Source organism: Equus caballus, chromosome 5 (assembly GCF_041296265.1).
Source record: "Equus caballus isolate H_3958 breed thoroughbred chromosome 5, TB-T2T, whole genome shotgun sequence".
Taxonomy (NCBI): domain Eukaryota; kingdom Metazoa; phylum Chordata; class Mammalia; order Perissodactyla; family Equidae; genus Equus; species Equus caballus.
In genome coordinates, this window is record NC_091688.1 from 55,247,783 (window position 1) to 55,319,270 (window position 71,488).

General features: G+C 45.5%; 2 protein-coding genes and 1 long non-coding RNA gene across 5 annotated transcripts in view; 1 reads left to right on the top strand and 2 right to left on the bottom strand.

Annotated features, from left to right (window-relative positions):
* Positions 1-204, top strand: part of HMGCS2 (3-hydroxy-3-methylglutaryl-CoA synthase 2) — a 19,995-nt gene extending 19,791 nt beyond the window's left edge. For both annotated transcript variants that reach the window (XM_001501040.5, XM_005610273.4), the window contains one exon: positions 1-204. This exon is cut by the window's left edge and continues 143 nt beyond it. The gene's annotated coding sequence lies outside the window, so the exon portion shown is untranslated.
* The window catches only part of LOC138924097 (uncharacterized), a 3,755-nt gene extending 1,258 nt beyond the window's left edge, over positions 1-2,497 (bottom strand). Inside the window, exons 1-2 of the long non-coding RNA XR_011438723.1 lie at positions 1,934-2,497; positions 1-815 (exon numbers count right to left, since the gene is read on the bottom strand). The exon at positions 1-815 is cut by the window's left edge and continues 1,258 nt beyond it. This is a non-coding gene — a long non-coding RNA (uncharacterized lncRNA). The remainder of the gene's footprint in view (positions 816-1,933) is intronic.
* A 1,885-nt stretch (positions 2,498-4,382) lies between these two features.
* PHGDH (phosphoglycerate dehydrogenase) lies at positions 4,383-39,297 on the bottom strand. Of its 2 annotated transcripts, none has more exons than XM_023641323.2 (12): positions 38,948-39,297; positions 27,374-27,525; positions 25,638-25,703; positions 22,160-22,214; positions 21,963-22,061; positions 13,658-13,790; positions 12,983-13,131; positions 11,283-11,435; positions 8,132-8,264; positions 6,770-6,900; positions 5,586-5,823; positions 4,383-4,704 (listed from the first exon to the last, which is right to left on the bottom strand). In XM_023641323.2, the coding sequence occupies exons 1-12, from the start codon at positions 39,083-39,085 to the stop codon at positions 4,550-4,552; spliced, it is 1,602 nt and encodes a 533-aa protein (XP_023497091.1). In that variant the 5' UTR covers positions 39,086-39,297; the 3' UTR covers positions 4,383-4,549. The 2 variants fall into 2 exon arrangements, with proteins under 2 accessions (XP_023497091.1, XP_070123224.1); XM_070267123.1 differs by lacking the exon at positions 38,948-39,297 and adding an exon at positions 29,142-29,428.
* Between the last annotated feature and the right edge of the window lie 32,191 nt (positions 39,298-71,488).

Genomic DNA, 71,488 nt, shown 5'->3' on the forward strand with positions numbered 1-71,488 from the left:
TGCTGGAGTCACAGTCACTGGCTTGGAGTGCAGGAGGCGCCCTTCATGAAAGGGGATGGAGGAATGGGGAGAAGGCTCAGCCGTGGATCACTAACCTCCAGAAATGTCACGGATCAGTTGTCTCCTTCAAGATCCAGATGATTTGCCTATCGTTTGTTATAGCTTTGTTATGATTATTGTTATTATTAAATTTCTGTGCTGTTATATCTTTGTTTCTCAAGGTTTTCTGTGAATTTCTAAATTTTATATCTGGTACTGAGCAAATATAACACAATTTAAAAAATAGAGACGGAGGAAATGACTCCTGTATTTCCTGGAAACCAGAACACAAGAAATACACCAGCGGACATGCAGAGAAGCCTTCCAGACCTCCTGGCTCTGAAGGCCCCGCTCTCCAGACCCCACACTTAGCGCCACAGTGGTCAAATTGCTGAGCACTCGCCTCACGCTCCAGGTTCCATGCTCTGAGAAGCACAGGAGAAACACAGCTGGTGAAACAGGGCTTCCCCCCAAGCTTCCTTCCCTGTTCTGAAGCCACGGTGCAGACAGGCAGCAGACAGGGGCCAGAAACGACTGCGGGAGCTCCAGGTCAAAGTTCCCGGGTCACGCCTTGCCAATATTATCTGGACAAGTAAATACAGGGCAGAGGTTAACAGGTGGAGTTTTGGGCTTCTGCAGCCAAAAAAACAAAAAAGCTTGGATACTTAGCAGGAATTTTTTCCATTAGAGGATTGTTTGTTCCCCTTGGTTTTGGGCACTGTTTTTTCCAGGATCCTCTTAGAAAATAGCAATGGTTCCAGGAGGTGGGCATTGAGCTGAGGAGGGAGAGAGGGCGAGTGAAAGACACTAAGTTATGGTCATTCATTTCCTTTTAGACAGTTTCCTCAGCCACCCCAAGAGAACGGGACACTTCGGAGGAGAGACGATGGTTTCTGCTGGTGTGGAACAGGGCTGGCTGGAGGGCCCTAGGGCTAATGGGGCACTGGGCACATGGGAATGAGATGCTGGGCCCACCCACTTCACTGTTTGCCCAGGCTGTTCATGTGACAACAGGCACCAGAAAATCCAAATAAACCCGTTTGAGCACTAATCCAGCATCAGCAGACTCCCTTCCCGGCCCTCTGGGGGTGCTTGATGAGCTCCTATTACACCAGCTGTAGCTGCCCCCCAGCAGTCCCTCTTTGCTGCCCCTGTTATCTGCTCCTCCTCAGCAAGCTGTTTGGGGCCCTCAGTCTAGTTGGCACCTTGGCAGGACAACATGTGCCTCTCCTAAGATCTCTGGGGTAGTGTCTATAGTCATGGGAGAAACGCCCAAATTCACCTGAGTTCTTGAGATAAGAGACTTGGGGCCTCGTCTTCTATCCATGTAGTTCCCTGTAGGGTCTTGGTGCTGAAACTGCCTCCGTCGGCCTTAGCAACTAGGACCTTCCATATCACCCAATGCTGGGGCCAGGCCCGCCTCCACTCAGGAGTCATTTGGACACAACACAGGGGTGACAGTAAAAATTTTTAACGAGGATATCAGGGTGCTGACCAGTTGGATGGACACCATCCACACCCCTGTATTCCCGCTGAATATCCACCCTGGTTCAACTGCAGGGCACCCAGGATGGCTTTGGTCATTGTCACCATGGCACAGAGATTCCTGGCCCCTTCAACTCCCCTCTTCTCCAACTTTGACACTGAGCCCTAAGCCTTCCTCTGGGAGCTCTGGGGTCCACTGCATTAAAACTAACTCCTGCCAGCTCTCAACAAAGCCCTCTCCCCCTGTGCAAGGTCAGCATATGAGGGAAAGATTTTCCAATTGTCCTGTCACCACTACTCTCATGCAGATAAAGAACTTCCCTGTGTGCACAAAAAATCGCTTAGAGGGACCAAGAGCAGGCCAGAGGATGGAGTGATCACTAGATAAGGGCAGAGCTGTTACACTCACCTCAAACAAGAATGTACAAGTTCTATCAAAACAGACGTGAAGAATGGTCCAGCCCACTGACCATGAGGCAACTTCAGGTCTCCAGGGGACAAACACGTGTGTGTGCTTCTAAACCTCCGGGTTCCAAGAGTCAGCATCCTGAGGCCAGTTCCCTCCTGTCCCAGCATCCACCCTGCCTCCATCGCTGGGCTTAGAGAGAACCTCCCGCTTCCCAGCCACAATACATGAGAATGAAATTCCACTCTAAAAAGACCAGGTGGTGCAGAGATGCAACAAACCACAGAGTAACACAAAGGAGTAAACAGCACCCTGTGTGTAGCACCAGCTGGATTTTAAAATTAATCTTGCCTTTTTAAATTTGGGAGCATTTATGTAGCCAGCCACGGGATAGGTTGGTGCAATGAAATTGTCTCATGCCTTCTCCTGCCACCCATGTCCAGGAAGATATTTTGGGATGCTCAAGTAGTTTGGGTTTCTAGAATTCTTCTGATCCCCTTACAGCACAGAATATGGTTTGTCTAGGGACTTTGGAGGAAAGAGGCTGAGAGGCTGAAAGCTGAGCTCAATTTTTAACTTCATCAATCTCAGCCTGTTTTTCTAGTTATCAGTCGGCTCAAGTGACTCGCTCACCAGATGCCACGTGATGCACAGATCTCTTTCCAGTAGGAGGGAACAGGTTGTCTGATGTCAGGGCACACTGTGTCCAGATCTGGCTGAACATTATGACAACAAGGTCAAGGGGAGGGCTCTTTGGTGCATGGGGTTCTATGCAAGACACTGAGTGAGAGCTGCAAAGAAAACCCTGGGGATGAAGAAACCAGTGCTTTGGGCACTTCCCATGAATACTTTTTAATCCATTTAACCCTCACTGTGGTTCTATGAGAGGCATCATCATCCCTCTTACTGATGAGGGAACAAAGGCTTAGGGGAATTAAACACTGCTCAAGGTCAGAGCTGTTCACACCCAGCCTTGCTGTTCACATCCAGGCGTATCCCCTCCCAGGTCTACCAGAGCAAGGCCACACCATACCTGTTCTGGGTGCCCTGCAGAGGCTAGCATGGCGATGGGTTACTAGTGGAGTTCCTATGGCTCTTTAGCTTAATCATAGCACTAAGGAGGCCAAAGTGGTGGGTTCGCTGTCAGCGCCCATCAGATGCCCTGTCCTGGCCTTCTTAGTCTGGGTAGGAGTCTTAAAAATAGTTGCTATTGGGCACAAGATAGGGATGGGTCATCCCCTACTGATGGGAGAAAAAAACCTCAAAAGGTGAAACTGTGAGCATAACTAAGGCCATCTTGTTACGGAAATGACCCAGCCCCTCCTCTGTGTGACTACTCGCTGCTCTGCACGTACTCTAAAAAGTTCACATGCACTCCTGATTTATGGCCCCTGCTTACATATGTACTCCCCAATAGCTTGATAAATTAAAACTTTGTTCTGAGTTTCTCTCCAGGAACAGGCTGACCAGAGGCAGGAAACACACACACCTACAAGGTATCCATCACAGCTGACAGAAGAATGGAACAATGAAAGACCCTGGAGTCCCTCATGCCTGAGGGAACCCCCTCCTTGCTGCCCATTTTCCCTATATAACTACCTCAAGATCCTGTAATTTTGGAAGATGGTGTTTTGAGACATTAGTCTGCCATCTTCCCGATTATGCCAGGTAATCCAATTAAAACTTCCTTTCTGGATCCCTAATTCATTGTGATTAATTGGCTCAGATCGCAGGGAGCAGAGCAAGCCCATTGCTCAGTATCACAACCATAGGGTGAGGGAGTGCCATTCTGTTATGTTTCATGATAATCATCTTAAAAAAATTTCAAGAGATAGACTGTCCAACCCATACTAGACTGTTTTATGAACCCACCAAATATCCTCACGCCCCATGTCTTTGCTCACGCTTCCTTCCCCTTGTGAAATCTCTCCAAACATCTCCTCGGAGACACCATCCTCAGCTCAAAGCACTTCTGCCTCTGGACCCAACAGAATTCACAGACACCTGTAGCACCTGCTTCTGGTGACCTCTGCATGCTCTGTCCCGCCTACCAGATGAAGACTTCTATGGGAGCTGTCTGGTTTTAATCCTCCTCTTAGGCAAACCACTGAGTCCAGTGCCTGGCATATAATGCTGTGCATGTTTGCTGAATTACATTTATTCATATGCATGGATATTTCCAGATGAAAGGGATCTGAAATACCACAGGAATCTGAAATACCTTGAGCTCTGCTTCTGTAAAAATGTCTCTGAATAACCTGAGATAGACAGGGGACGAATCCTCTTCAGAGCTCCCACAGCCAGGCACGCGGTTCGCCGGTCCGGATCTCCCCTCCACACACCCTACCCTCCTGCAGCCAAAACTGCAAGCCAAAATGGCTTGCCCCTTGGCTGCCTGCGGATGCCCTCTGGTGGCTCTTCAGGGTAATGATAACGCCAAGACGCTCAGAGATGTGGGGTAGGCTCTTTATTAGGTGGTCACTGCAGTACTACAGGGGTTAGGAGAGGTCTGCAGCATAAGCAGTGTCAGCCTCAGGAATGTGGATCTCCTCTCCTCTTTGATCACAGTGGGCGAGTTTCTTCAGAAAAGCCCCCGTGAGGGACTGGTGAGCCCCAAGGTTAGAAGTGGAACTGGAAAGCCTCAGTCACGTGCTGCTTCCACGCCTCCAGGCTGGGCAACAGGGAGGAGATGCCCATGACATGCCAGGGCTCCCCATCGGACACCACTGAGGTCTGGTAGGACAGCAGCTGTACTCCTGCCTCTGCCAGGAGGCCTAGCAAGTAGAAGAAACCCCTGGTTGGCACAGGGCATGGGGGAAGGAGAAGCGGGAGGCTGGCAGCGGGGTCAGAAGTCTTGGACTCCTGGGATCAAAGTGCAATGAGAGATGATGGTCTCAGAATCGAAGAGCTGAGAGAGGGAAGAACAGGGCGCCTGCCCATCTTCCCACGCTATTCCGGAGACTCTTCAGAACACCCTGACCATCAGGCAAGTCAGGGAGGGAAGATCCAGTCACAAAGAGCTAGAACAATCTCCTGACTTGTTGGCTGCCAGTTTTATCCAGACCAACAGCAAGAGAAGAAAGCAAGGGAGAAGTTCCTGGCAAGGATGGTGAAATTGGGCCCTCTGAGGTCTGTGGACACTCTCTCTGCCAAATGTGGAAGTGCTCTAAAATCCCCAGCGGCCTGGGCGCCAGGGGACTGAGGCAGGTCTAAGACGCCCACGGCTGCTGGAGGGGATGCCCTGACAGGCTTCTGTGCGATCACGCGGGCCACCAGGGCCTGCGGTCAGGAGAAGGAAGCCTGCACTCTGGCTCTGAGCTCCTTGCTATGATACGGCTCCACAGGCAGATCTAAACTGTGTGCATAACAGGGTGAGCAGCCCAGCTAATAATGGAGCCTCTGGGGTCCTACCCCTGCCACACTGTTCTACAGCCTTAGATAAGGCACCTTCCCTCTGAACTCCACATCTGCTCCCCAAATGCTCTGGAAACTGGCAAGACAGACCCTCTGTATGCTGCAGATCCAGAGATGCCCTAAGCCATGGAAAGGGACTGAAAGAGGTAAAGGTCCACACAGCCCAGTCCTAGGACAGGACCACCCCACATGCCCGCCCCTGCCTCAAGGGCACAGGCCAGCCCTACAGGCCCCTCCTTACCAATCATGGTAGGCAGCATCGCAGGGTTGGAGCCCTGAGCCCGGAACATGAGTAGAGGCAGGCCCCTGCGGAGAGGCGCTCCTGGTCTGAAGACAGCTCCGTTGAGGGCCTGCAGCACAGGTGTGGTGCCCTGGACCAAGCCCACAGCCTGGTAGGGGGCACCTGCCAGGGCCACGGTCAGGAGGCACTCCCCGCAGGCCTGCTCCCCTGGTGCAGCAGAGTTGTGGGAGGTGGTTATCTGCAGAGAGAAGGCAAGGAGGGGCAGTTATGCCCACCTCCTCCCTCAGCCTAACGGCTGATTTGTAGGGTTTCAGCCTGGCCAAGATGCTCAGCAATTCAGGGCCGGAGAAGAGGGCAAATGGACTAAGCCTGTGCCCTGAGCATGAGCTTCCTGCGACAGCCACTGCCTCCCTAACGGGAGGACAAGGAGAGATCTCCCAGGTACAGGTAAAGGCTGGGAGCAGTGGGAAGTGGGGAGGAGCATGGCGGGAGGGAGGCAGGGCTGAGAGGACCAGGATTAGCAGGCCTGCCATGGAGGTTGACCCAGCCTGGCCTTTCCTGCTCCGACTCGCTGGTTCCTGCACAGAATCAGTGGCCTGAGTGGGACATGGGAGTGGAGGGGAGAGAAGGATGGGGATGTGGGAGCTCTGCTGCCCACTGCTTCTGCCAGCTCCCACTGGCTGAGACACAGACTTTGATCTAAACAGGGAACCAGAGGAGAAGATGCCAAAGGGGAGCTGTGAGGGACAGCAGAGGCTAAGAGGAAGTGTTGCAAGCTCACAGAGTCTGCAAGCTAATCAAGAAACCGGGGGCTACAGTAAAAGAAGCACTGGATGGAGAGTCAGAGGCTGAGAGCACTGGGCTATCTCCCAGCTTCCTGCCAGCCGCAGTTTCCTCAGCTGTGAAATGGGGGTGCTGCTACCGCCTCCTGTTCACAGAGCACTTATACAGATAGCACTTTCTGAGTATGAGTTCACTCCTAGCCACGCTCAGAGGCAGGCAGTACCTCCATTTGCAGATGAAGAAATATGGCTACCTCTCACAGGGAGAGAGCACCCACAGCAGGACGCACACCCACGGCTCCCATGCCATGAGCAGGGCAGTGAGCTGCTCTGAAAACGCAGGGGGAGAAGGACGGTGCTGATGGGGGTGGGGAGGGGAGGGGAGGCGGGCGGGACGCGCACATTGAGGCCAGCCTCTTTCACCAGCAGCTTGGCGTTCACCAAGTTGACATCCGTCTGATCAGAAGTTTTTTTCAGGAGGCCGACAATGACTGCGGCGCTTAGGCAGCTCCCAGCGTCCTTCAGGGACGTCCCTGGGGACAGAGAGAAGTGACCATAAGAGGGCTGTGGAGCAGCACAGGAGCCAGCAGGAGACCACTGGCACCCAGTTCTGGGCTACAGGCTCCTTACTGCCCTGGGGCCCAACCCCAGCCTGCCTGGGCAGTCCTGCTTTGTCCAGAGTGTGGAGAGCCAGCAGGGGAGACACAATGAGAGTCCTGGCCTGGATGCCCAGGACACGCCACACCAGGCTAAGAAACTCCTCTCCAAAGCTCAGCTCCACTCCACTGCCCCCGCAAACCTGCCCCTGGCCTGGCCACCCTGGCTGCTTGCTATTCCCTGAGGGGACACTTGAAAAATGCCCTACTCCCACCCTACCTGGCACTCATGCCCTTGCCAGCCTCAGGAAATCGAAGCAGAAAGGGACAAGGGAAGCAACTGCTGCCCACTTCCTGCCTCGTTTCCTCCGGGGCCTGGGCACCCAGGCCGGCAGGGATCCCTGGCTGTGCCCTCACTGGTACTGGCGATGCTCAGGGTCCACCTGCTCCCACCCCCAATCTCTCCACAAGTGAGTAGATTCCCAACAGTCAACGGACAGACAAGCTTCTGCAGGGTAGAGGGGACTGGAGCCTCCCTGGTCTCTCAAGCACATCTACACAGGGCTGGAATGCAGCAAAGGTGAGCCCGCTCAGTCGCCAAGGGGCAGACAGAGGGCACTGCCCTCATTCCCACTCCCCGGCTGAGCAAACTCCCCCAAGGACCATCAGCTTGTCTGAGGGCCCACCTTAGTATGTCACAGAGCAGAAAACGTCCCTGCTGCCTCATCTGGCACTCCCGCCCCAACTCTCACTTAACACATGAAGATCCCACAGCTCAGAGAAGGGAAAGTCACACAGCAGGTAAGCGACAGGGTCAAAACCAGAATCAGAGGTCCTGTCACTTAATCCAGGACTCCTTCCACCAATCCCCTGCCTCTCAAGTGAAGCTCCGTCTCCTGTGGGGGTCTGTCTTGTACCCAAAACACATACATCTTAAAAATACTGCATAAACATGATTTGTGAAAATTAAGTATATTCCCCAACTTTCTGTAGCCCTCCCACTCTGTCCCTATTCAGCAGCAAGTGAGACATTCTCAGACAGAATATGGAAGCACAAAACCAGGGTCACCTCTGAGTCCCTCACTGTCTGTGACCTGCAGCAGACACACCTAGGAGGGTGCAGAGTCCATGCCCCTCTTCCCCCATCTCTGCAGTATCCCCAGCTCACCCTGTGTTACCACCTGGATGGTCCCTTTGGGGGACCCAGCCCAGGCTCGCATCAGTGCCCCCAGAGCTTCTGCCAGACCAATCCAAGCCTTGGTGTGCGGAGAGAAGACACTAGTAAGGGCCTGGGCGTTTACCTGCGGAGACAGGTGGAGCAGGGCTGAAGTCAGGAGGAGGTGGGGCAGGGCACACCTGTCCTACTTGGCTCCCCAACAAGGTCTTATTGCTGAGACTCAGCTCCACGTGCAGAGCAGAAGGCACAGGGCAACCCTTGCTTTGGGTGTCTAGGGGGGTGACAACCTCCATCAGCCACCAAGACAACAGCTCGTTCCTATAGCTGAGGAGAGCTGTAGAGCCAGAAAAGGGCAGAAAAGGTTAAGACCATTGCAATTTGCCATAAGGGAGGAAAAAAGGCATTTTCCCCCTCCCTGGACTATGCCAGCCCCAGCCCTCCACAAGAGACTTCTTTTTCCTGGGCTGGGGAAGGATCTGGACAGCATAGGGAGGTGGGTCTTTGACATAAGATGTATGGGGAGTCATGGATCACTTGGACATAAAGTGGCAGGTCTCTACGGGATGGCATTCCTAATTTCTCTTCATTTTTATTGTCTATCTTGATAAAAAAAAATCTGAGTGTTTCACTGTCACTAAACACTTTGACCAAATATCACAATTTATAAAGCTGGATTTATATACTTTTGGTGATCCTATCATACTTCAAACGTTGGCCCCTGTGAAGTCCACCACAGGAATGCTGGGCAGTTGAAGGAGACAGAAGCTACAAATCCTTCTAAAGTTCTAAGTCTAGGTCTGGCCGGCTAGACTCCCACTTCTTTTGTAGGCAACCTGCAAAGGGAACCATCTAAGAAGGATTTCATTAGAAATCTGGGGTTTGATGCAAATCAAACAGACGGCTACAAGATGCAAAAAAAAGAAAGCATGGTTCTTCCATTCCTGTTTTCATAAAGACATAACTGGCAGAGAATTAAAGAGAGTGTCATGATGTTGGGGACAACCAAGAAGGCAGGGCTTCCCCCCAGAGCCTCTGTGTGGGCAGCGGCCTGGTGAGAGGGCCCCTCCCTCTCCAAGGGGCTCAGAAAGGAAGAGGTGGTCGGGAGCGGACAAGAGAAGGCCAGCTGCTGGGAGCAGAGCTGAAGTGCCACACAACAACTGGCTGGGCGAGAGCCTGAGGAAGAAAAGTGCAAGAAAAGTAAGCAACCAAGAAGCCCCAGAGGGCAGACATCAGGCTGTGTTTCGGTCCTCTGTGCGGGCACAGCCCAACCCCAGGGAGGGGCTGGTCGCAGGTCTGCAGAACAAAAGGAGGGTACTCAATCTTCTCTAGAAGACGAGAGGGAGGGCTCCAGGAAGAGCTGGGTGCCTCTGGGCACCAACCTGACCCTAAGGTTACTTGTGTGTCAAAGGTTAGAACAGAATCAAACTGGAGAGGATGCAGAAAAGAATTAGGGAGAGAGATATTTCCCACGTGATAAAAATGTCTTTATTTCCGAATGCTTACGCTAAGACCATCAGTGGCTTTGTGTGGAGAGTTAAATTTGCCTAAGTTTATTTTGACGAAGAGATTTTACCTCTTAAGTAAGACGGGGAGATTTTATGGTTCCATTTGATGGAGGTGGTGTTAAGGAGTCCGCTTCATGAAAGGGCCTGGAATGCCACTGCTACCTAATGACAATGTGAGTAACTTGCAAAGGATGCAACAGTGAGGGCAGAAACCCGCCTTGTGAAAAGGGAGAAGGGAAAAGCCAAGCCTGGATTGCAGCTCAAACCTCAGCCTGGGTCCCAATCAGCATCACTTCCTGGGAGGAAGGAACCCGCTAAGAGGCCTACGACGCGCACAAGGAATGAGAAAGCGTGCCCTGTCCTGAAGAGCCAACAGACACAGTAAAGAGAGAGAGGTGCAGACACAAACAGACCAAGTGTTTCTGTGACCCCTACGTGTGGCCGTCACCAGCCTCTGCAGTCCTGCTTATTACACCTGTGAGGGGTCCCCCTACAGGGCAGTAGCTGGCTCCTTTACTTTCTCAGGATGTAGACGGCAAGGGGGCCTAGAGAGCTGGGCTCTCACACCAGGCTGGCAGGGCTGGACAGAGCATCCTGTGATTTTCCTGCCATAGTCTGTCCTTAGCAGTGAACACTCCTGTGCTGAGGGTCGGGAACCACCGCCTAGCCCCCGCCAACCCTCATTCAGTCAACACCGAGGTATTGATTACATGCTCTGGGCAGAGCCGCATGAGCCACAGAAAAGCTTCCATACTGGTTTTTTGCCTTCAGAGAAACTAGAACTTAGTTAAGGAGAAAAGATAGAAACTCAAGAAACCTTAATAGCAAGAGAATGTGGTTCATTGTGAAAAGATTGAGATGGAGGTGGAAAGGCCAAGCAAGTCTTTGTGAAGGGGTGGCGAGCCCTTGGAGAAGAGTTGTGCCTTCCTTACTCATATCTGTGTGCCCAAAGGGCCATGAGTGTCTGGTACCCAACAGAGTTTAAGTAACATCCAAAGACTAGATGAGTGAGACAGGACTTGAAGTCTAACAGGTTAGGCTTGGAGGAGAAATACATGCCACGAAGTGCCCAGTGTGAGCAAAGATAAGACGTGGGGACATTAAGCCCTAATTTGGGAAAAGTAAGGGGGCCAGCTGGCATGGAGTGTTCATAATGGGTGGTAGGGGCGCAGGTTGTCAGGACAGGGCAAGTCCCTGCCCAGGGTTCTAAGATGGACACGATGAAGGGAGTGCTAGGAGGAGCTTATGAGGTGAGTATGCCCTAATGGGGCTCCCACCCCCAGCGTCCAGCAGTCACCCCAGCCACACTCCTTCATTCCCAGGGAATGTGGAGAACAAAGGAGCCTTTCTCCAGAGGCTGGGCCCCGCGAAGAGCCAGTCTCTGCAGCAAGGATACAATATAACAGGCTAAGCTGGCTCCCTGTGCCAGGCCTTGGCTACCAAGGCTAGAGATAGGGACGCTCCTGCCTCCCACCCAGAGGCCTGGCTCCAGTGGAGTCCCTTATCTTCTGCTCCCATGACTGAATCTGGTCATCACACCACCATTCACCCCGGTGTCACCGTTTCCATCAACAGGACGCCCTCCTCCCGCTCCTCACTCTGCCTTCCAGGCCCCAGCCCCACATGGTGATACTTACAACCCCCGCTAGAGACTTCCCCTTCACCATGTCCACGAACTGGATGGCGATTTCCTCCCCGCAGCGGCTCTGGGCCTCCTTGGTGCTGGCGCCCAGGTGGGGGCAGCTGATGACGTTCTCGTGGTCCACCAAGGCTCGGTCCCGCGGTGGTTCCTACCCAGAAAGAGACACCTCTTGGTTGGCTGCTATGGACTGCCTCAGGGTGTGAGGAGGGGGTGGGGGGGAAGGCAGGAGTGACACTGCCTTCTGCTTCTGTTTTGTCAAGGTGGGCACTGGACTCCATAATGGCTTCCTCATGAATGTTTCACCACAGCAGAGTGGGCAGAGCTGTAGGCCAGATTCAAATCTCAGCTCTACCACTCACACGCCTTTGGGGCAAATGTCCATCTCTCTGAGCCTCAGTTTCACTATCTATAAAATGGGTTCATACTACCCTCCTCATGCCGTTTTGTGGAGACAATACTCCAGTAACACAGGAGTTTCTCCACCAGTGGTAGGAATTGTTGCTGTTAGTGGTTTTTCCCTGAAACTATCAGCTCTGCATCCATGCAGCACGTCCCCTCAGGTCTTAGCACAGTGTCATGCTCCTCACGGGCACTCCACACGGTGGCTCTCACCAAGGCTGGCAGGCCACCTGGTCACCTCTACCGCCCCCCAGTATCCCTCCCACCCCTTCTGCTCGCTAAGCACACTGTGCTGCCCTTGGGAATGTTACTTAGGCCTCTTCTCTTCTGGTTATTGTCCCCAGGGCTCTGTCGGCTCTTACTGGATTTGGGCTACGTAGACCTACGGCTGCCGGTCAGAAGGCCGAGCAGAGCAAGGGAGGTGCTGTCTTAGGGAGATGGCAATACAGGAAGGGCCAGGCACACCCTGCCTTCCAGGAGCTTACAATTAGTTGAGAAAGATGACCAGGAATACAAACCCTGGGCAGGGAAAGATAGTGAGTACTATGGGGCTCAGAGAAGGCCAAGGACTTGCCAAGGCCGCTCAGCTCATAACCAGCAAACCCCCACTGCCTGATCCAGAGCCCATGCTCTTTCCCGTGGATTTCTGATGCTGGGGTCAGGATTTTTAAGAGAGGCTGACAGGATTCAAGTGGAAACACACTCTTCATCTTTCCATCTGGTCTAAGTGTGGGGTGGGGGGAGTGGGGGAGCAGAGCTTGAGTCTCTCACTCCTGCAGAGAGACCTAAGGAGAGTGGCCCTCCCTGGGGACCCAGGGAATGCTACTAACAATTATCCTTGGGCTTTCTTCCCTCCCAGGGAAGAGACGAAAGGAAAGCCTGTGGACACTGGGTGAACTTTCTTCTTGGCAATGGGAATCATTTCATCAGAGACCTGCATCTGTACATTAAACCCTTCTCTCCCTGCCCCAAATCCTCCACCTCAGAACTAATTTGCTGCTCTGTCTTCCCTGAAGTGATCAACACAGCAGCAGTCGAGGGGCCTGAGACCAGGAATTGGGTCCTAGTTAAAATCTTGGTTTTGCAGAAGACAACATGGCTGCCTCTGTACCAACCTCTGCAAGGGCTCCTCGAACCACAAAGGGTTATTTTTGGCAACACAATTTCTCCCACTTACCATGGACACTAGAGACAGTAAACCGAAGGCCTTTGTCCATGCTGGGCATTCCCCACCCTGAGCCCCTCTGTCTCTCACCTCTCCCCTTCTCCACTGTCGGCCGGTTGCCAGGCACTTACTTCCGTGAACACGTCCAGCGCGGCTCCAGCACACTGACCCGACTGCAGGGCCCGGAGCAGGGCGCCTTCGTCCACAATCCCGCCCCGAGCACAGTTCACCACGCGCACCCCCTTCTTGCACTGGGCAAAAGTGCTGTCATTCAGCAAACCTGGAAGAGAGGGAAGAGCTCTCCTGAGGCGACAGTGCCCGGGATGCCAGGGGCCCGGCACAGGCTCTGGGGGCCCTCCCCTGACCCCACACCAGCTCTTTCCCCATAGGCCTCCTTCCTGAGGGACAACAGCCTTGCTGGTCTCACCTCTCCCTTCCCAGATGTTCTGTTCTGGATTTGGACCAGACTCAGCTTAGAAACATACTAGAAGTCCCTGCGATATCAGTGCTTCATGTGGGTCCCAGAATCAGATAGGCCTGTGGTGGCCCTAGAAAGTATCCCCAGGGTCACTGGTTGGACACGTTGACCCTGCTCACCCAGACACCCCGTGCACTTTCAGCCAGCTCCCCCCTCCTCTGTCTGATCCAAGGCCATCGAACAAAGCCTCACTATGCTCATGCTCGAGGGCCCTGGGCAGGGCCCTCCCCATAGCTAGTCACCGGCATCTACAGAAGGCCCAGACTGAGGACACACCCAATCTGATCTGTGGCTTCTGTGGCCAACCACAAGGTAGGGACACACCCACCTGTGGTGGAGGGCAGGAGAGGTGTGTGCACAGTGATGAAATCACAGAGAGGCCAGATCTCCTCCAGGGGCAGCTGCTGAACGCCGAAGGAGGCCGAAACCTCTGGCGAAATGATAGGGTCGTACCCCACAGTCTGGTCAGAAGCGAGAGAGAGGGAGTAAATGTCATTATTACTTATTAGTATTATTAATAATGGCAACCACGTATTGAGTATTTACCATATACCAAGCATTATTGCTATACCTTTCCGAACACCAGTTTACTTCTCACAATATAAGGGGGTTGTCCAAGCCTGGTCACTGGGGAAGGGGTGAAACCCCAGTGCTGACACACCAGTGACAGAGTGTGGTCCTCTTTCATGAAATTGCTTTCGATAAGGCTTAAAATGCATCCAGTCCTGGAAGGCATAACTTGGTGACTCATCACACAGAGGTGTAAATGATAACAGCAGATCCTTTCCACAAGGCAGGTTTGACTAGAGTGGGGACCAAGGACACTGAGAGGAGGAAAATGAAATATGAAGGCACTGTAGATGAGAAGGACCCAGAAAGAACCTTGGTCTGGGCCGGCTGGCGGAGGGGTGCCCAGAAGGACCTCCATGAGGTTGCTGAGAAGGAAGAAAGGTTGACCTAGGAGACAGGGGCAGGCAGGAAGCCCAAGGATATAAACTTCATCAACCTCATGAAACTGGCCAAAGGTCACTGGATATTGGTGATGGGAAGAGGAAAGCTGGAGAAGACAAAGCTCAGAAGAAGGAAGAAAGGATGTGTAGTCATAGTTAATCATGGCGAACATTTATTTAGCATTTACTGGATGTCAGATGCTTTCATCTACCTCATACCTGATGGGTTAGGAACTATTATTTCCCCATTTTACAGATGAGGAAACTAAGGCACGGAGATTAAATGACTTAGCCAAGGTCACACAGCTGGCAAGTGGTAGGGCTGGGACACAAACCATTGTTGATTCCAGAGCCTGCAGTCCTAGTGTCCAGCCTCTAATGAGGAGGGAAGTGGGGAGGCCCACAGACCCACTTGAGGAAACGGGGTTGGAGTGAGATGAAAACTTCTCCTCTCCTACATCAGAAACAGTCTTAGGTGCCAGTCACGCATCTCTCAAGGGCAATGCTTTAAAGGTTACTGAGCCAGCGCAAGCAGCTGGGAAGAGTCTTCAACCAGGCACGAAGCGTCTCTCTTGCAACAGCAAAGACTTATCCACTTCCTGCCCAGTCCACCCAGGAGGCCTTCCCAGGGCTCTCTCCATGAGCTCGACCCATGTTGGCAGCACTGACTTGGGGAAAAGAGGGGTGGGAGCCACGAGAATCTCAAAGGCATCAATGTCCTCAAGAAGGCATGGCAGCCAACTGAGCTGGATGGGCCTGCAGGACCCAAGATATGACACTGAACCAGGAGGCTGGACCTGAGTCCTGCCTTTGTCACTGTCAAGGTCAACTGTGTGTCAAGGTACGAGTCAGTGCCCTGTGCACTTCAACCCTAAGTAAAGGAGCTAGTTGAATGATCTCAAAGTCATCTCCAGCTAGAACATTCAACAATTCAATATTCCTTGAAAAGAAAGTTCCCTCAACCCTGAGAGGAGAATGTTCAGACTTGGCCCAGGATTCAACAAAAACAAACAGAAAGGGGCCAGCCCCAGAGGCCTAGTGGTTAAGTTCGACACACTCTGCCTCGGCAGCCCAGGTTCAGTTCCCAGGCATAGACCTACACCACCCATGGCCACGCTGTAGCAGCAACCCACATACAAAATAGAGGAATACTGGCAACAGATGTTAGCTCAGGGGGAACCTTTCGCAGCAAAAAATAAATAAATAAAAAAACACAAAGAACATAAAGCATAATATTTCAACAGTGGTTATCTCTGAGCGGTGGAATTTGTTTTACTCCTTTACACTTTCCTATGCTTTTCAACTTTTCACCACTGATCATGAATTTCTTTTGAAATTAGGGAAATACAAAAGTTGTTTTAGAAAATAATGGCAAAGAAGACTTCTGTATCAAATTCAGCACTTCCAGAGAAGAAACTGAAAATGGTTATGAATGAGGTATAGCTTTTGGATCACATTTTTCAGCATCAGCTTTATGGAGCACGGAAAGGCAAGTGGGCCCCACCCCAAACATCAGTGGAGGTTTTGGGGAAAGAGGCTGCCTCCCCCATGCCCTAGGGGATCACAAGCTCATGACCACTGCAGGCCCACATGGCTGCTCCCCTCAGATACAACCTACTCACCTCTCAGCGGGGAGAATGAAATGTCCAGGGGAGGAGACAGGATCCCTGCCCTTGTTCTCACACGTCTTCTTTGTCTGCTGGCTCTGAGGCTAGCTAGAATAATGGCCCTGTTCATCTCTAATCCAGATGTACTTTTTATCGTGTGGAGTGGGGAGAGGACGAGAACACCTATGGAGGTCACAAAGCTGAGTTTCATGGAGCGAGTTCATACAACTGTATCGCCTCTGGGCTCTCAGGAGCCAAGAAACAGTGTGGGGCTGCCGGGAGGGAGGGTCCATGGGCTGAGCCTGGCCCAGTGCCCCTAGTGCAGGTGCCTAGGCTAAAGGGAGCAGATAGGGAGAGTGGGAGATAAGCATCTTCCACAGTGGTCAACAGGCCCTGACTCAGCTTCTTTCAGAGAGACAGTATCTCACGCAACTGCAGATAACTCAGGGAAAAAAAATCAGGCTGAGAAAAGCCCTGTTCTCATTTTTCACTCTAGATACCCAGGGCAGACAGGAGCTGACCTCAGCTCAGGGTTGGGGTTCTTACATCAGGAGACCATGTTGGGGGGAGTAGAAATGGTGACACTGGGCCCAGGAGACACATGCCTGAGTAGGGTCCTGATGTGTCCTGCAAAGGGTCAGATGTCCTAACATGCAAAAGTTGGAGCAATTCCGCGTCCACATCACTGGAACACTATTCCTGGAGAGGAGCCCTAGGGAGACGCATAAAGGGATTCCCCACCTCAAACCCAGCCCCAGACAGACTCCTGATGCTGGGGCAGCAGAGGAAGCCCAGCTTTTCAAGCGGTGTTCCAGGGCGACCACCTAGCTGGTGTCATAGAAGGCAGCCTCAAGAGGGTGACCGTCCTGCTCCAGGGCCCTCTTGGCTTAGCAGTGGATGGAGGAGCACAAGGTCAAGGTTAAGGGGCTCTAACAAAGGAACCGAAGGGTCACACTCTTTCTCTACCCCAAAGCCAAATTCTTGAGGTTAGCACTGGAATTCTCTCCCCCTCACACAAGGAAGTCTCACAAGAAAACCCAAAATAAAAACTGGTCACAGCTGCAGGGGTGAAGGCCCAGAGCCCCACCTGCTGTCTCCCTGGGCCCCCTCCCCATGTACCTATGGAACCTTTCTAGAACCTAAGGTTCTGGAAAGAACTTGAAAAGCACTGCTCTAGTAGGATTTCCAGTTACCAGACTGAGATAGGAGCTGCCTATGCTGAAGAGCTTTTGTTCCAAGAAAGGCCAGTACAGTGATACAGCACAGGAACTGTTTAACAAACACGGATCAGGAATGAAGACAGCGGCAGTGGTGCAGGGCAAAGGGCACCAGATTGGAAGTCAGGAGACCTGGAGTCTGAGCTGGACTCAACCACTTATTAGTCCTATTATCTTGAGCTTTATCTGTAAAACTGGGATAATAATATTGACCCTACAGGGTCATTGTGAGCACACTATCTGGCACAGCGGACCTCAGTAAACATTAGTTGGACCCAAAACAATCTGTGACAACTGGTGTCTCAGGTTCAATGTCCATCCCTCTGGGCTAACATCAGATTCATCACAACACTGGCCACAAAGAAACTGTTAAGAGATGCTGATCTGCTCCTCACAGAAAACCTTGATGAGAAAGCACAAGGCTCAGCTCCTGGCTGGCTTGGGCCTCTTAACACATTCTAGGGGACCTGCCACCATGAATGAGTTGTATCTCTGAAGTTACAACCTGCTATTTGGCAACACCATTGAGAAAAATCTTCTAGCAGAAAGATTAGAGAGCATAAGACCTGGAAGACTCAGACCACCAGCAGGCTGCAGGCTGCCAGAATTATCCTGAAACCACGTCTGCACCATACGGCTCAGAGCAAGGCAGCAGCTGCTCTAAGGTGGCAAACCAAGGCTCCTCCGGGCCTGTGCTGGTTGAGGGTGGCAGCATAGGTGGGCTCTCCCCCAACCACACACACCAGGTGGTATTGGGAAGCCACCTGGCTAAGCTCCTTGGCAGAGCTAAGGTCTAGGATATCCCCCTTCCCTGAGTGACCAGACAGTGACAAAGAAAGAAAAGGAAAGGGGTCGTCCATCCCCAACATCTGAGCACAAGATGGTCTCTCCCTACAACTCCTGTGATATGAAGGGGAAGCTCTGAAATCATGATACTCTGGAAGGAGTCAGATGTTGTCATCCACTAACAGCCTAATCAATGATTAATGGCCTGGGTGACAGATCAGGGCAGAGGTTAAGACCCCAGGTGCCAGGGAGAGAAGGGGATGATGAAGATAACCTTCACATGCATTGCAGTGCTGCCCCAGCCAACCCGACCACAACTACTCAAAGTGTCCCCCTGCCTCCTGGCCTACTCTACGTCTTTAATTACAGTATTCTCCTAAGCTCCTGTAACAAGCCACAGTCCTTAACAATTTTACACCATTTCCTACAACTGCACAGTGAACTCACTGCTAACAACCATTTCAGAGATAAAGAAACTGGCAGCCCATGAGGTGATGGGTGCTCAAAATTGTCAGGGCTTTAAAGGGCGTCTGCTTCTACCTCCATCATGCTCACATGTTGGCCGAGTGTTATCCAGTCTTGCATGTGTATCTGCAGTGATGGGAGACTCGCTCTCTCCTGAGACCACCCATTCCATCTGGGGCCAGATCTATCTGTAGATCTGTCCCCTCTGACTTGCACCTGCTGGTCCTCCCTGGATCCACTCCTTAAAGAGCATGACTCTTCTAGAGGACTGCCCTTTAGCTATGTGAAGGCCCCTACTATGACTCCCAAGTCTTGACTGGGCTCAGTGACCCCAGTGCCTTCAACCTTAGGAAGCACAGATGAGCCCCTCACCATCACCTTCTACCTCCAGAGCTTCTAGTCTTGTAAAGCATGGAGCCCTCGACTGCTCACAATACTCACAGGGGGTCTGACCAATACAGAGCATGAGGAATGTCACCTCTCTTGCTCTGGAAGCCAAACTTCTTTTATTGCTACCAAAAGTTACATTACCTTTTCTATCAGCCATGCCACTGTTAACCACACTGTGCTATTGTCAACCAAAGGTCTCCTCCCCTAGAAAGCTTTTTATAAATACCTCTACATCCAATGCCTGTTTAGTTGTCTTGGGGGCTCATATGCAGGGTGCTGACATGTATTCTAGCTAAATTTCCTGTCAGGGTGCCCAAGATTCTAGCTTTCCTATATCTCTTAGGACTTGATTCTGCACACTTAAGTATTAGCCACCTCTCCCTGCTTCCTGGTATCCACAAATGACACATCATGCAGGCTGCTGATGAGAATGGTGGACAAGGCAGAGCCCTACACTCTCCTGGACAATCTCCCTCCAGTTTGAGACGGATCCATCCTTCAACCATTTACTAAACCCTGAGCGCCAAGCACACAATCTCCATCTTAATCCCAAGGGTATCATGAAAGACCTCACCAATGTCTTGCTAAAGTCCACATTTGCAAAAAATCGAAATGTCCATAAGTGAGAGAATGGCCAAATGAAAAGCAATTTATCCATAAAACAGAATTCCACGCAACAGTTTAAAAATATGATAAATTTATTTATTCCAAGTCATACATTCTTATCGTAACAACACAGCCAATATTCTGTTCTCTATAGAGTCCCCTATAGGCAAGGAACTATATGTATTGCATGTAAACACAAAAAAAAGTCTGCGATGACAACATCAAACTGATGTCACCTCTGAGGAGACTAGGATTGGGATGATAGTCAGAGACCCTTACCTACATTTCCATTTTTATGAGAATGCATTCACTTACTACACAATTAAAATATAATTTCAAATAGTCCAGGTATACAACATCTAGGGATTTCCATAATCTACCAGTTTAATATCACGTTCCAAAGATACAGCAAGGCCAGTTTAAGACAACTTGTGTTTAGCAAACTCTGATCATTGTTTCCTGTCTGGATGATGATAAACTATCTCCTTCGCAATTTGTTCAAGAATCTTCCTTCCTTGCCCTTTAGAAAATCTTGCTCTCCACGACTGCTCAAACATCAAGTGAGGTTTGGATGATACAAGTCGGTAATCTCTCTGCCCAGAGACAAAATTCATGTGGACGCAGAAATGCTTTGGGGAGTTCAGTTACAGTGAGCAGCTGAGCATGTAGAGAGGCCACTTCGGCCACTCCAGAATGACCAGAGCCAGGCAGCTCCTGGGCTGATGGGCGAGGAGAGCGAGGACATTCCAAGGCATATTTCACGTGTTACAAACAGCATGTCCCATGTAGCGAAGCAGCTACATGCTGCAACATAAAAGCACCGCCCCCTCAAAGCCATGCTTGGAATAAAACATTTGGGGTGTCGTGCAAGGTATGCCCAGAGACACAGATTAACAATCATGAGCAGGTTCTAGAACTCTCTTCGAATCAACTACCTGTCTGAGGGGTGTCAGTCACCTCCAGTGCTGATGCTCAAGGTCCTACATCTCTCTGTGCCTCTCGGAAGCAGACCTGGGCCGAAGTGGAGTAGCTGAGTGGTGCCAGACGAACAGAGAAACTCACTAATCACTTCAATTATTCAGGAAATGAGGTAGAGTTTTTTGTGTGGGTCAAGTCACTGCCAAAGTCTCAAGTTCTTGACAATGACTGTTCCTGAGCTAGAAGAGTCCCACGTACCGTGGCACCATGGGCAGGGGGAGTGAACAGAATGGAAAGGCCACTGGGCCTGGCAACCTGCCCCCAAGCCACGGTATCATCAATGAAATGCTCACCTGTTTGGCTACATGCTTTCTGAGTTTTACTTAACATCTGACCCCTGCTTTTAGACAATCAGAATTCTGCATGAGCTAAATCTTTACCTTGAGCCCTCAGAAAAGAGGAGGGAGAAGAAAGTGCTCTTTGTAGCTTATGGCACCCTGCCACCCCTGCACAGAAGGGCATGGCTCTGGTTGGTTCTCATGATCAGCGGATCCTGCTGGGCCACACCCACCTCTCTCAGAGATCTAGAAAAAGGTAGCTGCTCTTCCCAGTGCTGAGGCTTATGATGTCTGGCTGACTTAAATAAATATTGTGGGAGAGGAAGAAGGAGGGAGATGTTCAATGTGGTATAAGGGGATGCCCACCTGGGTTCTTGTCTACCATCCATTTGCTGTGAGCCCTTAGCAAAAATTTACCAAGTCCAGAGGTCAATATAAAATTAAAGGTTAATCTTAATTAATAAGGTCCCTTCTAGCTCTGTGAAGGTGGGAGGGACAGACAGAAAAGGAGGGAGCAAAGGAGAAAGGGAAAATTCCATAGCGCTCTCTGTAAATTTTTCCAGACCTGAAATGATCTGATTTTCAAAACTATTTTCCTTAATATTTAACTAAAGCCTTCCTGGCTGCAGTTTGAACCCACAATCTCTCCCTCAACAGCCATAGTAAACATGGCTAGCACTGCCAGCTGCCTCGTCTCTCTGGCCTATCTGGGCACCCCTGGGGGTCCCCTCTCTTGGCTGGGCGGTCTCCTCCTTTGAAAGGTTTCCTGGATTGGCCCTAGGGGGTGGCAACGCTATTGATGACATCCCTCCCTCAAACAGAAGCCTACTGAGCTCCCAGAATAGGATAAGGCAGGGCCATGGGGAGAGGCAGGGGTCAGGGATAAATTCTGAGAAATGTGAGCTCTTCCCTCCACCATGGGCTCTCCGTGTATAGACAAGCACCTTTCAATCTCTTCTGGACTGTGGAGGGGACCTAGGAGATGGATGGACAACTGCTCTGTTGTAAGGCTATAAATTTGCTCCTGTTTTCTGAATTATCACAGGAGACAGATAAGGAACAAAACAAGGAGACCCTCGCAGGAGAGGAGGAAAGGAAGGTACACAAGACCCATCCCTGTTCCACTGGGACTCAGGGCTGCAGGACCCAAACCAAGGATTCTCAGATTTCAAGTTCAAGTGTCCAGATCAGCAGGCCAGCCTCCCTGCCTCCCCGGCTTGACCACTTGTTTAGTCAGGGGCCCTAAGGGAGGGCGCACCCTCCTAGGACAAAGCCTTTAGCTTCTCTCAGGCAAAGCTGCCTCTTCCAAAACTGTTACAGGAAGCCCCATGTCAAAGGGGCCCAGCGATCTCTTACCTTCATCCCAAAGGACTGCATCCGGGTGGCCACCTCTCTCCCAATCCTGCCCAGGCCAAGAATTCCCAGGATCTTTCCATTCAGCTCTGTTCCCATGAACTGCAGCCAAATAAGCAAAAAGCAAAGAAGCTGAAATCAGCACCAAGAGGGGACCTTGGCACCAGGCCCAGGGGGGTGAGCCAAGGTCAGCTGCTCACCTTCTTCCGGTCCCATTTGCCACCTTTCATCGAAGCCGTAGCCTGAGGAATCTGCCTGTAAGGACAGACAGAGGTTTAGTGAGCCCACCCAGACCCCTACCAGCCCAGGAAGGCAACATGAGGTCTACACAACCGGGGCCTGGGAGTCACTGCCCCAGGGAATCAAGCTCAGTCTGGGCCTGGGAGCTCAGGCTCAGCAACAGTGAAGCAGGTCAGGGGAGTCTAGCAGAGGGAAACCCTCAGCAAGACCTGAGTTGGGAGCCATGGGATTTCTGTCTCCAGCTAAGAGTCTGGGAGGAGGTTCTGATTCCACCTCAGCCACTGAGGTGTCAATCTGTGTGTCTCAGGGTGAAGAAAAAGTAATAGCCAATCCCCCATGGTTTGTAGGGATAACAAAGTGATGACATCAAGTGCTCCAGAAGTTTGAGGATTTTCATTTTCCTACTCCATCCAGGGCCACAATCTATGACATCTTCCACTATATCAGGGGACAGCTGATTACGTATTCTTCCTTGAGAGTTCTTAAGCCCCAACCAACTCACGGTAGAGTGGAGTGGTGGGTGCTACAGTCTAGAAACTTCTAATATCCACACCACCCCTCGTCCTGCCACCAAATACACACACAGACACTCCACACACATACACTCCCTCCACAGCCTATCTCCTCCTACTGGTTAACATGGAGGTCTGAGTCTCCATGTATTTTCTAGAAGGGATAAAGGAAGTTAGGGCAAAGTTAGAGGTCAGAGGGCAAGATATGTCATGTAAGACTTGGTCATCCAGGCTTCTCTAGAGGAGAAACAACGTCTAGAACGTTTAAGGAGAACCTTGTCTGTTTTAGACCCTCTATAAGAAATGTTTAGACCACATTCACTCATTTAATGCTCAAAACTGCACTGAGGTTAAACATCATCCAACTAGAAGTAGCTGAATCGATTCAAAGCCAAGGAAGACATCCCCGCCAGTTAGCCTCCCAAGTATTTAAATGCAGGCTTTCCTGCCGGCCACAAAATTCAGTGATGTGTGCACGTGTGAGCGTGTGTGTGTGTAAAAAGGAGATTCCAAGATATTGTTCCTGTATTTCCACTTCAACGACTTCTTATAAAAAACATTCACTCGTATCTACACATGACCAGGACACAGACTTCCACGTGAGGGTAAGGTGGAGGGTAGAACCTGTGCTCCTACGATCAGAGCCCCGTCAACTCCTGGGAATAAGTACCAAGCTTCCTGGGGAAGAAGCTCCATCTCCCTGTTGTGGCCCATCAGGCCTCAGTAGAGGGCCCTCGTCTAGGAATATAACAAGGACAATGATTTGCCTTGAGGAAGTGCTCCCTTCTCAGCAAAGCTAGCCTGATAAGTGCCTCTGGCCTAGTGAGACAGAGACCCTAGCTGCCTCCTGTCAGTTCCCACCTCTTCATCTCTGCCCACCTGACTCCATGGTGCTAAGAGATGTGGATGCAGAACCAGAGTGCAAGAAATCCCCAAACCTCCCTCTGGCTGCTATAACCAAAAGGTCAAGGAGCCTCGCCACATCCAACATTTTGGCGTCCTCACCAGGCCAGTGTCGGGAAGATCATGACGTAGGTAAGGGGTCTCCTGATAATTAAATGGTAGCTGGCCTGACTTACAAGGGGAAGCAGAGGCAAAGTAGGCAAAGTGGTGGAATCTGTATTGGTTGTATTCTCCTCTCCTTTCTGTGTCACTGTTCTTCTCCTGCCCCTGAGGAACTCCTGCCATGTGTTCAAAGTGCCCCACTGTGAGGCCCATGCAGGCCTGCTCTCCACCCACACTACCCAATGCTCTCAACTGTACCGTCCACAGCTCCCATTCATTCTCTTCTATCGCTGCCCTGCCGGGAAAGCACTCTGATTAAACAAACACACAATAGGATATGAGAGACTAGGAATTCCTTCTTAATAGGGAGCTTATTTCTCAGTGTGGATGCATCTTTGATGAGATGAGGATGTGGACGAGTAGTTGGCAATGGGGCACCTCCTTCAATCATTCCACTTCACCTACACCTATAAATAAAGCTGGTCCTGGAATAAGGGGAAAATTATTCCTGGGTCCCAAGCCTTTCCTTCCACCGCCAGAAAAAAAGTGAGAGAATTAATAGAAAGCTGCACTGAGACCCCTCCTTCACTCAAAAACGAAGACAAACACAAAAAATACCACTGGATTCAACAGTGTATTTGAAGCCTGGGCATGAGGCCTCAACACTTCTCCAGGGGAAACGCATCCAAGCCCAGAGGTTCTGGGAGATCCAGACAGCCAGCCCAGGGACCCCTTCCAGACCAGGTCCCCTTGCTGGGTAAACTGTCCTGTTTCTCCCTTTCTCCAGCCTCCTCTCCTCTTCACTGGCCAGTGAATATCAGGGAAGACCTAAGATCTCAGGTAGAAATCTCGAGGAAGAGTTAGAACAAAGGTGAACTCCTCCAGGTTCTCTCCCAGTAGGAGGGAGAACAAGTCTTAAGAGTGGAAGAGAGTAATTTCCATCCCCAGACGTTTTCAGTCCTGAACAGAGAAATGAGGAGTCCCAGCTGCCTGGGTCTTCTGTTTTAAGGATCCAAGGATCTACAAAGGGACCTGGGCCAGCTTCCCACCCTGTCCATTGTTCCTTGCCCTTCCCACCAACCACAGAAATGCCTGAATTGCCTGTTCAACAGCACTGCTCAATACAATCATTTCACTACCCAACACACTAAGACTCGTGCACATTATGTGCCATATCTATTGGTTCCTAGGCTGTCCCCTCTACTCAAGAGGCCCAGACCCACAAAATTCCTGCTGGCAGAGGAAGAGATTTGGCCATTTGAGTTCCCTCATGTTATGAGTCCACAGTGTGCACAAGCATCCCAGGGCAGCTTTTTTTCCCATTCTATTATAATACAGATCTATAAGGAAAGTGACAGAGGTAAGATCCAGGGGCGACAGGAATGACTGAGGGACATAGTCCAGCTGCAGAATCCAGAGAGCTGCTTGGATGAATTAACACTCGAGCTTACTCTTGAAGAAAAAGAAGAGTTACTTAGACAAAGATGACGGGGAAGGATGCTCCAGGCAGCAGAAATGGCATTTGCAAGGCTTAGCAGTTAGAGAAGGCAAAGTGTGTGTGGAAACCTACCACTACGACTAGCACAGAGGATGGGTGTGGAGAGTAGAAAACGACTGAGGAGAAAAGGAAGATCATACACAAAATTCTTTTTCTCAATGAGCCTGCTGAGAGGTAATGAGCAGCAGCCGTGTAACCGCCCTCTTCCTATTTGCAAGCACGTAGAACCTGAAAGCCTCTCAACCTTGGTGCGTGGAACAGTATAACGGATGTTCAGCAGAAGACGGATGGCCTTGAAGGTTCTTAGCAGTCTGCATGTCGCCAAGCTGAGTGTTTCTAAGTTTCTCTGGGTCACTTTGCCTGGAGAGTCATAATAATTGATATACCAGAGAGACTGGCTCTGCTGAGATGTCAGGGACTTACCTGGCCAGACACATGATCATCCCACAGGTGAGCTCCGCGGCACTGAGGCTGTTCCCATTGGGGGTGCTGAAGATCAAAGAAAAGAGGGGACATCAGGGGACCCATATCTGGTATTCCCACTCCTGTCCCAACTGAAAGCCTCGAGTGCTGTGCTCTCTCCTGCCCCCTGAGTTTAGCAGTTCTTATCCAAACCCCACGCCTCCATCCTGGGTTCTCTGATGTACTCTCGCCCTGATCCCAGGGTTAGAAGGAAACTTCACTGCCCTGGCTTTCTATTTTCATGTGGAGGGACCTCCGTTAGAGAAACCCACCTGGCCTCTCTACCCAAACTCACTTCTCCGGAGGCAGAGAAGTGCCTCACTCCTTAGGAGATGCGTGTGACTCAGCCCTTTTCTCTCTCCTCTCACTTCGGGATCTACCTGCCTATAGAGAACATGAATACCCGCTGCTCGCTGCCATCAATCTTACGGAGGCTGTGCCCAGGATGGGTGGGCAAGTCTACTGAATGCAGAGGTCAGCCCATGGCCCACAGACCTTCATCAAGTCTCCCAACCTGGCTTTTATTAGTAACAAAGCTAACATTTTTATCTCCACCTGCCAACTTCTCCTCCTCTCTCAACAAGTTCTGAGCTGAGAAAGCTTCCTCACACCTGAATGCATAGGGCAATGCCGACTCTGCTCATTTTGCAGAAAAGAGAGATGGCAACCCACAAAATTATTTTTGTTTTTTCAAAGGCTTTTTTTGTTTTTGACTTTATTAACACATATGTTCATTCTCCTTCTTCCCCTACTGGGTCTTTTCATCTCTGGGAATGAAGGTTACAAAGAGAAAAACGTCAAGAGAACCTATAAAAAAAATCAAGACAAAAGGATTCTCAGAGTCTGTCTGTCCACAAGACCACCTGCCTCCTGGCTCCCCCAGCAAACAGGCTGTATGGGGACGCTGGAAGAGGTGCAGGGACTGGAGGCTGCTGCCTTTGGGTCCAGAGCAAGAGTTAACATTTCTACTGTTGGATATTGACCTCAGTCAGATGATCAGTCAGTTAACCTCTACCCTATAGGGGGAAGTGGAGGGAAAGGATTGGAGGACGACGAGGTTCCCAAGGGAAGAGAATAGGCTTCAGGACAGAGAAGTGGACAGAAGATAGTCTTGCCTCATTATATAAGCGCCAGAACAGGAGCCAGAAATGAGTGTGGCCTCGGGCTGGCATGCTGACATGGCCTTTGCCCTGGGTTTCTGCAAAAACAGCTTTATGGGGACCTTTTTCCTCTTGGCCCTGGAGTGTTAAAAATAAACTGGGGCCCTGGCTCCAGAAGGGTGCAGGGAAGGGAGGAAGAGACAGAACGTAGAGTCACCCTACTAGCAACTGCACAGGGAGACAGAGAAAAGCAGAGCTAACAAAACACGGCTCTGGAAGAACAATGAGGGGAGGGGCAGAGCCAGGGCAGGAACACAGATAAATTCACCAACATTCTTCTGATTCTGAACCAGGCTGGAGACAAGCAAATATCTGCGGAGTGGGTTTGGGAAGCATTTTAAGATTACAAAGAGAGCTTCAACGTCAAAAACCTTCAGAACCACTAAGCTGTGCGTGCCACCTGCCTGGACTTGGCCTAGACCAGACATCCTCCTGGAAGTCCTTCTAACTCTGACTGGACTTTTTCTAAAGTAAGTTTCTTCCTCCTCCTTGTGGTCAGTCTCCACACTCGCCCCCGATCCGGCCTCCTAGACTTACTTCATGACCAGAATGCCCTTCCTCGTTGCGGCCTCCAGATCCACATTGTCCACGCCTGTGCCAGCCCTGCCCACCACCTGGAGCTTCTCTGCCGCATTGATAACATCAGCGGTCACCTTCGTGGCCGAGCGGACGATAAGGCCTTCGCAATCCTGAGGCAGAAGAAGAAACATCTGGGTCCACAGAATTGGTCTAGAAGACCTCCTAGAGCTTCTTTGCCCAAAGTAGGAGTTCCTACATGCTGGCCGACTTTGGATATATTCAAGGAAGGGAGGGCAATGGCATCCGTATATTGTTTACACATCTGAAAGGCTCTGCCATCAGTCAGGCCTGGGTTCAAATCTAAGCTCCACTCATGAGCTATGAATCTGAGCTTTGGCCTCAAGTGTGTGGGGAGGAAATGAGATAGGACAGAGACAGCACATGGCACCATAGCTGGCCCTGCTCATTGGAAATTACTCCCTCCACTGACATTGAACTACTGAAGGCGAGAGGTGGGATCAAATTCTACTTTGTAAGCCCCTCTGCCTGGCGCATGGGAGGCACTCAATACATGTTGGTTGGCTGAATGAACAAATGAAGTGAATAAAAGACAAAGTTGTTGAAAGAAAAACATTTCCTAAAATAGAGCTCAAAGTAGGGGGAAGAGGGAGAACAATTAAACTGGTCTAGAGTTGCTCAGAAAACCAGGCAGCGTTAGACTAAAAATATACAAATGTGCAAAATAAAACTTACTGGATTCATCATAGCCACTTTACTTGGGCCAAGCTAGATCCTTAAGGAAGACCGTCTTCCTTAGGTTCATCCAGAATCCTAAGGTATCTTCTCAGAATCAGGATATTGTTGCCCAGATACCCAATGAGAATCCCCAAGAAATGGAGCAGGTGAACAAGTGCATACTCTGCCCCAAATTGGCCATCCCAGGTAAAGCAGCAGCAAGCGTCGTTGCATGAGCAGCAAGCTTGGAATCAGGAAGCTGAGGTTCTAGTCCTAGGTCTGCCAACACCAAGTCACGTCACCCCCAGCCCTGGTCTCTATCAGGATAAAATAAGAGGGTTCGGCCAGATGGCCTCTCAGGTTCCTCCCACATCTGATCTGACACCCATGAGTGTAAATCTCTCTGAATTTTCCCCAGCTGGATCCCATGAGAAACTTCTCTCTTCCCTCCCTATCACATGGATTCTGGAGACAGAGAAAGGTCAACGGGCACCTGGCTCCGAGGGCGAGGGCCCCAGTGCATTTACCGTACACGAGCCCAGAGCCCAAGAACAAGTCCGGACAAGCTACATGGAGAGAGAGCAGAGGGCTATTTTTTTCAACTGAGGGGAGAAGATGACTGAAGCTTATGCTGAAGCAAACAGTATTTAGACCTGGAGGGCTTCCAAACCATGGAATGACTGTTCAAGAGAGGCTGCAGAGTTATTTCTCTGGAGGTGTGCCTGACAGCAGAGAGGCAGATGCAGGAGTGCTCTTGGGCACCCCAAGCCCCCTTATGTCTGTGGTTCTGAAATAGAACCTCAAAATGTAAGATTCAAAGAAACATTTACAAGCATCTGGTCCAACCCCATTTCACAGCTGAGAAACTGAAGCCGAACAAAATCAAGGCTGCCCATTTCCCTCCTCCTCCCCTTTTCATTTCTTCCTTCCATCTATGGGGTGCCTGGGATGTATGTAGCTGGCATTATGCTAGGTTCTGTCAACACAAGATGAGTTAAGTCACAGCCCCAGCCCTCAAGGAGCTCACAGTGACAGACACACCAAAACTCACCATTACACGCGTGTGCTACGTCCGCAGAGTTTACAAAGCACAGCAACATGGAAAGGTTAGAGGAACGAAACAGGAGCCACCCTGTCCAGGCTGACTGTCAACACTCAGCCTGCACCAGGTGGACTCTTGAGGGCACTCTGAACCCCTCCTATGGAGCAGCCTAGATGAACATCAGCCAATGCCTGGGCAGAAAGTGACCACTGCAGTCTGTCCCACCTTCAAGGCCACCACACTGGCTGCAAAGAAAAGGATCCACCTGCCTGGACACACCCCAAACTTTACAAGGCACAATAAACCTCTCTTCCAGGAAAATTTTGCCAACAACCCTGGACTTGAAGATCACTCCCTCCCCCTAGTTTTGTATTACCTGTTTCACATTTAGTTGTCCTCTCTCTGACCTGCAGTCTGGCCTACTTATTTATGTTTTACGTCCCTAAAGCAAGGGTCATTTGAATAGCTGATACTCAGTAAAACATTCTGCCGAATAAATGAATTCAGTAATTGCGAGGCCCAAGGAAACCTATCCTCACCATTTTCCCCGCCCCAACCTTCCTTCCCCAAATGCAGGCATACCTGAGAGAGATTGTGGGTTTGGCTCCAGATCACCACAATAAAGCTAATATTGCAATAAAATGAGTCACAGGAGTTTTCTGGTTTCCCAGTGCATATAAAAGTTATGTTTACATTATACTGTGTTCTATTAAGTGTGCCATAGCATTATGTCTACGAGAACAATGTATGTACCTTAATTAAAAAATTCTTTATTGCTAAAAAGTGCTAACCATCATCCAAGCCTTCAGCGAGTCGTAATCTTTTTGCTGGTAGAGGGTCTTGCCTCAATGTTAATGGCTGCCGACTGATCAGGGTGGTGGTTGCTGAAGGTGGGGTGGCTGTGGCAATTTCTTAAAATAAGACAACAATGAAGTTTGCCACATTGATTGACTTTTCCTTTCATGAACCATGTCTCTGAGGCATCTGATGCCGTTTGATAGCCTTTTACCAACAGTAGAACTGCCTTCAAAATTGGAGTCCTCTCACCCCTGCCACTGCTTTATCAACTAGTTTTATGTAACAGTCTAAATCTTTCGTTGTCATTTCAACACTCTTTACAGCATCTTCACCGGAGTAGATTCCATCTCAAGAAACCACTTTCTTTGCTCATCCATGAGCGGCAGCTCCTCATCCATTTAAGTTTTACCCTGAGATTGCAGCAATTCAGGCCCATCTTCAGCTCCACTTCTAATTCTAGTTCTCTTGCTATTTCCACCACATCTGCAGTTACTTCCTCCACTGAAGTCTTGAACTTCAGTCATCCATGAGGGTTAGAATAAACTTCTTCCAAACTCCTGTTACTGTTGATATTTTGATCTCTTCCCATGAATCACAAATGGCCTAGCTTTCAGCCTACCTCCGTAAGGTGAATTCTTTCCAGAAAGTTTTCAATTTACTTTGCCCAGATCCATCAGAGAAATCACTATATATGGCAGCTATAGCCTTACAAAATGTATTTCTTAAATAATAAGACTTGAAATTTGAAATTACTCCTTGATCCATGGGCTGCAGAATGAATGTTGTGTTAGCAGGCATGAAAACAACATTACTCTCATTGTACGTCTCCATCAGAGCTCTCGGGTGACGAGGTGCATTGTCAATGAGCAGTGACATTTTGAAAGGAATCTGTTTTTCTGAGCAGTAGGTCTCAACAGTGGGCTTAAAATATTCAGTAAACCAGGTTGTAAACAGATCTGCTGTCATCCAGGCTTTGTTGTTCCATTTATGGAGTACAGGCAGAGTGGATATATCATAGTTCTTAAGGGCCCTCGGATTTTCAGAATGGTAAATGAGCACTGGTTTCAACTTAAAGTCACCAGCTGCATTAGCCCCTAAAAAGAGTCAGCCTGTCCTTCAAAGCTTTGAAGCCAGGCATTGACTTCTCTCTAGCTATGAAAGTCCTAGATGGCATCTTCTTCCAATATAAGGCCATTTCGCCTACATGAAAAATCTGTTGTTTAGTGTAGCCGCCTTCATTAATTATCTTAGCTAGATCTCTAGATAACTTGCTGCAGCTTCTATATGAGCACTTGCTGCTTCACCCTGCACTTTTATGTTAAGGAGATGGCTTCTTTCCCTAAACCTCATGAACCAACCTCTGCCAGCTTCCAACTTCACTTCTGCCTCTTCCTCCCCTCTCTCAGCCTTCACAGAATTGAAGAGAGTTAGGGCCTTGCTCTGGATTAGGCTTTGGTTGAAGGGAATGCTGGGGCTGGTTTGATCTTCTATCCAGACCAGTAAAACTTTCTCCATATCAGCAATAAGGCTGGTTCACTTTCTTATCATTCGTGTGTTCACTGGAGTAGCACTATTAATCTCCTTCAAGAACTTTTCCTTTGCATTTACAACTTAGCTAACCGGCGCAAGAGGCCTAGCTTTCAGCCTATCTCAGCTTTCAACATGCTTTCCTCACTAAGCTTAATCATTTCTAGCTTCTGATTTAAAGTGAGAGAGACACGACTGTTCCTTTCACTTGAACACTTAGAGGCCACTGTAAGACAGTTAATTGGCCTAAAATCAATATTGCTGTGTCTCAGAGAATAGGGAAGCCCGAGGAGAGGGAGAGAGATAGGGGAATGGCCTGTCAGTGGAGCAGTCAGAACATACACAACATTTATTGATTAAGTTCATCATATGTGGGCACGGTTCGTGGTGCCCCAAAACAATTACAATAGTAACATCAAAGATCACTGATCACAGACCACCATAACAAATATAGTAATAATGAAAAAGTTTAAAATAGTTCAAGAATTACCAATCTGTGACACACAGACATGAAGTGTGCAAATGCTGTTGGAAAAATGGTGCCAACAGACTCCTTGAGGCAGGGTTGCCAGAAACCTTCGATTTGTAAAAAACACAATATCTGCGAAGCACAACAAAACAAGGTATGCTTATGCAGTCATGTGTCGCTGAATGACAGGGATACATTCTGAGAAATGCGTCATTAAGTGATTTAGTCCTTGTGCAAATATCATAGAGTGTACTGAAGAGGAACAACATTTGCTACCCCAAAATGTATCTCTTTAACATGAGGATTATTTTAGGTTGTTTTTTTTTTTTTTTCCTGCTGAGGAAGATTTACTCTAAGCTAACATCCATGCCAATCTATCTTTATTTTTTAGTATGTGGGCTGTCAGCACAGCATGGCCACTAACAGAGTGGTGTAGGTCCGTGCCCAGGAACCAAACCTGGACCACAGAAGAGGAGCACACTGAACTTAACCACTAGGCCACCAGGGCTGGCCCAGGCTGATTGTTTTTAAGAAACAAAAGACTCAAAAAGTTTTTCTTGTTACCCCTTGCTTAACTGTCTAAAAGAATTCAGATAAAAAAACTGTCTCAAGAAGTGAGCTATCACCTTAGCAAAACATGAATTAGGTGGTAGACAGGGAGGAACCTAGAAAAGCCTGTTTGTTGGGCTCCCCTCCGTGTTCTTCTGTTTCTGTGTGGCCAAACAAACAGTTGTTTTCCAAATGTTTGCTCCTTTTCACTGACCTGTGAATGGTCTTCCTTCCCTTTGAAGTTCCTGACCCCCTCTCCACCCCCAACACCAGTTTTGTCTTTAGCTGAGGATGGTATTTAAGGTAAGGGCTTTGGCCATTTTGGTGAGTTACTTGGTTTTCCTGGGTTTCTCCCATGTATATGTGTTAGTAAACTTTTGTTTGTCTTTCTCCTGTTATTCTGTCTCATGTCAGTTTAATCCTTAGACCAGCCAGAAGAACCTAGAAGGGTAGAGGGAAATTTCTTCCTCCCCTACAGTACTTACACGAACCTAGATGGTATAGCTTACTACACACCTTGTATATATGGTACTAATCTTATGGGACCACCATTGTATATGCAGTCTGTTGTTGACCAAAACATTGTTATGCAGCACGTGACTATAATTCAAACATGTCACATGATTGAAAATCCACCATCAGAAATCCCTTCTCTTGACCATGATAAGAAGGTATAAGAGCTACATATGACAGTGCTCAAGGGTTTTCTGAAAAGGGCGAGCAAGTTGCAAGGGAGCCAGGAGGAAAATGTTCAGAAATTGACAACTGGTCAACAGAACCAAATAGGCGTTAGACAAACAGACCCACATACATGTGGGAATTTAGAAAGTAATGAAAGTAGAATTCAAATTGATGGAGAAAGAAAGATCTACACAATAAATGGAATTAGGAAAATGTAGGGAAAAAACATTTAATTCCTATCTCACTACAGATGATTAAAAATCCAGATGAATTAAAGAATTTTTAAAATATAAACCTTAGAAGAAAATGTCAGGGGCTATTTTTATGATCTTGGGATGGGACAGGTTCATAAGCAAGGCACACATCCCAGAAACCATAAAAAAGAAAACACTGACAAATCCAATTACAGTTGAAATTTAAACTTCTGTATGGAAAAGATCCTATAAACAAAGTCAAAGGCAAGTGACAGGCTTGATATGAGGAGAAAACTCCCTGCAACATATAAAACAGAACAAGGATTCATCATCTAAAATGATCAAGACTTCCTACAAATCATTTTTTAATGATATAGAATCCAGTAAAAAATAGGCAAAGATATATGTAGGTAATTCACAGAATAACTGCAAAGTGGTCAGCAATTTATAAAATGACTCTTAAACACTACCTATCAAGGAAATGGAAATTATAAAATGCAGTATTTTCAGGCATCCTACTGGCAAAAAGAAAACTGATAATATTCCGCATTGGTGAGAATGTAGGGAAATCGTGTCAATTGCACAATCTTTTTGGAGGGCAATCTGGCAGTGTGTAAGCACATTTTTAGTGTGCCTTCCCTTACCACCAGCAATGGTACCTCAGGTATCACTGAGGTACACACCAAGGAAATAAAACCTCTTCTGAAGTGGTCAGCCCAGGACCAAAGGTCAGAGTTCAATTGATGAGAAGCAGGTATGGAGCAGGAACCACCCAAAGAGCCACAATTTTATTACCTTGCCTCTCTAGTATCAACATCTCAGGCCCAGCCCTGCTCCAGATGCTAGACCCAATCATTCCCTTGGGCCCCAAAGGGCTGGCCTCCTTGAATGTTCCCTCCAAAGCTGCCACCACTCTCCCGAACCCTTGAGAATCTGCTTCCCACAGGACAGAGTGGCTGTAGGAAAGGATGCAGACTCCCCAGCAGTCCATCCCATTCTTGCAGGCACTCAGGACAAGCACAGAAACAGCACTTTTTGAAGAAGAAGAAGAAGAAGATTAGCCCTGAGCTAACATCTACTGCCAGTCCTCTTCTTTTTGCTGAGCAAGGCTGGCCCTGAGCTAAGATCCATGCCCATCTTCCTCTCCTTTATATGTGGGACTCCTACCACAGTATGGCTTGCCAAGTAGTCCCATGTCTGCACCCAGGATCCCAACCAGCCAACCCCAGACTGCCGAAGCAGAACGTGCGCACTTAACCGCTGCGCCACCAGGCTGGCCCAGTACTATTTTTTTTTAACAAGCACAGCTTCGCTATGGAAAGATCGCCCTTATAAAGAGTTAATCTGTATTCTCTCTACTTTTCCCTCAAGGGTGGTGTCCCTCAAACCACCTTTCTTTGAAGCCAGGAAGGCTGAAGAGCATCCAGTCAGACCAGTACAGACGTGCATTCAGAGCTCACCTGTCCCAAAGGGCGAATCTGCCTGTGGAGACTCCCATTCAGCAGACCCTGGTCCCACACTGAACGGGGCATCCCACGTGATCAGAGTCCACTAGCTTTCAAGGTCTTACACCCTCAACTACCTCCACTTCATTCAATTGCATCATCGATTGATTCATTGAATCAGGATATATTTATCGAGAGTCTATGTCAACCTATCTTCCACTGACCCCTCAAAAACCCCTGCACTCCCAGGCACCATCCCCTTCTCAGGTCACATGTCATCTCTCCAACACTTGGCTCCCTGCCGCCCTCTAAGCTACCCCCTCTCCTTTCCTCTACTTATGCAAACCGTGGCAGGCCTTTTCAAATCCATCCGCATCCCCCCTGCAGTTTGCGGTGATTATAACTTTCTGAGGTCCTCTTCGGCACTCCCCTGGCAGGAATGCATCTGTCTCAACACACACCACCTCTGATGTCTACTGCTCTCTGCATTCAGCGTCAGTGAATGAGCGCCAGCTGGAACAGGCACTCCCTACACTTCATTGTCCTCCCAGCTCCCCATCCCTCAGCTGCCTTAGAGCTGGGAAACAACAGGCCACTGTTCTGCTGGATTTATGGCTGTCCCCAACAAACTATGCTAACTCAGCGGTGGAAACCCATTCCCGTTCCTCAGACTCACACATGCCTCCTTTCCCAGGGAGGACAGGCTTGGCCTTAGGGGCAAATCTAGCATTGTTCTTTCCTCTGACTTATATCACAGTGGAGGTCAAAGAAACTCCCCAGGTCACATTCCCCAGCTATGGAAAATGCAGGTAGGCAGCATTTGGCATAATATGTGTAATCCTAATTAAGTAGATGGCAATTTAACCTTTGCAAACTAAACCCCAGTGTAAAGACTGGGAACTTTGGGGCCGGTCCTGTGGCCGAGTGGTTAAGTTTACGCGCTGTGCTGTGGCGGCCCAGGGTTTCGCTGGTTCGGATCCTGGGCATGGACATGGCACCACGCATCAGGCCACGTTGAGGCGGCATCCCACGTGCCACAACTAGAAGGACCCACAACTAAAATATACAACTATGTACTCGGGGGGTTTGGGGAGAAAAAGCAGAAAAAAAATAGATTGGCAACACTTGTTAGCTCAGGTGCCAATCTTTGAAGAAAAAAAGACTGGGAACTTATTTTAAAAGAGCCTTTCAAAAGAAGAACTCTTGCATGGAAATTTACTCCTTTCTTTATCTTTCTTAAAATTCTGAGAAAAAGATATAAATGTGCTTCCATAAGTTAAATGCATTACCAGCATGCGAGTGAATTCTGACCAGCATTGCTATTTAATGAAGCAGAACAAAATATCAGAATGCATCACATATAGTAAGGATGTTATTTCACGAAACTTTAGTGTGTGTGTGTGCACACGCATGTACGTGTGTACAATATGTGTATACTGAGTTATGATGTAGAATGAATTTCTTATTGTGGGTCATGGTCAAAGTTTAAAAGCCACTGATACGTGGTAAGATTATTTAAACATTCCTGCATATTAGCTTTATTTAAGATGTGACACCTACTGACAGAAGACGGGTACAAAATCTAAGAGTTTTGTGAGTTCCAAACAAGATACTTTATTATTCCAATCCAGTGTTTTCCAAACTTTTTTAAGACCTACACTAAGAAACACACGTTTAAACTGTGATTTTATACTCACATAGCACACACACACAACTACACACATAATTGAAACAAATTTCATGACACAACACTTAGCCTTACTATCTGCTTTGCTCTCTGATATTCTTTATTTTGTTTTTTTAAATGCTAATGCTGACCCATTAAAACAATTTCATTACCACCCACTAACGAGCTGTGACCTGCTTCAAGCCTGAAGAGCACGGTTCTGGGAGGTGATTGTACTTCTGACCACGGAGTGAGAAAGAGCAAACTGTGCTGCCCAGAATACCAAGGAGTGGGCACAGAGGCCAGGCCTGCTCAGGCAACGCGCTCAAGCTTCCTGCAGGATTAAAGGTGTTTAAACCGGGAGGGCAGGGCACTAACCCAGACACCTCTCCACGCAGAGTGAAAAAGCATAGCGGGGTTATGAGGACCCTCCTCCAGGGGCTGCCCAAAGGGGCTGACCAGCATTCTGAACCTAATGCTTTACAAAGACAGACACGAAGGCTGGGTGCTCCCAAGGAGCCCAACAATGACAAACACACCTGCTCTCCTGCCAGGAGTTTTCAGTGCCTTTAAAATGTCCTCCAAGTTTCAGCTCCAGACTCTGAGCACCCACTCAGCTGACTTTCCGACTTCATGGAACCCTTCCACCACAGGGGAGGCCCCCCCTTGTCAATTCTGTGCTTATCCCTCCTTGTCCCCACCCCATCCCCAGAGTGTAAGATTTCTCATTTCCATAAGAAAGGTGCAAAGCCCCAAGCCAAAGCCAGGCTTCCCAACCTGGTAGTCTGGTGGCGCTGAGGATCAGAAGCTTGCCTAGAGGCCACACCACTGCCTTCTGGCCATTGCTCAGAGTCAAGGCCATTGATACCACCCACACAACAGAGAAGGTGACAAGTGTGAGGTGCCTGCCTCCCATCCAGTCCTACTGTGCTCCAAGGATCAAGTCCTGAGCCCCTGACCCCACCTTCCAGGCTAATAGCTCCCTTGTCTCTACTCTTCCAGTAGTGAGCAGGCAGAGGCTGGCGGCTGGATGGTCTCATTTAGCACTCAAGTACTGGGTCATCTGGTCCATCATCTCAGAGTTGGCCAGGCTCCCTAACTAGCCTACAAGCTTTCCGAAGGCAAGGACGGGTCAGAAACTTCTCTTGCGTGCAGGACAGGGCTAGATACAGCACCATGGTGGGGTGGAGGGGGAATGGGGGAGAGTCCATGGAGAAACAGCAGCAAATACAAGGGCAGACAAGGAGGCGCAGGCAGTTTTGAGGACCATGCGGTTAAAGCAACAGCAGCCGCCTCAGAGGTTTGATTTCAGGGGCCCCAGAAGAGAGAATCGTGGGAGTGGATCTGCACTGAGGCTGGCGAGGTTAATAGAAGGCTACACTGCGGGTGTGGGAGTTTGGGGGTGAGAGAATACCTCGAGTCAGTGTGCTGAAAATACCGGGGTGCTGGGTGCAGTACAGAGGTAAAAAGTGCAGGAACTGGGCTGAAGAGTTCACAAAGTAAATGTCCTAAGACTGGACGAGGCCGCCAAGCCTTGCAGGACCCTTACAAACAAGGCAGGGAAAGATTTGATGCAGATGGTGCTAATTGTGTATCACAACAAATTGAGATACATTCCTGAGAAAGATTTGCTAAGAAATACAAATTTCCTGGGGGCGTTTGGGATCGGATTCTAGTCCAGTCTGGTCATTCCTGACCAGCGATGAGGCCGAAGGTGAGGCGATCCACTGCGGCCGCGGGCTGAGACTGAGCCCGGAGGTTGGCAGCGGCGGCAGCGTGGGCGGCCCCAGGGATCTCGGGCGCCCCCGGCCCGCCCCCTTTCCTGCCAGAGCTCCCAGGAGACCGAGGGGCGGAGAAAACTCGCAGCAGTCTTGCATCAGAAAGGCGGGCAAGGTGTTTGCTGCTCCAGCCGGGCCGCCTTCCCTGCAGCTTCTCCAGCAGCCAAGAGACAGGCTGGAACTCCGCCAGCGCCCCCCAGGGAAGGCAGGACGCGGCCAGGCGAGCCAGGGCTTCGTCGGGAAGGATCACAGGTCCCTGGGCTCCCGGCCGGGAAGCCACTTTGGCGCCCCTCCCCCCCAGTGCCCCCGAGCAGGGGGAAGAGGCGGCGCTCGGCTGCCAGGGCCACTGCGCGCGAAGGCGCTGAGGGTGCCGCGCTGGCATCCCCGCGGGCAGCCTGCAGGACCAGCTAGAACAGCCTGCACTTTGCAAAGCTCGCGGGAGGCAAGCCAACGTGAAACACGCGGTGCAAACTGAACGGAAAGTTTGCATCCTGCAGCTCGCCACCGTTTGTTCCTCCCTGCTTCTCCCCGTTCCCTCATGCCCCAATAATTTCAGTAGGCCTCAGGACTGACTGATACCAGGGACTGGAGGGGGGGGGGGAGTGGGGAGTCGGGGGGGTGGCGGGGGGAGCGTGCTGGCCCGGGTGCGGCCAGACTGTTTCGGCGCAGGATGCCACGGAGCTCTTGTCTTTCTCCCGCTCGCCTTACCTGCAGCTCGGCTATCAGCTCCTCTTTGCTCAGGTTCTGCTTCTCCACCACCTGCAGCCCTCCATCTTGCAGGATCTTCCGGCAGCAAGGGTCCAAGCTATCACTGATGAGCACTTTCCGTAGATTTGCAAAGGCCATTGCTGGAGACGGCTTCGGAATCGGCCTCTTCCCCCTAGGCAGAAGCACCTCAAGCAAGAAGCTGCCGTTCCGGCTGGCGGGCTCCTGTAACTAGGCAAGATTCGCGATCTCCCGCTCCCCCTTTACCTCCCCCTCCTCCTCCCACTGTCTCTTTTTGATTGGACAGAAGTGGTCCAACCGTCGGTGGCTCCGCCTCCTCCTCACGGTTCTGAGCCTTCAGATTCCCTCCTACTTTATTAGTCTCTGGCAAAAACTTTCTCACCCAAAGCCCTTGCCTACGCCTGGTGAGCACAGAGAAGCACAGTTTAAGCTGACTAGCTGATTCATATCTGAAATAAATTGAGAAATATTTGTTCCCACGCTGAGAGAAATGTTTCATCTTCTTTCCTCCTAAGAACTCATTCTTTAATTCCTTAACAAGCATTTATTGAACGCACCAATTATGTGCAAGGCACTGTGCTGGATGCTGAAGGAGCTCGAACATCTTAAAGACATAGCCCCTTTCCTCTGGTGGCCTAACATCAGAGGGTACGGGTACCAAAGACATAGACATGGAAAGTTAAATAATAAAAGGCAATAGGAAACTGTTTCTGAGACCTTACAAAGCAGTGATTAATTCCAAATGAATGATGCAGCGTGAATTATGAGTTTAAAAGAGAGCAAGGAGCTGGTGCATTTAGATCAGCCAGAATGTTTGTTCAAGTTCAGTTTCTCTTCCTCCACTTCCTCTCTAATTATGAAAAAGAAGAAAAGAAAAGTGAGATATCAGTCTGGTCTAATTTATATATTGCCCAAGGAGGCGTTTCCCAGCTCTTAAGTCCTTATGTGTAAACTCCACAACAAACATGCTCTCCCATGCCCCACTTTATAGAAAAGTGGAAAATCCTGTTTTGGATTATTTAAAGCCACCGAGGATCAGAAGCAGAATCAGGGATGCTCACAGATGAATTAGAATTCAGTTTTATAGACATATCCAGCCCAGTTAACCGTGTGTGCTGTCGTCCTGCACCACTCACAAAACTCAAGTGCTGGCTCCTCATCCTATAGAACTATGCAGTATCAACACTATAAAGTAACGAAGATTGGAAACTGATAATGTTTAGGCACAAATCAGGTTTTAGACCAAATGCTCCCAATGGGAAAGATCATTTGTCTGTCCTGTTTACTGGTTTGGAGGATTTCTTGTTCCCACCTTCCAGCAGTCATGAGTATTCCATTTCTCTTCCTCTCAGGAGGTACCCAGCAGCCCCCAGGGGTCCTGGGAACGGACAGCAACCCTGGAGTCTAATGAAGGGGCTTGGGAAGCACCCATTTTTGTTCCCACTGTCATTCAACTCCTCCCAGGACTCACCCTCTACTTTCGTTCAGAGGTTCAGTGTAGAATCTAAACCATCTATCTCTAAAGTATAATCCCGCCCCTTTACCCCACGTCAAACATCTTGGTTACTGTCTGAACTCACAGGCCCTTCCACATCTGTCACCTGGGCATTATTTTCTTTATTTGTTATTTATGCCCCACCTACTTTCAAAATGGATCCAAGCTATACAATGAAAGATACTTCTAAACCTGTTAAGAAAATACTTAACAGATAAGAGTTCATTTCCAGATGGAAAGGAGTGTGTGTAATAGTTTTTACCATAAACAAGCATAAACAAGCATAAACAGAAAGGTACCTCTTTAAATTTCTATAGCATCGTCTTCAAGTTATCTCACAATGTGTCATATAACATATGTGAACATTTTATGTCTTGTGCCCCTCAACTCTCATTAAGATCAGAGATTCAACTTTATGTTCTTCTAATAGTGCCTATTAGCACAGTGCTTTCCACACTGTAGAGGCTTCTTTCAAAAGTTAATTTTCGAGCACCTACTCTGTACCAGGTACCATGTTTACCACTAGGGTTGTGATGATACCTAAGACACACCTCTTTCCTCAGACAGAAAAAAAAACGATTTAAAGTATTAGAACTTTACACATTAAAGCTTTAGAACTATAAATAGAGACGGGGGAGGGGGGTGGGGAGCGGGGAGAACCCCAGCACAGCCTAGGGGCACCAGGAAGGCTTCCAGCAAGGCTGCCTTTGAGCTGCCCATTTGATGCTCATTGAAGGCAATTGATACTGAACTTCTTAATCTCAAGTTCATGTACCTGACGCACAGTAAACCAATCACTGAGACATTGGTGCTTGGAGACAGAGAAAGGTTTTATTCAAATTGGCAATAATGAGAAGGTGGGAGGATGGGTTCTCTCAAATCCACCTTAAGAGAAGAAAGCAGGGGGTGGTTATAGAGGTAAGGGGCTTGGCAGGAGGAGTTTTGGAGAAACAAAGGGGTAATCTTTCACTCCGGGGAAGCCCTTGGGCAATCTGACTTCTGGGCATCAGCAGCAGCTGGGGGCTGGTCATCTGGTGATTGCAACCTCCCTGGAAGCATTCTCTTTCTTCTGCAAGACAGGCTCACAAATCCCCACAGCCCCTGAGTCACCTGTCAGGTTAAACAAGAAAGCTTACTGAATATCTACAGTAACGCTCAGGTACCCAACTTCAAATGAGAACCCTGCCCTCAGTGGGCTCACAGTCTGGCATGTGAGTGTGTGTGCTGTGTGTGGAATGTATGGGAGAGTCAGGAAAGTCTCTGACAGGCAGCACTTAGGCTGAGATACGAAAGTGGAGGAAGAGCCAGTGGACAACATTTGGAGGAAAGTGAAGAGTAAGCAAAAAGTCACTTGGGTAGGAAAGAACATGGTTTTTTCTAGGAACTGACAGAAGTTCAGAGCTCTTGACACATGGAGAACAAGGGGGAACGTGGCCCAAGACAAGGTGGAAAGGTCGGCAGGGGCCACACCATTCAGGCCATGTGAATAGTCTGGACTTTTGTGCATGCAAATGACAGAAACTCAATTTAAACTGGCTCAAGGAGAAAAGGGAGCACTCAGGTGTCTGAAAAGATCAAATGCCAACAAAAATGAGCTCAAACGATATCACTGACCATCCGTGTCTCTCTCCTCTCTCTGTTTTCCTCTGGATTTGCTTCATTTCCAGAAAGGCAAGACGTGGCAAGACTGTCACATTTAGTGAAGAATATAAGATTCAGCTATATATTCTAGCAGTTTAGCTTCCTAGAAGATTTCATAAATTTTCCAATAATTGCCACAAAATTTCCACATCTGATCCTCACTGGACAAACTTGGGTCATGTATCTGTACTAGAACCAATCACTGAGGCCAGCAGAAGGGATATACTGACTGGTCAGTCCTGAGGAAAACACCCACTTCAGATCTGAGGAAAGCATCACATCCATCTGAAGTGTACACTAAGAGTGTGAGGAAAGTCGGTCTCCAAAGGAAAATCCAGTTCAGGGTTTTGAACCAAAACAAGAGGAGTGGGGACTGGACAGGCTGGCAACACCAACCGTTGACCACTCCACCAAGGTAAAGAGTTTAGATTTTATTCTAAGTAGGACAGGAAAGCATTGAAGGGTTAGCGATCAGGAGAGGCAAGTATTATCTATGATCACTCTATATTAACACACCAAAAAATCTCCTTTTACAGTGGTGTGGGTTTTTTGAGGTCATGTTGGTTTATAACATTGTTTAATTCCAGGTGTACATTATTATATACCAGTTTCTCTATATACTGCATTGTGACCACCACTGGTAATCTAGTTTTTATCCATCACCACACATATGTGCCCCTTTACCCCTTTCACCCACCACCCTCTTCCCCTCTGGTAACCACTAATCCATTCTCTTTATCCATGGGTTTGTTTATCTTCTGCATATGAGTGAAATTATATGGTGTTTGTCTTTCTGTTTGGCTTATTTCACTTAACATAACACCCACAAGGTCCATCCATGCTGTCGCAAATGGGACAATTTTGTATTTTTTATGGCTGAGTAGTATTCCATTGTGTGTGTGTGTGTGCACGCACGCGCGTGTGTGTGTATCACATCTTCTTTGTCCATTCTTCAGTCAATGGGCACTTGAGTTGCTTCCATGTCTTGGCTGTTGTGAATAATACTGCAATGAACATAGGAGTGCATAGATTTTGAATTGTTGATTTCATGCTGTTTGGATAAATACCCAATAGTGGGATAGCTAGGTCATATGGAATTTCTATTTTTAATTTTTTGAGAAATCTCCATACTATTTTCCATAGTGGCTGCACCACTTTGCATTCCCACCAACAGTGCATGAAGGTTCCCTTTTCTCTACATCCTCTCCAAGACTTATTATTTCTTGTCTTGTTAATTATGGCCATTCTGACAGGTGCAAGGTGATATCTCATTGTAGTTTTGATTTGCATTTCCCTAACAATTAGTGACGTTGAACATCTTTTCATGTGTCTGTTAGCCAACTGTTGATCTTCTTTGGAAAAATGTCTGTTCATATCCTCTGCCCATTTTTTGATTGAGTTGTTTGTCTTTTTGTTGTTGAGTTGTATGAGTTCTTTATATATTTTGGAAATTAACCCCTTGTTGGATATGTGATTTAAAAATATTATCTCCCAGTATGTGGGTTGTCTTTTTGTTTTGTTCATGGTTTCCTTTCCCTTGCAGAGGATTTTTAGTCTGACGTAGTCCCATTTGTTCATTTTTTCTTTTGTTTCCCTTGCCTGAGTAGACATGGTATTCGAAAAGATGCTGCTAAGACTGTTGTCATAGAGTGTACTGTGTGTATTTTCTTCTAGGAGTTTTATGGTTTCAGGTCATACATTCAAATCTGTAATCCATTTTGAGTTAATTTTTGTGTATTGTGTAAGATAATGGTCTACTTTCCTTCTTTTGGCCCTGGCTGTCCATTTTTCCCAACATCATTTACTGAAAAGACTTTCCTTTTTCCATGGTATGTTCTTGGGTGCTTTCTCAAAGATTAGCTGTCCATAGATGTGTAGTTTTATTTCTGGGCTTCCAATTCTATTTCCATTGATCTGTGTGTCTGTTTTTCTGCCAGTGTCATGATGTTTTGATTACTATTGCTTTGTCATATATTTTGAAGTCAGGGATTGTGATGCCTCCAGCTATGTTCTTTTTTCTCAGGAATTCTTTGGCTATTCAGGGTCTTTTGTTGTTCCATATAAATTTTAGGATTCTGTGTTCTATTTCTGTGAAGAATGTCATTGGGATTCTGATTGGGATTACATTGAATCTGTAGATTGCTTTAGGTAATATGAACATTTTAACTATGTTTATTCTTCCAATCCATGAGCATGGAAGATCTTTCCATTTTTTTATGTCTTCTTCAATTTCAGTTCTTTCAAGAATGTCTTGTAGTTTTCAGTGTGTAGATCTTTCACCTCCTTGGTTAAATTTATTTCTAGATATTTTACTCTTTTTATTGTGATTGTAGATGGGATTGTAGTCTTGACTTCTCTTTCTGCTAGTTCATTATTAGTGTATAGAAATGCAACTGATTTTTGTAAATTAATTTTGTACCCTGCAACTTTGCTGTAGTTGTCAATTATTTCTAATAGCTTTCTGGTGGATTCTTTAGGGTTTTCTATATATAGAATCATGTCATCCACAAACAGTGCAAGTTTTACTTCTTCCTTTCCCATTTGCATACCTTTTATTTCTTTTTCTTGCCTAATTGCTCCGGTCAAAACCTCCAGTACAATGTTGTATAGCAGCGGTGAGAGTGGGCACCCCTGTCTTATTCGTATTCTCAGAGGGATGGCTTTCAGTTTTTCCCCATTGATTATGATGTTGGCTGTGGGTTTGTCATATATGGCCTTAATTATGTTGAGTTACTTTCCTTCTATACTCATTTTATTGAGAGTTTTTATCATAAATGGATGTTGGATCTTGTCAAATGCTTTTTCTGCATCTATTGAGATGATGATGTGGTTTTTATCCCTCATTTTGTTAATGTGGTGTATCACATTGATGGATTTGCAGATGTTAAACCATCCCTGCAACCTTGGTATAGATCCCTCTTTTTTTTTTAATTAAGATTATGACAGTTAACAACCTTGTGAAATTACAGTTGTACATCATTATTAGTCATGTTGTAGGTACACCACTTCACCCCTAGTGCCCTCCCCCCACCCCCCACCCCCTTTCCCCTGGTAACCACCGATCAGTTCTCTTTGTCTAGGTGTCAACTACCACCTATGAGTGGAGTCATAGAGAGTTCGTCTTTCTCTGTCTGGCTTATTTCACTCAACATAATACCCTCAAGGTTGGTGTGGATCCCTCTTAATCATAGTGTATGATCCTTTTAATGTATTGCTGTATTTGGTTTGTCAATATTTTGTTGAGGATTTTTGCATCTATGTTCATCAGCGATACTGGCCTGTAATTTTCCTTCTTTGTATTGTCCTTGTCTAGTTTTGGTATCAGGGTGATGTTGGCCTCGTAGAATGAGTTAGGAAGAGTTATGTCTTCTTCAACTTTTTGGAATAGATTAAAGATAGGTATTAAATCTTTGAATGTTTGGTCTGAAAATCTCCAGAGAAGCCATCTGGTCCTGGAATTTTGGGGGAGGGGGAGTTTTTGATTACTGTTTCAATCTCTTTACTTGTGATTGGTCTATTCAGATTCTTTATTTCTTCTCCACTCAGTTTTGGGAAGTTGTATGAGTATCCATTTCTTCGAGGTTGTCCAATTTGTTGGCATGTAGTTTTTCGTAGTATTCTCTTATAATCCTTGTATTTCTGTGGTATCCATTGTAATTTCTCCTCTTTCGTTTTTAATCTTATTTGTTTGAAACTTCTCTCATTTTTTCTTAGTGAGTCTGGCTAAGGGTTTGTCAATTTTGTTTATCTCCCCAAAGAACCAGCTCTTAATTCATTGATCTTTTCTTTTCTTTTTTTTTTTTTTTTGGTATGTATTTAATTTGGTTTTGCTCTAATTTTTAGTATTTCCACCCTTCTGCTGATTTGGGGCTTTGTTCTTCTTTTTCTAGTTCTGTTAGGTGTCATTTAGGATTACTTTAGATTTTTATTGTTTGTTGAGGTAGGCCTGTATTGCTATGAATTTCCATCTCATGAATGCTTTTGCTGCATCCCATAAGAGTGGGTATGTTGTATTTTCATTTTCCTTTGTCTCCAGGTATTTTTAAATTTCTCCTTTCGTTTATTCATTCATTCAATGGTTGTTCAGTAGCATGTTGTTTAGTCTTCACATATTTCTGACTTCCCCCATATTTTTTGTCTAGTTGATTTCTAGTTTCAAAGCATTGTGGATGGAAAAGATGCTTGAGATATTTTCAATCTCCTTAAATTTATTGAGGTTTTCCTTGTTTCCCAACATATGGTCTATCTTTGAGAATGATCCATATGCACTTGAGAAGAATGTGTATTTTGATGTCTTTGGATGGAATGTTTTATATATATATCTATTAAGTCCATCTGGCCTAGTATTACATTTAAGGCCACTATTTCCTTGTTGACATTCTGTCTGGATGTAAGTAGGATGTTGAGGTTCCTTACTATTATTGTGTTGCTGTCAATTTCTCCCGTTAGGCCTGCTAATAGTTGCTTTACATACTTTGGTGGTCCTGTTTTAAGTGCATATATATTTATAAGTGTTATGTCCTCTTAATGGAATGTCCCTTTTATCGTTATATAATGCCCCTCTTTGTCTCTCATTGTCTTTTTTAACTTGAAGGCTACTTTGTCTGATATAAGTATGGCAACACCTGCTTTCTTTTGTTTGCCATTAGCTTGGAGTATCGTCTTCCATCCTTTCAGTCTGAACCTATGTTTTTCTTTAGAGCTGGGGTGTATTTCCTGGAGGGAGCATATTGTTGGGTCTTGTTTTTTAATCCATCCAGCTACTCTGTGACTCTTTTTTTTAATTAAGATTTTATTTTTCATTTTTCTTCCCAAAGCCCCCTGGTACATATTTGTGTATTTTTAGTTGTGGGTCTTTCTAGTTGTGGCATGTAGGATGCCGCCTCAGCATGGCTTGATGAGTGGTGCCATGTCCATGCCCAGGATTCGATCTGACAAAACCCTGGGCCACCAAAGCGGAGCATGTGAACTTAACCACTCAGCAATGGGGCCAGTCCTTACTCTGTATCTTTTGATTTGAGAATTCAATCCATTTACATTTAGAGTGATTATTGATATATGAAGGCTTAATACTGCCATTTTGCCTCTTGTTATATTGTTGTTCTATATTTCCATTGTTTCTTTTCCCTTGTATGTCTGACTGCCATTTCAGTTTGGTGGTTTTCTGTGATGGTTTTCTTTTTATAAATGATTTGTGGTTCTGGTCTGATTTTTTGTTTAGTGTTTACCCTGAGGTTTATATAAAAGATCTCATAGATAAGATGGTCCATTTTCTGATAGCCTGTTATCTCCATTAGCCTAAGTAGGTTCCATCCCCTCCCTCTTCCCCTTCTGAGTCATTGTTGTCACAAATTTTTCTTTTCTGTGTTGTATGTTTGTGACTAAACTGAAGTGTTTATAGTTATTTTTGATACTTCCCTTCCCTTTGTCTTTTATGTTATAATTAAATGTTTACTAACCTATTCTGATATAGAGCTGCAACTTTCTGATTCTATCTATTTATCTCCTTGTTCAAGTTTTTGTGAACCTTTGCCCTTTTGTTACAGTTAGGAGGGCTTCCTTCCTCATTTCTTGTAAGGGAGGTCTAGTGGTAATAAACTATCTCAGTTTTTGTTTATCTGGGAAAGCTTTTATTTGTCTATTGTATATGAAGGATAGTTTTGCTAGATAGAGTATTCTTGGCTGAATGTTTTTATCTTTCAGTATTTTGAATATGTCCTTCCATTCTCTCCTAGCGTGTAAGGTTTCAGCTCAGAAATCTACAGAAAGTCTTATAGGTGTTCCTTTGTATCTTAATTTCTTCTGCCTTGCCCTTAATATTTTTTCTTTGTCATTGATTTTTGCCATTTTTAATATTATATGCCTTGGAGAAAGTCTTTTTGCATTGATGTCTTTTGCATTGATGTCTTTAGAAGTTCTATTAACTTAATGTACTTGTAAGTCCCATTTCTTCCCCAGGTTTGGGAAGTTCTCAACTATTATTTCTTTTAACAAGCTCTCTGCTCCTTTCTCCCACCATTCTCCCTCTGGAATACCTATAATCCTTATCTTGCTTTTCCTAATTGAGTCAGATATTTCTTGAAGAATTTCTTCATTTTTAAAAAATCTTAGTTCTTTCTTGTCCTCCACCTGAATCATTCCAATATTCTATCCTCTAAGTCACTAATTCTGTTTTCCATAATTCAGCTCTATTTTTCTGGAGTCTAGGTTATTTTTTACTTCATTAATTTTTTTCCTTATATCTAGAATTTTTCTTTTTCTTTTTTTTAGAGTTTCAATCTCTTTGGTGAAGTATTCCTTCTGCTCATTAATTTTATTCTTGAGCTCATTGAACTGTCTTTCTGAGTTTTCTTGTAGCTTGTTGAGTTTCTTTATGATAACTATTTTGTATTCTCTGTAATTTACATTGTAAATTTCTGTGAGTTCAGGATTGGTTTCTGGACACTTGTCATTTTCCTTCTGCTCTGAAGTGTTAATGTAGTTTTTCATGGTGTTTGATGAAGTGATCCTTTTCCAGTGCATTTGTGGTAGTATCAGGTTGCAAGTTCCACCTGCCACCGCTGAGGAGGTGGGGCCAGAAGCTATGTTTTCGGATCCCATCCCATCTGCTTGAAGTTGTGCCAGTAAGGCTTCTCTGCATTTGCATGCTGGCTGCAGCTGCTTGATAGGTCACGCACACATGCATAGGCAGGGCCTCTGTGCTCTGCTCGCAGGTCACTCTGGTGCAGCACCACTACATTTGGCATGGGACTGGCCGAACTGGTGTTCTAGGTGGGTGGGGTGCACACTTTATTTTGGGCATGCTGCTCTGCACTCATGGTCAGCTGGGCTGAGCTGCTGCACTTGGTGAGGGCTCCTTCATGGGGGCAGAGCTGCACCACTGAGTGGTAAGTGTTTCCATGGGCAGAGCCACCATGGTCTGGTGGCCACTCCCGTGGGCTGGGCTACAACTCCAAAAGTGTTTGCACAGGCCAGGCTGCCCCACCTCCTCTTACAGTCTCACTGGCCACTGTGTGAGGACCTGTAACCTAGATAACTTGCACTGAGGGTGAGAGGTGTGTTCACCCAGTGCCAGTGCCTCCCAGGGATCCAGTTTCTCCACCTTCAGATGCATGGCTGCATGGATCTCTCAGATATCCTTTTCTCCTCTGCAGGGAATCCTCTGCTAGCTAATGAATGTCCATTTAGTTGTAACTTAAAGGGGAGAGACAAAGGGAACAACTTACTCCACCATGATGCTGACATCACCTACAGTGTTGTTTTTATTGTCATTATGATGAGGATGACAGTGCATATGATGATAATAATGATTAGCAGAGGAGCAAGTCCCTAATTTGGCACATGAAGTCACTCAGTAAGGTACACTCAGAACTTGAAAATGCAACTCTCTGACAGTGAAACTAATAAGAATTAATGAATAATGGATGAAGTTAATCACCTGAGAAGGTAACCCATCCTGAGAGAAAGTAAATGCCTGAAAAAGGTGTTTGGGGAGCCACCAAATCAAATTAAGGGATAAAGAATACTGTTTCATCCAAATACAATTTTAAAAAATCTCTTACTACAATTAATCATATCATCATTTTTCTTCAGGAAGAATGTATTAATAGAAAGGCTGATCTGCATGTCCAAAAATATGAGGCAAGGTGAGTCTTGGCTTCTACCCCACCCTGCTCCAGGAGAAAGAGAGGGAGACAGTGCACGTGACAGACAGATGTGCCATGATCATTAGCAAGGTGTACTTTGATGTGGTACAGGAAGAATTCATCAGACTCTATCATAGTCTGTATAAAAATATCCCTCTGATTGTGTAATTCCCTTTCTTTACCATTCTTCTGAGTAATTATTTTATATTCCAGATACCCCAATGCCAGTAAGGGACCACTGGGTGGATCTGTTTCTTTCCAGATCCCATCGTCTTTAAGTCCCATGGCAAAAGGAGAAACAGGCAGAAGCTAAAGTGCTGTTTTCTGAAGGACTCTTGTCAACAGAGAAAACTGTTGAGTGACGGGGGCCAAGGAACTGGTATTATAGTCACTAGACAAGCAATCCCCCTATTGATAAACATGGGAGCATTTGAGTTTGTATTCTAATCTTTTATGGGTTAGGCTAATGGTGGTCTCCAAAACTCAGATTAACACTAGAGGCTCTAATAAAATCTTTTAAGGTTATTGATCTGAGAAGGGACTTTGAGCTACCACCTTGAAAGTCTAATAATCAGATGGCTTCTCTCTGAGATCTGAAGCTGTCTTCACCTTATCTTCAACCAGTGTCTCAAAACCTGTTTAGGTCACTGAACTTTATAAGAATCTGATGAAACTATAAACCTTCTCACCTTCTAAATTGTGCATACAGTTTTGAGGACTCATGCAACTCCTGACACCTATTCATGGGCCTCTTAGGATCCCATAAACCTCTTGTTAGAAACTCATATTTTCCATGGATTAGGCAAATGCAAAATAGCCATAACAATAATACAAATATTTCTTGATCATTTTTAAGTGTTAGATAAGTATAATCCAGCAAATCCCCACAACAATTCTATGGACTAGACACCACTATTATTCTCATTTTAAAAATGATAAATCTGACACATTATTATAGTTACCCCAACTTTACAATGTAGAGAAATAAAATAACTTACCAAAAGTTACACAACAATAAGTCATAAAATTGGGATTATAGTATTTCTTTATATCTCTAGTTAAACTTCTAATTGTGCCGTTCTTGAATCTTTCAAAATGAAATGGAAGGTCCTTCTGTCTCTAAAATGTTATATTCAATTTAGAAACAATAGCACAAAGGCTTGAATGTTATAACCAGTGACAACAGGCAGAAATCAGGGATTCTATGTTGCCTGAGAACTTATCCAAGATATTGATATTTAATGAGAAATGTATCTTGGTGTCCTAGGCAGAATAATAGCCCCCCAAAGATGTCCACATCCTAATGCCTAGAACCTATGAATATGTTACATTATATGGCAAAGAGACTTTGCAGATGTGATTATGTTAAGGGTTTGAGATGGGGACGTGGTCCTGGATTATCTGAGTTGGGTGGATGTTATCACAAGTGTGCTTATAAGATTAACATAGGAGTGTCAGAGTGAGAGAGAAGGCCGTGTGATGATGAAAGCAGAGACTGGAGTGTTGTGCTTTGAAAATGGAGGAAGGGGCCACAAGCCAGGAATACAGATGGCCTCTAGAAACTGGAAAAGCAAGGAAATGGATTCTCCCCTAGAGACTTCAGAAGGAGCCAGGTGTCCTGCTGACACCTTGACTTTAGCCCAGTGAAACTAGACTTGTGAACTCTAGAACTCTAAGAGAATAAATGTGTGTTGTTTTAAGCCACTAAATTTGGGATAATTTGTTACAGCACCAATAGAAAACTAATATACTTGGAAACAATACAAAATGAAAAGAACAAAATTTCATCCAGGACAGAGAGATCAAGGAGCAGTAAAACAAAAAGAAATTTTAGAGGATAGGAAGAGTAGAAGGAACATTACTGGACCCCTTACATCTAATTAACCATGGAATTTACATTACAACAAAGAAACAAACAAAAAAACAAACACACTGGGTCATGCCAGTTAAGCCTAAAGTGAGACCAGATGAATGTGACTAGAGAACTCTCCCCACCTTCCCCTCTCCACTCTTCAAGCATCTACACTCTAGAGTAATTAGTTTATTAAGGAGGCTGAGGCCAGAGACAAAGGAGACAGAAAATGCAGGACAATATGCGTCCCATCCCTCAACCAGTTCAAAGGGCTGGATATTGAGCCATTGGAACACTCCAATGTGTGACATACTATAGGCAATATATGAAAGAGCTATTTAAGGGAGGTGATCTTGAGTCACAGGGGAATGCTGCTCAAGTGGCAGGTGAGGAGAGGGGAGGGGGTACACTGTCCTCACTCCGCATTCATTCTTTCCACAAACATGTATCATTGAGTAACTACAACATGCCAGGTGGTGCTGGGGTCCTTGCTTTCAAGGAATTTACTTCTAGTGGAGATGAAAAGCATTAATCAAATAATCACACAAATGAGGGTATAATTACAACCTAGGACAAATGTTATATAGAATTGGTTCTTTGAGAGTCTTTAATGAAAAAAGACTTATGAGGAAGGAAGGACGTTTTCTTTGAGGAAGTGAAATTTCAGATGATATCTGAAGAAAGAATAGAAGTTAACTAGGCCCTTTGAACCTTTCAGGGGGAGAAAGACAGCATGAAAAGGGGAAAGAATGCTCCAGGCAGAGGAGATAGGGTGAGGGCAGATCTGTAGAGGGGTTGAAGATGGAGAGAGCATGGTGTGTTCATGAAACTGAAAGAAGGCCAGCGTGGCCAGCGTCCAGAGAGCAGGGCATGCATGGAGCATCTTTCTAGTACCTCCAGGATTTGGGCTGCCTCTTTGGCAGAGATTGTGTGTCCTCACAGTGAGCATCAGCAGAGTAAGAGTAAGAGTAAGAGAAGGGAGGCAAATGCACGCAGCTATGTAAGCAAATGGGGCATGAAGCAGGGAATTCAGCCTTGCAGTATTGATGTAGTGTAAGAACATGGAAGCTACATCTAGATAAAAGGATCTTCTGTGGCTTGAGGTACAGTCCCCTGACACACCTTTGAAGATTCAACCACTGTGATTAACGCCTAGAAAAGGTGCAGTTTGATCTGTCCATGCCACTAGGGTCTTAGGCAGGACAGAGTTGGGAGAAGACCCTGGCACTCTCACCCCTTTAATGATGGCCATGTACATAGGAAGTGTAATTCAAGACAAAATGGGCATCTTTAAGTAGACACCGGACAGAGTTTCATCCCATTTCATCTCCTGTCATTACCAGAATGAATGAGAGAGACCTGAGGAGGACAGAGGTACTTTCCTGCAAAAAGCTTAGTCAGCTTGAGCTGCTGTAATAAAATACCATAGACTGGGTGGCTTAGACAGAAAACACTTATTTCTCACAGTTCTGGAAGCTGGAATTCCAAGATCAGGATGCCAGCATGGCTGAGTTCTTGGTGAACTAGTTTACAAGTGGTCACTTTCTTGCTGGTCCTCACATGGCAGAGAGAGAGCTCTGGTCCCTTCATCCCCTTAGAGAGGAGCCAATCACATCATGGGGCTCCATTCCCTTGACCTCATTAAAACCTAATTCCCTCCCAAAGGTCTCATCTCCAAACACCATCACTTTGGGGATTAGGGCTTCAACAATGAATTTCTGGGGGAGGACAGACAAACATCACTCCATAGCACCTTCTAAAACATCATCATTTTCCCCTCAAAACTCAGGCTCCAAGGTCAGGCTTCTTCAACATATATCAAGCCCGAGAGTCTATACTTTTATAGCTCAGTGCACAGGGGATCTCAGAATACAAATATATATGGGTGAGAAAAGTTACAAATTCAAAGTCTCCATCTATTTAGTTTGCATTGACCGTACTGTAAGCTGTACTGGACTAGACTAGACTGTACTGTATTGTATCTTTTTCTTGTCCAAATTCTTCTAATTTTATTCCTCTTCTAGACAGCAAACTCCCCATTCCTAATCCTGACCTTGGAATTACTGTTCTTTCTTCTTAGGTCTTCTTCTCACACATTCAGGCCAGGGTTGGCCTCTTTCCAAGCCCTCGTGTCCTCAAAGAGGCAATGTCCTTTTCTACCAGGCTTTAGGTCCAGTAGTTTAATTTCCGGTAGAAATATTTAACATTGTATTTTAGAGCCATCTGGAATAATTCCTTGACTAATTTACTCTCATCTGGATTCATTCTTCCACATGAGACCCCTAATCTCTATCTTGTATCATGGAGAGTTAGAAGGCCTGGGAAAAGAGAGAATAATGGCCTACCAGCAATTTTACTGTCAACTCTGAATCTGTTTTTGCAAAAGCTCTAATTAACACATTCTCACTAATGTGCAAATGATTGATATGATCTTAATGTAACTTCTCTCACAGTTATTTGTATGCACATTTTGTCTATTCAAATAAGATCTTACGTAGGAATTGCATAGGTTATAAAATAGCAATGAGCCAGTCACATAAAACAGACTGACGTTATCAAAACCATTTCAAAGGTGAGAAAATTGAGGCTAAAAGAAACTGCGTAATATTTCTGCTTCTGGCCAAGACAGAATAACAGCGTCCAGGTTTACCCTCCTACCTGAAACAAATAAAACAATGGAGAAAATACATAAAACGTGATTTTCAAGACTCTGGACATCAAAACAAAAGATTGTGATTTCTGAGAGACAAGAAACAAACAAGGTCAGTCTTACGATTGCTCCAGCTAACTGTCTGGAGAGAGTTTCCAGGCCACATGGCGGAGATAGAGAAACCAGGTGAAGCCTAGTGGTTTCACTGACTGAAGGAGATGGAGCTGTGTGATGCAGAGTGGTGGAGAGGAGAGAGCCAAAAACAGAGATAATTCCGGAGCTCTGTAAGCAGAAGGCCCTTGAGTTTTCAGCCATGGTATGCATGCAAGGGAACTACCAGAGGCCAGGGAAATAATTTGAAAGAATTAGAGGGAACAATCTCCAGAGCTCACACGGGGCAGGAATAGTTTCTATTCTCACCAGCCAGACTGGAAACCCTCATAATTCACACGATACTCTCTCTTGCCTCAGTACTAAGTAAAAAAAGTTGTAGGCAAAAGTACTGCTTTGTCTTACCTACGGAAGCTTAAAAGAAATATCCGAAAAGATCAAATTGTTCCCAATTAACTTAACCACATCCCAGAGCAACTTTAGACTATATATGGAAATACAATAATGGCCAGCACGCAACAGGTAAAATTTGCAACATATAGAATCCCATAACAAACTACCAGGCATGCAAAGAAGCAGGAATAAATGACCCATAATAAGCAAAAAAGTCAGTCAACCTAGAACGTGACGTAGATGATAGAATTGATAGGCAAGAACATAGAACAAGTACGATAACTGTATTCTATATATTCAAATGAATAAAGAAAAGATTGAACATGTTAAGTACAGGCATGGAAGATATAACAAAGACCCAAATCAAATTTCTAGAGATGGAAACTACAGTGTCTGAGGTGGAAAGTCACAGATGGGACTAACAGAAGATTAGACATTATAGTGAATTTGAAAACATCAATATAAAGCATCCAAAATAAAATACATAGAATAATATGACTGAAAATAATGAAACAAGAGAGCATCAGTGAGTTGTTGGAAAACTTCAAGTGGCTTAATATAAATGTAATTGGAGTCCCAAAAAAGAGAGGAGGGGACAAATGGAGAGAAAAAACTTTTGAAGTAACATTGGCCAAGAATTGTGCCAAGTTTGATGAAAACTTTAATTAACAGATTCAGAAGCTCAATGAACCCCAAGCACAAGATATGTGAAGAAAATTAGACCAACTGTCACATAATTAAGTTTGGGGCTGGGGAAAGGAAAAATCTTAAAATCTTAAAAGCAGCCAGAGGAGGGGAAAAAAAACCACGATGCTACATACAGAGGAACAAAGATAAGAATGATGGAAGATTTCTGTTCAATGCAAGGCAGAAGAAAGTGGAACAACATCCTTTAAAGTACTGAAAGGAAAAAGTTAATCTATCCTCCTAGAAATCTATAGCTGGCAAAAGCATCTTACAAAAATGAAGACAACTTTTTCAACATACAAAAGCTGAAACAATGAATCATCAGCAAACTTTCACCTTAAGAAAGGTTAAAGGAAGTCCTTCAGGCAGAAGGAAAATGATACCATCTGGATCTACACAAACAAATGAAGAGCCCTGGAAATGTTGAATATGTAGGTAAATACAATGATGCTGCATAACTTGCCCAAAGTCAGAGAGTGGCAGACCAGGGACTTGAGTGCAGGTCTTTTGACATCAATGTCAATCTTTAACCATTATACCATGCAGCTGTGCATAACACTATGCCATTTATCTAATTAACAAACACTGATCACACATCTATTCTTTACAAAGTGCTGTGCAAGATTGGCAATGTGGGGAATCTAATAGTAAATAAAATATATGCTCTGCTCCCAAATGAGATTACATTCTATTTGGGAAATCAGACATGGAAAAGAAAGGGCTAAGTTTAGGAAAGGGCATGGAAAGTGCTGAATATAACCTGAAAATGGAACTGCACCGTCAAAATTGCAAATTAGAGCACTGGTATCATGGGCTCTCTTTTAATCAAGAGCAAGCCCACTTCATTCATCAGGCATTACAGACTCAGGGCCCAGGCCCTGTGATGGTCCTAAAACAGTTCTTATTGATAGTTCAACTGAGTCTGGTATTAGAAGAGTTCAATGAAAGTATAATTTCTATTCTTTTCTTTGACATTTATTGAGGGCTTTGTTATGAGCTGTAGTGAATGTTGAGGATACAAAAACTGTAATAAGGCACTATGTTATTATTATCAGTGTTACTAAGTACCAAGAAAATAAAATGGACCATGCATTCAGTGGTTGGCTCAGAGGAGAGCTAGACCATGAGGGACGAGAATTTCTGGAAAGCATCATGGACTGGCTGAATGGGCCTTGAGGAAGGAATAGGATAAGCAATGAAAAAGAGCAAGCCTTTCCAGAGAGTTCTAAGCACAGATGTGGAAGCAGCAATGTGAATTGGAGGTTGGTGGAGGTGAAGGGGGAGGATCCTGGCCAGGGTGTAGCGGACATTTCTTGTTGGGGAAGAAAGGAGATTAGTTTGGAAAAGTAGGTTATGGAAAAATCTTTTCTGCCATGGAGAGTTTTTTAATATACAGGCTAACACAGGACTTAGGCTGTTAATAGAGGAGGAAAAAAGACATGCTAACTGGTAAATTTTAGAATTAAGCCCATGATTATATCTTCATTAGCAACTTGCTCCAACTATCTGTATAACCAGTTATTAGATGATGTGTAGTATATGCAGATAAGCAGTATGTTTCTGTGTTCCCCAGAAGGCAAACAGAGACTCTTAGGAAGTTTTATGGGCAGATAAAGTATAATGTGGCAATCCAATAATCAGAAGCTGTCACTAAATGACCCCATACTGAATTAAGGACCAGAGATGACAGAGGTTCCGTTTGGTCATACAGTGGCTACAGAATCTTTGAGAAATCACTTCTCTATGTAGCTCATCTGAAAAACAGGGTTGTTGTGAACATGTTCTGAAGAAAATGTATGTGAAAACGCTTTGAAAACACGCATCCTAAACAACTGTTACTTGTTATTACTGTACAGTGATGAGAAGTAAGAGCCACTATTGTTCTGCATATGTTTGAAGAGTATATACTTGATAAAAAAAAAAGGCAAATGTGTTCAAAGATGACCATTTATTTTCTATTATTCTATAACCATTTTCATTGAACCTATTTTTCCTGAAGCCATTTTATTTATTGGTCTTTCCTTTGCTCCAATATACCTTCTTGCTTTGCTCATCTGTACAAGGTTATAGAAGGTACCTCAAATACAAGTCAAACAAAGTATCGAAGCATATGGCGTGAATTATTCATCTATGTATTTGATTATTCATATTTGTGGCTCAATTAAAATATGCCAGGAACCATGAAAATAAGAATCTATATCCTTAAGGAGCTCACAGTGTGTGAGCCACACAGTCATGCAAATCAGTGGCACTACTACAAAACAGTGTGAAAAGTACTCTGATGAGGGTGTTCTCAGATGCTCTAATAGAAATTAGATTGGCTAGGTGAGTTTCAGGGCTAGTCTGAGGAAGCTCCCAATGCCCGGGACACTGAGCTGAATAATGAAAAACCTCTGGAGCAATCTAGTAAATAAATCATACATTGTGCAGAAGGAATGAGATGCCTAAAAGTACTGATGCATGAGAAACCATGGCATATTCAGGAAACTGCAAGTATATCAGTAATACTGGAGTGTAGGGTGTGAGGGAGTAGTGATGAGTCCTGACACAAGAGAATGGACATTGGCCAAATCAGGAAGAGCCATGCAATCAAAGGAATGTGCACGTTATTAAAAAAGAGATCAGGAAGCATTGAAGGGATAGAGAGGATGATCAGGTGGTGGGGTTTTGTCTGGAGTATATATATGAGAGATTCTAGGTGTGGATATGTTGATAGCATTCAGTTATAAAATATTGTGAAGACTTTGATCTTATTTGCATTGTCTGGTCCTTTTATTTCTCTTACTGGCCATCCTAATGAACCTCTTTGGACCATTTCAATGTCTATAACCTTTGCATCAAGAAAGTAAAATGAGGAAAAAGGTAAATTAAAATTTAAACATTTTACTTTACTAAGTCTATGAACAAGTGAAGTTGTTCTACCACTGGTCATCCAAATGGAGTGGACCATTTGGAATAATGTATATGGAAGCGCTTTGTGAGCCACAGTGCCCACAACATGCTAGCTATTACTATTATAATATATATTTTGTGCCTAGATGCTTTGGATAGAGAGATGACAACATAGGCAGAATTTCCAATCTGTTTGGATAATCAAAGGGCTATTACAAGTAAATCTGGCAAAACCATGTAGGGAAGCAGGAAATCCACTGAAAGATCAGAAACATAGGTCTGTGAACTGCTCTAGAACAGAATGTTGTGCATTGTGATGAGTTTGGTGTAGCGACAAAGCAGAGAGCAGCAGGACAGCTTGCAAACTGGAATTTTATCCAAACCCCTGAGGGTCAACAGAAGCCCACAAATAATGATCCAGAGACTGGAAAAAGTGGCTTGTTGAAGTTTGGGGACTATTAATAATGCTGTGTTTCTTCAATGATCCTTTCCCTCAGGGGAACTGGGTGTGCTTAGCAAGCAGCCTCATTACTTACAACCTTGCTCCTGCTGTGGCTGTCAAGATCGGGAGGCATCATTCAACACATCATGGTACAGCAGTAGCAGTGAAAGTATGGATAGTCTTCCTCAGGCCACCCCAGGAAGTTAGGCCCATTCAACACTCAAGAAGCATTTACAGGGAGTCTATATACGCCTGGCACATAGGAACTGCTCAGTAAACATTAGCCTCAGTTACTAGAGCCCAACATCTAGCATACAGTAGGTCCTACATGATTACTTATTGTGGAAGGGATCTAGACATAGACTTAGCATGTTCCTGGACCAGAATTTCTGCCATTACATGTTCCTTCCAAGTCCAGCACAGCAGATACTGCTAGCCAATCATCATCCTGTTCTTCTCCAGGGAACAATACCCTGTGGGCTCACAGACCACATTTCCCAGCCTTCTTGGAGTTAGGTGTTGTTACGTGACTGAATTCTAGCAACAGGATGTAAGCAGAATTGATAAGAGCCAATTCCAGTCTTGGCCCCTAAAACCTTCTTCATAATTTCCACTTCCTGTAATGAGAGAAAAAGATGCTACAGAACCAAACCCCTCACAGAAAACAACTGTCAAGTCTGAACATAATGCAAAAAACAGCTATCTAAAGGTATTGGAAAGTACTGGATAATGAATAGTACACTCTTTTCTTGTATTGAGAATATATAAAGAACAGTTACAACTCAATGATAAGAAGACAAACCAATTTTTAAAAATGGGCAAAAGCCTTGAACAGATCCCTCACAAGATAAAATAGAGATGGTTTCTGACTTACGATGTTTTGACTTATGATTTTTCAACTTTACAATGGTGTGAAAGTGACAGGCTTTCAGTAGAAACCTTACTTCGAACTTTGAATTTTGATCTTTTCCTAGACTAGCCATATGTGGTAAAATACTCTGTCATGATTCTGGGCAGTGGCAGTGAGTCCTCAGCTCCCAGTCAGCCACGTGATCACGTGGAAGAACAACCAATTCACTTACAACCATTCTGTGCCCATACAAGCATTCTGTTTTTCATTTTCAGTGCCATATTCAGTAAATTACAAAACTTTATTATAAATAGGCTTTGTGTTAAATGATTTTGCCCAACTGTAGGCTAATGTAAGTGTTCTGAGGATGTTCAAGGTAGACTACACTAAGCTATGATGCTCAGTAGGTTAGGTGTATTAAATGTATTTTCGACTTAGAATATTTTCAACTTATGATGGGTTTATCGGAACGTAACCCCATCTTAAATCGAGGAAGTATACAAATAACCAGCAAGATTATGAAAAGATGCTCAACATTACTAATTGTTAGGACCATGCAAACGAAAACCAAGATTCTACTACACATCCGCTAGAATGTGTAAATTAAAAACACTGACAGGGGCTGGCCCCATGGCCGAGTGGTTAAGTTCGCGCGCTCCACTGCAGGTGGCCCAGTGTTTCGTTGGTTCGAATCCTGGGCGCGGACATGGCACTGCTCGTCAAACCACGCTGAGGCAGCGTCCCACATGCCACAACTAGAAGGACCCACAACGAAGAATATACAACTATGTACTGGGGGGCTTTGGGGAGAAAAAGGAAAAAAATAAAATCTTAAAAAAAAAAACCTGACTATTCCTAGTATTGATAAGGACATGGGACAACTGGAGCTCTCAGACATTACTGTTGAGAATACAAGATGGCACAGCCATTTTACTAAACAGTATGGAAATATCTTATAAAATTAGGTATACCCTTACCATCTGACCCAGTAATCCCACTCCTACCTATTTACGCAAGAGAAATGAAAATATAGGTACTCACAAAGGCATCTATGCAAATCATAGCAGCATTATTCCTAATAACTAAACACTGGGACTCAATCAAATGTCCATCAACTGGTAAATGGATTAACAAATCATGGTGCATCCATACAATGAAATACTACTCAGCAATAGAAAGAAGTGAACTACTGATACAATCATCAACATGGATATGCTGAGAAAAGGAAGCACGCCATGAAATAATACATGCTGTATTCCATTTAGATGCAATTCGAGAACAGCTGAAATTTATCTATATTGACAGAAAGCTGCCTGGGGCTAAGGGTTGAGAGAGGGATTCAGATTTAAAGTGGCACCAGAACTTTCTACGGTGTTGGAAATGGCTATATTTTTATTGTCACTGTGGTTATACAACTGTACACAATTACCAAACGTTCATCAAACTGTACCATTAAAATGGGTGAATCTTATTTTACAAAACCCTCACGTGAACCTCTCTCTCCTGCTCATCTGCTGGCTGATGGTGGCACCAAGAGAAGTCTTGGAAGCCATGTGTTGACAATGGTAGAGCCCCTTCACCTGGGTCCCTTAGTGGATATATGGGGCAGAACCCTCCCCAACACTCCTGACCAAGAACTCCACACTGGACAGTTATATGAGGGGGAAATAAACGGTTACAGTGTGACGTTCCTTGAACTTTGGGGAGTTACAGAAACTACGATGTCCTTAACTAATATATCTCCATAGGAAAACACGCAGTCAAGACAGCTTAAATTGTGCTTGCTCAATTCACACTATTCAAACTAGAGAAAAATCAGTGATAACCTAAATGTCCAAAATAAGGGAACAATTAGGTAAATTATGATATATTCATCCTATATAATATTTGTTATAACTACTTACATACTAATTATGAGAACCACGTAGTGGAACCTGGCTTCACATTCAAAATGTGAAATGAACAAGGCAAAACCCAGAACTGGATCTATGCTATTGTATCAGGAGGCCCAGATACCTTAAATTGTGTTCATCCGAGTCTTTAAACATATTTGGGCCTGTCTGAGAGACCCACATGGCATAAAGTATGAAACAGAACATATAACTTAAATATAGTAGAATGGTAGGATTATAGATAATTTTTTCTTTTGTTTCTGTTCATTTTATTATTGTTTTTATAGAACCTAATATGATACACAATTCAATTCTCCAGTTATTTGTCCTAAAATTTCTCAATAATTTATTCCTTCTTGTTCTCATAGCATAGACATAAGAAGAACAGAAAGAATAAGATATAAAGATCTCCTCTGACCAGGGCATATTCTGAAACAAACATAGATCTATCATAAAGCATATTTTAGAATTTTAGAAAATCTTTTCCTTCCTGTCTGTCATCTCATAGCAAGTTTACCATTCTCCTGGAGATTGATCATGGCTTTTTTTATAGGAAGAAATCTGAGGTAGCAAACAAAGAGAACTTCCCCCGGGCCAGCAACGATGATGTGAGTCAGCAAAGTTTGGAATTTATTATCTGGCATTTCCAGTCTCTCCCAAAGCTCTACCAGTGAGTTACATTGATGGATGATAACGGGAGTCGCACAGCTTAGGGTGAATGAAAGGCTCTCCGGACACCTGGAGATTCCACATATTTCCCATCCTGTTTAGTCTCAGAAAATAATTCCCTCATCATTCACTCATTCATTCATTGAGCATTTATGTACTTATTCATCCAACTTATGTTTACAGACCTGGCATTGCATTAGATGGTGATAACTCCATTAAGCAAATATTCCTGAGAAAAGAGATACACAGAAATAATTAGGTATCAAAAGCATTTCCTATTAGCTATGTATGTTGTGGAACACAGTTGAGAGAGTTGCTAACTTTTCCCTCGGAGAAAAGAAGGGAGAGTGTCTGCCTGCCACAAGGCTCATCAGCTTTCTGGACCACAATATTTGTGCTCACTGCCGACCCCTGACTGCTAAGCAGTTGCTACATATTTAAGGTTTTTTTATGGCAACAATCATTTCTAGGTTCCAAAGTTTATATTATTAGGAAAGTCTATGCTGCTGTAACAATGGCCCCAAAATATAGTTACTTAAAAAAACCTGAAGTTTATGTCTCTCACAGAGAATGGTCCCATAGTGAGCAGTCCAAGCTGGCCAGCAACTCTACTCCATGAGCTAATTCGGGGACTCATGTTCCTTCCACCTTGTTGCTGTGCCATCTCCTTTGGTACTTTCCTTGTTATCATGATCAAATTGTTTTTATTGCAGGAACTTATCTGCAAACAATGTCCAAAATTTTCCAATAGAAGTACACTTGTACTTGTTTACTTGAAAAGTATATATTAGAAAAGAACAGTAGAAATGTATTAAATGTATTAATTATCTTTCAGAATAAGGGTATTAAAACCACAGGTTATTTTTTGGTTTCAAAGGGGGCGTAGAGCTTGTGAGAGTTAATTTTATGTGTCAACTTGGAGGGCACTTTTAGATGAGGTTAGCATTTAAACTGGTGAATTTTGAGTAAGCAGACTGCCCACCATAATGTGAGGGTGAACCTCATCCAATCGGTTGAGAGAACAGAACAAAGACTGGCCTCCTGAGCAGAAGGGGATCGGCGGCAGACTGCCTCCAGATTTTATCCTCACCCTCGCTTCTTCCGGCTCTCCAACCTGCCCGCCCACTCTGCAGACTGTGGACTTGCCAGCCTCCATAACTGCATGGGCCAATGCCTCAGAATAAATCTCTTTCTACATGTATATGTACACATCCTATTGGTTCTGTTTCTCTAGGGAACCCTCACTAATACAGAACCCAGTGCTACTCTGTTTAACAACATGCCGTTTAACACAGAATCATCGAGTCAGAATCCTTTCCTTCTTAACCTCCATTTTCCCTTTCTGTTTTCCTCCTTTCTTCCTTTCTTTCCCCACTCTCCTCTTATGATGTATCCCTCTTTTTCTGAGGCAATCCCTACTTCACCTGTGTTTAGTGCTCAGTCTTTCCAAACTTCTTAAAACCTAGACACACAAAAGCAGAGTAAGAACTAAAAACCTTTGCTTTGTGTTAAGGACTTGATTCAACAGATGCAGGGCCTCTACCATGCACAGAGGATATAAACAAGAACTGAACACAGTCCTCAACTTTGAGAAGCTCAGATCAACTGGCCTTAAATAATATTTGGCTAAACCAAGGGTTTCTTTTTTACTTTGTTAAAATTTGAGAAGTCCGAGGGGACTGCATTGTGTGGACAAATAATGTTCAATTCCATTACCTTATGAATTTTCCACACTGACGCTTCTCCTCATGGATGTACTGGCTCCTATTCTTCATTCTCAGGCAGACACTGTGGATTCCAGAAACCCAGACCCAAATATATCAGGGCCAAATATCGAAAGGTCTCTGGAGTCCTGTGGTCAGCACCTCATGCCACCCCAGTACTGTCATCATTGTGCACCATTTCTTGAACACCTCCTCATCCAAGAGATTTCACTTGAGACTCAGGATTCATACTGAGGTGGCCTGAGTCAAAGTGTTTTCAGTTGCTTTACTTCTGTTTCAACGAATACAGCGTTTACTTTGTGCCAGGCATTGTTATGAGCACTTATATATACGTTCATTCATTACTCATAACAACCCCTCCAATCTCTTCCATAATACAATAGAAATTATATTAACCTCTATATGAGGAGTATAGAGGTTTTAGAACATGCCAATGTCATGCAGCTAACCTCATGGCAGAATTGAGATTTGAACTCATGGAGTCTGGCTCCAAAGTTCATACTTATAACTGCAACACTGCTGTCTTTCTACTTGCTTTATGGAAAACAAATAAATAAATAAAACCAGGAAAATATCCCTAGACTACCTGCCTCTGGCTTAGGGTGTGTTCAGCACCGACTTCTCCCTCTGATTGTTTATATAAAATACTACCAAGGATGGGCATCCCAGTGACATTCCTGTTGGTTTCCGCCTGGCTCTCTATCTCCTCAAGACCTCCAAGACCTACTAGTAGATCCATTTGGTTCCCACTAGCAGGCTCAGCTCCATCCTCGACTCAGAGAGGGACTGATACCTGGGAAGAGTGTTCGGAACTACAGAGCCAAAGGTCCTTGACTGAGAAGCAAGTCAACCTCCTGCTAGTCCTGCTGAGACCTTGCACTTTTGTTTGTGGAGTTTGTCCTTAATTCAAATGCCCCACTTTCTACTGTAACAGTGGTGACTGGGTGTCCGTTTTCTTTTCTTGTCTCTAATTTCCTACATTGACTCCTGGCTTGGAACTCCAGTTCTTCTCTTGCTTCTCCCAATCTTAAGAGATTAAAGTCCAAGCCCTGACCCTCAATTTCCTGGATAGCTTCCTGATGCCACCTGATATCCTTCCAGGCTTTCTTGAGGCTCCACACTGCACACCTGCCTGGTTATTTACCTGCTACAACTCCTTGGACATCCTCACGTTGCCTCCTACTGAAGCCTAGCCCAATCTGGTAGAACAGTCAGGTTGTTTTGGATCTCACCTTCTTCTGGTTAGCCCATCCCAAATGCTAACAGAACCCCAGTTCTGACCCGAAACTTACCCCTAATCCTGCTGAAGGGAGAGAGACAAGGATAAATGGAAGAGACAGGATTCCAGCAAAAACCTAGAGGGGGGAATGCTTATTGGTTGGATGTGATCTTAATAGGCCTTAATGACACAGGGAAACTGCATGCAACAGGGCCCTGAGTTCCTAAGGGAGCATAAAAAGGGTGTTTTGGAATCTTAGTTCAGCTCTGATGAAAGGTGTGATTTACTGAGGGACAGTTTATGGTCAACAGGGCATCTTCAAATCAAATTAGATCTACAGGCTCTGTGCAGCTGCCTCGCCCCTCATTTGTATTAGGTGTTCTTAACTGGGGGTCCACGTATTCCAAGGGGTCTACGTGCAGGTACTGGGCAACAGTAAGCCTCCGAGTGTTTTTCTTCAGAGAAGGCTCAGTCGCTTAGATCAGATTCTCATACGAACGCGTGACTGACAACTCTAGAAACTTCCCCACAACTCTCAGCAAGGCTGAGGGAAGGGGTTAAACATTTTTCCTGAACTCTTTCTCGCAACACTGAGTTCTCTAGACCTTCCAACTTGTGAATAAAGTGAAGATATGTATTTTGATTATGACTGATAAACACATATATACATATATAATTATATATGTATATACACATTGGGATCTACATTCAACCCTGCCCTTTTTAAAGACCAACTGGCAAAGTGATTCACTACCTTTAGGATGTGATGTGTGATTGCAATTAGTCTAACTAGTTTGATAGCATCATAGGCTTCTAAGTAAATGAAAACAGAAAGTCGGAAAAAGACCACACCCTGGGGAAAAGACCAGAATGCAGAGGCTTGATCTAGTTAAGATGCGCAAAACACAACACGCAGCAGAGAACTGTAGCCGAAAGCAGCACAGGAGACAGCTGTATTCAGATGGGGTGGTCCTGCGGGGCTCGGGGTGGGGGTGCTCTGGGAGTACTTTACCTAAAGAGGAACACCTTGGTCTTTTCCCTAAAGAGAAGCTCGCTGTCCTGAAACTTCAAAGAAAGAGCACTCCTGACCCTGGGGTTCACACTGAGCTAGGATTATCAATCGACCTCATTTCAAAACCAGCCAAGCATGGATGTGGGCAGAGGTCAGAGCCACAGTTATCAGAAGAGTGGAAAGGAGCTTAGAGATCCTCTGGTTAATGGGTCAGTAACTGCTGGCCACAAACACATATGTTTTTTGGCCCACTGAGTGTTTCAAAAGTAATTTGAGCCAATATTGGAAATTAAGGGATTTCACATGCTAATCAGGATTTCCATTTCTTTTGAAAAGTCTGAAAATATTGCAACACTGTCCTCAAGTATCCACTGGGCCCACTCGTTGGCAGCTGTCCCTGTTAGAAGGGGAAGTGCTCGCTAGTTCCCCTGGGGCCCACTCTGGAGGCCAGAAACTGTGTTCTTGGGGAATTGAGAGGGGCAGAGCTGAGGGCCGGCCCGGTGGCGCAGCGGTTAAGTTCGCACGTTCGCTTCTGGCCGGCCCAGGGTTCACCAATCCAGATCCTGGGTGCTGACGTGGCACCGCTTGGCAAACGCCGTGCTGTGGTAGGCGTTCCACATATAAAGTGGAGGAAGATGGGCATGCATGTTAGCTCAGAGCCAGTCTTCCTCAGGAAAAAGAGGAGGATTGTCAGTAGTTAGGTCAGGGCTAATCTTCCTCAAAAAAAAAAAAAAGGGAGGGGCAGAGTTGAAATGACAGGGAAGAGTTAGATGACATATTAGAGAGCTTGTGCACCTCATGGCTCTCATCCCCGGAGAGGGGCTGAGCCCACTCTGTCAGAAGCTGTCTAGGCTCCAGGAGAATTCCATCCGGCTCCCCGTGTATTCCCCAGGAGCCTGTTTACGATCTCAGATGCTCTCTGGCCTGGAGTTGGCTTTATTCCTTAGTTGCAAGGATTTTGCACTCACTCTTCACAACCAGGACACCTTATTTCTTGTGTTCAGCTCATTCTCCCAAAACCAGTTCAGACTTGATTCCAATATCCACACCCAGCTCATAATGGATCAATATTCACTCTTTCAACAAACAATTTCTAGTTGCCTATAATCTGTGAATTGCACAAGGTGCTGAGAAATTGAAAACAGGACATAGTCCTGCGGGGAGAGGAACTTAAAATGAAGACAGCGGCTAATGTGAACAGTGTTTGCGGGCAGTGGGGAGAGTACATCCGACTTGGTAATAGAAGTCTGTCCACCAGATGGCGCTCAAGAGATTCCAGTTTAACAAAGCAACTACAAGAAAGAAAGGGAAAAAAAGCAAAATTTACCCCTTGGAAGAACAAACAGCATTATGACTTCTATTTCCTGCGTACTTTTATGTTCTGTCGCCCCTCTAACTGTTACATTCCCCAACCCCCAGGGCTCTGGGTGTGACGTTTGGACAGGAGGAAGTCGAATCAGCTCCCACGCCGCCTCCTGCTGGGCCGACACTAATCTGAAGGTGGAGCATTTCAGAGTGAGGCGGGGCCAGAACCGGCCAACGGTGAGGCTTGCGCTCAGGAGGATGTTCCCGCCTGTGGACGGAGGGCTGATTCTTTTCTGAGTTCACTGCCCAGCTCGCGGTGCCCTTTGGGAACAAGCCATGCCTCTCCTCGTAGCTGCTCTGGTCTTGCCCTCTGCCTCTCTGTTCATCAGCTGCGTAATTTGATTAAATATATTGATTTTTTAAATGTGCCATCTCTTCGAACTGTTTATAGCTTTTCAAAATATTTTTTTCAGATTATAATAAGCTCAGTAAAAGAAATGCGAACAGAGAAATTAGTGACTTAAAAGGGCATAATTCTTCTATAATTCAACTCTTGGAGATCCTCCCGATAAGAGTTTGGCGTACATTCGTCTAGAACAGAGTTTCTTAACCTCAGCACTACTGATATTTGGGACCAGAAAATTCTTTGTTTGGAGGACTGCCCTGTGCGCTCTAAGATGTTTAGCAGCATCCCTGGCCTCTAACCACTAGATGTCAGTAGTAACCCACCCCCTCCACCACTCCACCCCCGCCCGCAGTTGTGACAACCAAAAATGTATCCAGACGTTGCCAAACAATTTCATGCTAAACTTGCCTTCGTGCAACTTGCTTTTCTTTCTTTCTTTCCTTTTAACTTAATAACACAGCTTGATCATCTTTCCATTTCAGAACATCTGGATCTATTACATTTTTTAATTTATTGTTTCATGATTTATTTAACCTGAGACCTTTCACTGATGGTCATTTGGATCATTTCTTTTCTTTTCTTTTTTTGAGAAAGATTAGCCCTGAGACAACAACCACTGCCAATCCTCCTCTTTTTTTTATTTTTTATTTTTGCCAAGGAAGAGCGGCCCTGAGCTAACATCTGTGCCCATCTTCCTCCACTTTATGTGGAACATCTGCCAAAGCATGGCTTGTTAAGCAGTGTGTAGGTCCACACCTGGGAACTGAACCCACGAACCCTGGGCCCCAGAAGTGGAATGTGCAAGCTTAACTGCTGTCCCACCAGGCTGGCCCTCATTTGGATCATTTCTAATTTTCATACTATGTATTACTAATGTAGCTAGGTGAAAAAATATTATTTTAAACCCAAACTGTCTGTACTCACTTCTGCTTTTTAAGAGGAGAGGAAAGGCATATTTCATATCAAAGAGGAAACAAACATCCGTACTGCTTCCCTTTTCTTTATAAATCCTGGTGGGTAAAAGAGGAAAAGTCTGAAGTGTGAAAAATCTCTATCCATTATCTGTGTTGCTAAAGCTTGAGGCCAAATTCGTGGTTCCTTAAGTAGTCCAGCCTATTACTGAAGCTTTAGATATGCAAAGATAGGCTCAGTCTGGGCAGGGCATAGAGAGCAGAAATTGCTCTACATAACAAAGGGCGGCATTCTGACTGTCCCTAAGTAGCCCAAGGGGAAGCACACACTGGAAACACAGAACTAGTGAGATGGGAGGAAAGTCCTGAAGTGAATAGAGGAGGTCAAGTGACAATCAGGACAGGAGCCCGTGGAGAAATGGAGCAGTGAGAAATTCTTCATGAGACAGCCACCAAAGGACTTGTATGTGTGAGAATGTCTAACATGAATTTTTGAATGGGTCAGTTTGTGTGATAGTAAAAATCCCACTTGTCATCTCAAACCTGTAAAAGTTGCTATACATCCAAATGCCTTGGGAAGTGTTTCTGTTGTTTTGCTCTGTCTTGTTTGAAGAAGATGGAAAAACAAGGAAAGGGGACTGAGTTCAACGTGTAGGTTGGTTCAGATAAAAAAAAAGATGAGACCGGGGGCTGGCCCAGTTGCTCAGCGGTTAAGTGTGCACGTTCCGCTTTGGCGGCCCAGGGTTCGCCAGTTCGGATCCCGGATGTGGACATGGCACCGCTTGGCAAGCCATGCTGTGGTAGGTGTCCCACATATAAAGTAGAGGAAGATGGGCATGGATGTTAGCTCAGGGCCAGTCCTCCTCAGCAAAAAGAGGAGGATTGGCAGCAGATGTTAGCTCAGGGCTAATCTTCCTCAAAAAAAAAAAAAAAAAAAAAAAAAAAAAGATGAGGCCAGCTGTAAGAGGTGAGACACAAGTGGGATCAAAGATTCGGACGGGACCAGAACTCGGAGCAAGACAGAAATAATTATCAGAAAATAAAACAGCCAAAACTCACCAAAATCATAGGTAAGGCAACGAACATCCCACAGGGTTAGGATTCTCAAGCCAACTTGATTTAAATCTCCAGGTGATTAAATCTCAAGATTGAACCTATAGAGTGACTGCTGGCACCTGACTCAGACAACCAGAACTGCAATGACATCCTTGCACACACACCTTTAAGTTGTGCAACATTTTTTTTGTTTATTCCACACATTTATTGAATTCCTACCATTCTATGGAGGCAGCAATAAGTAAGATAGTCAATGGTCTTAGATCTCTAAAGATGAAGTTTGCATTTTCCTAGTTAAATTGCTGAGTCAAAGGACGTGATAATTTCAAAATTCAGAAAGATATTTCAAAATTGTCTTTCCTCTCCAGAAATTAGACTTTCTTTCAGGCTTTGTTTATATTTGCTAATGGTTTAATATGTTTCTCCATATTCAACTCTTATCCATCAAAATATATATTGATGTATCATGTGAATTTCTAAATTTTCCCCCAAATGTCCAACTAGCTTTTGGGAGCCACAGTTTATTCAGTAGTTCCATCTTCCACTGTTGATTTATGATGCTTCCTTCATGATGTTTTAACCTCTGTGTGATAGAACTATTTTTCTTAACAGTGTTCAGGTGACCTCTTTCCTCTTTCATTTCCTGTGCTTCCTCATTAACATGGTCATGTCTTTTGCTTGTGGTTTCTTAACTGTGCTTGCTACTAGCACTGGTGGCATAAAACCCATTTTGCACAATTCATAAATCTGGTTTTAGTTTATTTTTTAAAAACATTGTTTTTAGGCCCCTTTCTCTCCCAATCTTTTCAAAGCTCTAATCCACCAGCCCAAGTATGCTAATAATTTGGAGACAGCTAAGTCAATGATTGACGCAAAGGGAAAAATAGTTCTGCAAAAGTCCAACTCCCTAGCCCAAATGTGATGAGAGAGAAAACCAATCTGGTACATTTTATGCATTGCTCTCTGGAATAGGAATTCATGAAATCCCCATGCCATCCCAGATTTGTTTCCTTCTCTGTGATTTGGTCCTAACAGATCCTTTCCACTTAAATTAACACATCGACCCCTAGAGAAATGGCTTAAGAGAAAAGTTGTCCCTTTCAAGATCAGTTACAAGAAAAGCCTTGCAGTTCTCCCCCTAATACTGGCTGCAGGTCTCCAGCAACAGTCTTCTCTGCTCTGGGATGTGTAGGCTATATGAAAGGTGCACATGTTATGCTACAGTAGCTAGACATCTGAAGGGACGATGTGCACTCTTGTAGAAAGGGTGGAATCATGGAGCCTCACTGCAGAGCTCTTACCACCACTCAGGAAGGAAAGGAAAAGTTCTTCATGGCCACTTACATCTGCCTTTTGGTCTTGTTTTATTTGGTTTTGCTTCTGCATTCAGAAGGTAAAAGGTCCTAAAGCCTGGAAAACAAGGGAATGCTTTTCCCACTGCTCTAAGGAACAAGCAAGACTCGTTAGGATTTATACTTCCACTTGCTTCAGACCCATTGTCTTAAGTTAAACACTTCCTACCACAGTCTTGGTTTTGCTCTTAATTTACTTTGCAAATCCTGTTATTGAAATAGATTAAAGATGAATCAGATGTCCGATTTATTGAGATGTTACTGTATGGAACAAGAGCTGGTTTCTCCTTCTTTAACACGGTCCTGCTTACTTCTGAG

Bases quoted from the DNA above. Each gene is read 5' to 3' on its own strand.
- PHGDH (XM_023641323.2), bottom strand. From the start codon at position 39,085: ATGGCCTTTGCAAATCTACGGAAAGTGCTCATCAGTGATAGCTTGGAC. The intron at 25,704-27,373 runs GTAAGTCTAGGA...TTTGATCTTCAG, and splicing joins AAGGGCATTCTGGTCATGAA to CACCCCCAATGGGAACAGCC. The intron at 5,824-6,769 runs GTGCGCGTCCCG...TTCTCTCTGCAG, and splicing joins TGAAAGAGGCTGGCCTCAAT to ATAACCACCTCCCACAACTC.